The sequence below is a fragment of the Phaseolus vulgaris genome, chromosome 1 (genome assembly GCF_051622355.1).
Source record: "Phaseolus vulgaris cultivar YP4 chromosome 1, ASM5162235v1, whole genome shotgun sequence".
In the NCBI taxonomy this organism is placed as follows: Eukaryota; Viridiplantae; Streptophyta; class Magnoliopsida; order Fabales; family Fabaceae; genus Phaseolus; species Phaseolus vulgaris.
Genome location: NC_143498.1, coordinates 3571228 through 3642483, shown reverse-complemented (window position 1 = coordinate 3642483; position 71256 = coordinate 3571228). Strand labels below are relative to the sequence as shown.

Genomic DNA, 71256 nt, shown 5'->3' with positions numbered 1-71256 from the left:
TGTTGAGAAAGAAAAGTCCTTTTGAGTATCCTTGACGTGTGGAGGCTGCTATTCCTTCTTAGACTTCACTCCCACACTCACACTTCTTTGACCCAACTCACTCTTCTCCACCAACAAATTCCCCTCAAAATCTGCTCCACTACACTTCTATCTCTTTTTCCTCATTCATTCTTTTTTTTCTTTATTTATTTCTCAATCTTACTTGCACACCACTTGTCACGCAACTTCCCTCACCTCCTTATAAAGCCTCTTCACCCACTCTCACTCCTAACTCATTCAAACCAAACCAAAACTCTTCATCATCATCAACTTTCTCTTCATGGCTTTGGAAGCTCTCAACTCCCCCACAACAACTGTTCCATCTTTCCCCTTTGACCACCCAACCATTCCATGGGCAAAACGCAAGCGTTCCAAGCGTTCCCGCGACCACCCTTCCGAAGAAGAGTACCTCGCTCTCTGCCTCATCATGCTCGCCCGCGGCACCACCACCACCACCACCCCAACCCCAGATCCTTCCTCCAAGCTCACCTACAAATGCTCCGTCTGCCACAAAACCTTCCCCTCCTACCAGGCTCTCGGCGGACACAAGGCCAGCCACCGGAAACTCGCGCTCGCCGACGACCACCCCACCTCCTCCGCCGCCACTTCTACCAGCATCGCCACCGCCTCCGGCAGGGCCCACGAGTGCTCCATCTGTCACAAGTCCTTCCCCACAGGACAGGCCCTCGGCGGACACAAACGTTGTCACTACGAAGGTAACAACAATAATAACAACAACAACGGAAACAGCACGAGTGTTGTAACCGCCTCGGAAGGTGTGGGGTCCACTCACAGCCACCACCGTGATTTTGATCTGAATATCCCTGCTTTTCCCGATTTAACAACGAAGCCGGGAGAAGACGAGGTTGAGAGCCCTCACCCCGTGATGAAGAAACCGCGTCTCTTCGTGGTTCCCAAGATCGAAATTCCTCATTTTCTCTGAACTCTTTGATTCTTGTTTAGCTTGATTTTTCAATTATTGGGAGAATTTTGAGTGCTATTAACTTGATTTTGTACATAGTGCTTGGAGTTTTGTTGGATCCAGTTCTCCTGTTTACCTTGTACTTTCAATGTTCCAGATTCACAATTCAATTCAATTTATTTATTCCATTCAACAGTTTTTATATTTCTCAAAATAATCAAAATCCAATTTTCTCTCTGCCTCTGTCACTTATCTGTAAAGAATAATTTATAATTTATGATGAATGAGAGAAAAGTGTGAGAATTTTGCCATCATGAAACCACATATTCGCGTGGCCAGTGCAGCATGTATTGGTGGCACTGTCGGTTTCAGTGTTTATTTCAGTTGAATTCTCTTTCTCGTTGTTAGTGGAACTCAACACTGATCCATGATCAAGGTGCCCAATAATTAATATACTTTTTTTGTTATGTTTTTATATTTATACTGTAATATTTTATAATTAATAAATATGTTAGTTGAGTCAGTGACCACTTGAAGAATTAAAACCTGATTGGTTTTATTTGCTGCTAAAATTACGAAACATGAATTTTGACGTGAAAGATGGAAGAAAACGCGGAAGCAAACACGGACACAGTATCTGTACACAGAAATGTTATTGCGAAAGTGCATGTATCACCTCTTTTTTGTTTTGTTTTATTTAGTATAATAAGAGAATGATTTTGAGTAAAAAAATGACAGAAATAAAATATGCAATGATTTGAATGAGGATGTTTGGTGTATAAAGTATATAAAGTATGGTTTGAAGATAAGAATGAGATTAAGCGTTTTACACATTCTGATTACTTACTTATCTCTTCAATTACGTATCCATTTTTTTATTTTTTTTTTACATATTATATTTGTCCATGTTAAACATGAACATACGTTGACTCTGTTCATTTATTTACTTCCAATGCATTGAATGCAAATGGTCCTAAGTTTGCCAAATGCCAAAGTTTGTGGTTTCATTCGTTTACCTTTCTGTGTATTAGGTAAGCATCAATCTAAAGTTTGGTTTTACATGTCAATAATAAAGAACTACAAAAATACTACGAATTGGAAAATAAAAACAGTAACTTGTACTTAGTGGAGTTTTAACCATTCAATACAAGATAATTATTAAAATAAAAAATTCTAAAAAATTACTAAAATTAATAAGTTGTATTAAAATAATAAAAATTATTAACATTAGTACTCAAACTCTCTTTGTGTAACACAGGTCAAAGTAATCCTTTTCTGTTCATAATATGATTATGATGTTTTCTTTTTTTATGCACTATTGTCTTCTTAATAGTGTTATCTTCTTAGTAATGTAATATGTTTGAAAAGAAAGATTGATTAAAAAAAAATATAAATTTAAAGATGTAAAATTTTAAATTGAAATAAAAAAATGAATGATTTAAAATCTATATAGTATTTTTTTTTCTAATTACTTTATGATCTATCTTTAAAATAAATAAACTAAATCTTCCAGGAGATGTAGTTATGTATCTTCTAATCTTTAATAATTTAGACATGTATATTTATTGTGGTACATGGAAAGGAAGAAGTATAAAATAAAAAAGAACACAAATATTTTATTAGAATTAAGAAAATTTAGTGTATCTTATTCTACAGAAAAACAACCATAGAATACGTATAAAAACTAATAGGAATAATATATATCCTATTTTGTTTTAATAAAATTCTATTTCTTCCTTCACATAAGAGTTTTCTTTGATGGAAAAAAAAAGAAAGAAAAAACATTAAATTTAGCAGAAAAGAATAATGTGATCCAGAGCAGACACCTACCCTCCAACTGCCACCAACGTCGTCCACGTTCTTCCAATCTTCTCGCTCTCTAACTGCTTCAGGCGGCGTTTTACTTTCTCTATCAATAAAAAAATTAATATATCTTTTAGACTATTATTTCAATGCTAAAATGTTAAAAGCAAATAAAAAAGTAAATTTAAATAAGTGTTTTTCAAGAGGTTATAATTAAGAGAATTATTGTTTTTTTCTGTCTATTTTTTTTTAAACTGTTTTTGCGCTCTTTTTTCATTTTCTTAGTTTCTTGTTTTTGTTTTTAGTAATTTCAAACTCAATAATATCTAAAAAATACTTTGATATTGAAGTGAAATTTTGATATTTGACTTATGAGTTTGAAATAATAACGTATTTTATTATCAAAATTTATGTCTATTTATATAATTATCATGAATAATTTATTATTGGGTCAAATTAAGATTTTAAATTGTGAGTATATTACATAGTATTTAATCATTGATTAATTTTATTAATATTTTATTTAATATAATAAATTTAATCGTATCAGTATGTTATGACAGGCTACTGAACTATATTATTTTTATTTTATTTTACATATATTATTCAATTTTTTAATTTAATGAAATATATTTTTCCTATAACTGTTTGATTTTATACTATTTATATTTTTCATAACTGACATTTTACTTTTTTATGTTGAAATGTGTTAAAATAATGAATCTTTAAACGATAAAATAAATAATATTCTATAATTAAAGAACACTTTTTCCCATAAAATATTTCTTGTCAAATAATTACATTTCCAAGGATCACTGAATATATACATCGGAACAAAGACAGTGAAGGGTATCTTTTGTGCGTTTCAATGCGCATTTTTTATTCTTACGTTTTCTTTCTTTATTTTCACGTCAAACACAACAAAACACACAAAAACGCGGATTCGTTAATCATTAATTGAAGACGCAATGGAATTTCTCACCTTTGCATCATATTTTTAAAATAAGAGTGAGACTAATAAAAAATTATGGTAAAATTCCAATTTTATAATATATTTAAAAGGTCAAGGTAACTTTAATACGTGTTCCTCAAGTAAATTTAACCCATATTTCTTAATTTATTAAATATTTATTCTATTTTTAAGTTCAAATTAAAAATTCGTATGTATAGAAACTTATGGAGTATTCGACTTCAATAATTTCAATAGCAATATATTTAATATTATTTTTTTCAATAAAAAAAACAAGAATGTTCTAATTAAGTTATATCTTCTTATAAATCCAAGTGTCTTCTTTTGGAGTTACACAGATCTTGTCGGTTTCTTTTGAGATATATATATATATATATATATATATATAATTATAAGTCAGGAACAATACAGTAATAAAACAATAAAAATTAGAATAATTATCAAGTAAATGAGTTCTGTTTTCTATATTCTATTTTACTTAAATTCTCTTTCATGAAAAAGAAGTATGTTTTTATTATCATTAAAATTCTTTAGTGTATTTTTTTTTTCATTTTTATTAAGTATTTTTTTTCTCATATCTTCAATGTCGTGGGATCTTGCTTTTAACTTTTGAAGATAAATTGTCACTATGCATATTAATTAAATTATTTTATCTCTTACCTAATATAGTTTTTTCAGTTTTTTTTTTATATATTAGCACTTTGATCATGTGTGGAAACATAATAAAAAGCAAGCATTATGAATTTTAATTATCTTTACGATCGTGATATTGAATACTTATGTAAAATAGTTACTAAATTTCATGAGTAATTGAATATGAATAACTTTTTAAATTTATTGAAATAGTATTATTAGAGTCCATTATCATGTTTGGTATAATGTTTGTTTTTAGATTTAAAATTTTATTTTTAAAAGATATTTCAGTAAATTAAAAAAAAGAATGTATATAAATTCTCATTATAAATCATAAATAATATAAAACTATATTAAACACATTGAAAAATAATAAAATAACTATAATAAAAAAATAATATATTGAATCTCACTAGGTCTAAGGTTGGCATTTACTCATTTCCTTTACATTACATGTGGCTTGTATGGTGACCACTAATGAACCACAAAACGCACTTCTTCCTTACTTTGTTTGGACGTGAAAAACACGTTTTGTGAGTTCTGTCTCCAAATGGTGATGCCGTCCATTCATATTTCCGATTTTCTTGTCTTCACATCCAAACACACCTTTTCTTACTCTGCTACCTCACACCATATTTAACCCATCAACTTTCTTTTTTCTTTCTTTTATTGCTTTCTTACACTATGTTTTTCAAAATTAATAAATTAATATACTCCTGTTGACTAAGTTTACTATAGGAATATATTATAAGTTCAATATCTACTATTATAAGTTTAACGTAGAAATATTATGAGATATTTTAATATATTTATTGAATTGAGTTTTAACTATTTTATAAATTTAAATATTTTGACTTGGATTTACGTTGAAAGTTTTGTAGAGATATATATATTTTTTTATTTAAGTAAGTATTCTTTATTAAAATGTTGCTTGATTTTAATTTGTTTTTTATTTTATTTAGGAGAGTTGATCCTTGAGTTAGAAGAAATTGAAGCATGTCATCTCAATACTTTGAACATAGAATATAACTTTTTTAATACAAATTTAATTATAAATATATAAATTTATGAGAGATTTAAAATTTAATTAAGTTTAAAATATGTATTATAAAAGTAAAAAATATTCTTATTTAAGGGTATTTTTGTCTACCATAAATTAAATAAAAATTTAATTAAAGTAAGATTCTTATAAAATCTTACTAATTTTAAAATGAATTTAAAGTGAAATGCGTATTATATGGTTAATTTTGATGTAACAACTAATTTAGGTGATAACCAAACTCCATAACAATTTTATAAACTAAATTTCAAGCCTAGTAGCAAAAATAAGAAGCTTGAGATGTGGTGTCGAATAGTTTTGTATTGCACCAACAAAACATTTTTAAAAAAATAATGATGTGAACTTCTCTATCATTTTAATCAATAACAATCTTATGCTGAATAGGTTTCTTGCGTTTACATTAGTTATCGTGTTTAGTTAATTAAAACTAGTTTTAATGCAATTTTGCAAGTTGTACTCACTCTATTCTTTATTAATTTTGTTGGAATCAATTTTAAAAAGTCTAAAAAACAGCCAATGTAACTTTTTTTTTGGAAAATTTATTTTTCTAACATAATTTCTTAAATATTACCAAAATAAATACATTATAAAAAGATTATAAAATTACGTAAATCGTGTTTATGAAGGAGAACTTTAACTTTTCACTTTAACAGTCATATTTGACATATATAATTTTGTTTCGTATATTTCCTTTATTAAAACCCTGTTTGATAAACAATACTTATATTTTTTTTTATTGAAGTCTTGCACACAAAATACATTTTTATTTTATTGAAGTCATTCTTGATAAATAACACTTCTAATTTTATTTGTATTTTCATACTGAGGTCGTATTTACTAAATACAAACTATAGTATAACAAAAATCATATAAAACGAAGCCATGCATACAAGACACAAATATAAAATTAAAATTATTTCTATGGAACATGACTTCTTCGAGAATAAGTCATGTTTATAAGGACGATTTATCTAGTTTTTCAATTTTTTTGTAATAATTTATGAATGCCAATAATCATTTGAAGAAGTTATATTAGAATGGTAAATTTTCCATTTTTTTAGTGATACCCCCTTATTTTTGGGAGTTTTCTTTAACCAAAACATTTATTAAAATTTTGTGATTATAAAAAAATTTCCTTATAATTCTTATTTTTAGAGATTAAAACTGAACTAATATTTTAGAGGAATTAAAACATATTATACTTTTTTATTCAATAAGTTAATTTAATTCAATTTTAAAATCTACCATATCCATCCAGTAAGAAAAACATGAAGAGGGAGTGAAGCAAGATGTCTTGCAAGGTGTTTTGAGGGTGGGCTTGATTGTGGGCTTGTGGAATATGGGAATGTCATCACGAATGATTGGACTGTTTCTTCCTGCACATCCATATATTCTTCACATACCTCCATAAATTTTTGTATTTCCAAAAATATCTTTCTGTAATATTTCGGATTACATAATCCGAAAGTCTTTATTCAGATGCATGATTAATTTCTAGATTATGTAATCCAAAAGTCTTTTTTCAAATACGTGTCCGGATTACATAATCCATAAGCTACTCTATGGAAGTGACACAAGAAGGATAAAAAGTTTTTTTCACGTTTTATATGGGGTGACAGAATAACCTATGAAGATGCAGGAAGAAACAGCGAGATGATTGTCAAGGTTTCAAAATTGGAAGGAATATTTTAGTGAAGGAATTAACTAAAAAAAATAATGTTTTTTCTTGGATCAAAATGTTTTAATGTCATGCGCTAAATAATATTTGGAATAATTCTATCACGCAATAAATTTATACAACAAATGTTACACGGTAGGATACAAAAAGAAATGTTAAATAAGATAGGTAATGATGTGATAGAATTTCATTTTAAAGGACGTGAGGAAAAATATAAGAAAAAAGTCTTGTCAAAAATTGTTATAGGATTAATTATCTTTTTACAATATTAATCCTCTTTTGTCATTTAACATAATGCATATAATAATTCAATAAAAGATTGCTTAGATTGGATTATTTTTATTTTATAATGAAGTATACTGATTATGTAAAACAAGTAAAATCTGTTTGTAAGAAGAAAAAAAAAAGACAGGAAAACAGTGATAGATAGGATTTTGTTTTACTCTAAAGAAGTGTGATCACTCAAAACTAAGGAAGGAGTTATTTATTGATATGTAAAATTCTAACCTTACGTCTTATTGCTTATGACGGATAGACTACATAGCGATATGTATGATTTTGATATAATACCCTAAATAAGTGTTTTTGTTAAAGATTGAGGGGTTGTGTAGTAATAAGTAGGATTTCAACCTACCATAAATAAGTTTTATCACTTAATATTGAGAAACGCTCTACTCATAAGTAAAATTTCGATCTATCTTGAACAAGTTTTATCATTTAAGATTAAGGAGTTGTATAATAAATATAAGATTTCAACCTATTCAACAAGTTCAAGATTGAGGAATCGTGTAATGATAGACATAATTCTAATGATAGACACAATTCTAACTTATCTGAACAACTCTTATCGCTTAAGACTCGTTTGAAATAATAAGACACAATTTTGAACAAATAAATTGAAGTATGTTTATCTTCTATAAGTATAGATTTTTTTTATCATAAATCAAACATGAATAAATATATAATTTTGAAACAAATCTAATGAATTAATTAGGAAAAATCATTAAACTAAATAATAATTAATAGAACAAGACAAAAAAAATTAGAAATACAAATTTAAAGCCTTCGAAAAAATTACAAGCTCAAGAAAAACGTAATTATAAATAGAACTGACAAAACCAAAAGAATAAATCGAGTTCTAGCTAAAGGGATTATCACATTTCTTGGCTAGAATAATAATATATTAAACAAAAATGAGTTAATTTAGAAAATAAAAAGATATTTATCTCTTTAAAATATCATTTCAACTTTCTCCTTTTGACTTGGCCTAAACTAAAAAAATCTCAAAAACTAATAGTTCTAATGGAACATATAGCTACGGAGGCTGACCAAAAGAGTAACAAATAGTAAAATAGAGAAAATAACCCTAGCGAATACATCAATGAATTAATAACCTTAATGAAAGGTCAGAAATAGTCACAAGGTGACAGATCAACCTGGGAAGAGAACCCACGAACTTACGTGAACCAAGTCCAGGCTCATTAAATTGGCAGTTCAGCTATTTATGAACAATCAGTTATGAGAGAGACCACATTAGAGCTACCCAGGTTGTCGGGTCGATCTATTTATCTCTACATTTACATAAGGCTACTCCTGAATTAACTGATCAATCAGACAACCGTACATAAATTTAATGAGCAAACCATAACTTCAAAATATTAACGTTAATATTTACCAAATCAATCAAATGCACAACATTGTAGTAACGGACGATAAAAAGGCTTAGAAAAATATGAGTCCTTTATGTTGATAAAGGATAATTTTCATACCTGATTTTAAATGACGAGGATGTCAGATATCAAAAGCAAGTGTCCAAGGAGTGTAGAAAATACAGCAAACCCTATCCACATTTTGGCATTTTTCCCCCCATAAGCTAATACAACAAACTCACAAATACAAACCAAAAGCAAAGAAACTACAATATAAAATGCTACACGGTTTATATACAACCTTTAACAAAAAAAGAAAAAGAAAAAATGTGTGTACAAACTAACTCCCGAACGACAAATTTCAATCCTCACTCCTAGCGCTTGTGAATCAGAGAGAAACTATTTGTTACGAGTTTCTTTGTACAATATGACGAAATCCTGTTTGACCAGAATATTTGTGCTATCTGTAATTTTTGCTTTTTTCATACTAACTAGCTTTTCTCCATCAGTAGTGACTATTTCATGTATTGAATTCAAGGCCAAAACAACCATTCCTATGTTATGATGTTAGCACTGAAAGTTGGCTGGGTAGACAATGTATTATTTGCTTGTTATTTTTACTGCAGTGCTTCTAGGTTGACATTTCAGTTGAGCAACATGCGTTCTCAGGCTACATTCTCTAACCTGCTCAAGATTTTATTAACCAATTTCTAGTCATATAACCGCATCGTCCAAGGAAAATCAAAAGTACTTTAAGCTTCAATAACATGTCTCCAAAATATGAAATTTACCTGCAAGGTTGTAATTACTGATAAAAGGTCTTCGCACTCTTCAAGCAAAACACGCTCCTTCGCACTTAAGTTGGCAACATCGACAACCAGCGAATTTAATTGTCCAACCTATCAATTGCAAAAAAATTCAGGCATAATGGCATCCTAATTACAACATAACTGATCCATAACAAAAAACTATTTTGACTCATAACAGAATAAAACCACAGAAGCAGAGATAAGAGCATCAGTCATATTTATCCCCTTTAAAAATTTAAAGCAAAATAAATAGACTCTTAATTTTCTCACCTAATTTAAATATTTCAACTTTTAAGACCTAAAAAAGTATTCCCCATCCCCTTTTATCTTACTTTTAAAAGTTCTAGACAGAGATTAAATTGAGCAAACCTAACATAAAAAGTAAAATGATTTACATAAAAAAAAAAATAGCATGCTGCACAGTGTTTCAGTGTCTTGGATAATGTAAATATTAATTATCCGTGAACTCCTCGATGCTTTTTTCACTAAAATTGATTCACATGAATACACCAAGAAAAGAAAAACTAGGCAAACATAAAAGATCCATGTTTGTAACAAGATTCAAGCCAATAATCAACTCATGTTATATTACTGGATTTAGTTGTTTTCCTCACAAATGGATCCCTATTGCACTCTTCTCACAATTGTGAAACAAAATTGAAAAAAGATGAATGCCAATGGTAATCTGAACAGATACGCCAATGATAAACTCGACCGACATGCTGGATGTAATAATACCTATCTTTTATTCTGTAAACTCTGCATTTTTAAACATTATTTTAAATATACTGGTCCCTAAGCCAAATTGAACAATAATGTCCAAAGAGATGGAGGCCGTGAAGGGGGATTCTTTATTTGTTCAAGAAGTAGGATAGGAAACAACTTTTTCTCATCATTTAATTTCCACGAAAGATCCAGAAAACCTTACTTCAGTTGCTTGTTATATATACTTCAAACAATAAAATAAAAATATTCACTTTGTGATATACTCTATTTTCCTTATTTTTCAATGACCATTTGTGTTCTTGGCTGCACAAACATAGGCACTCTGTCTCTATATAGGCTAAAAACAATGACGTAATTATGGTAAAAGCATAGCAAAGTGTAATGAACAGAAACTACAAAAGTACAACTGTGAAAAATATTGTTTATTCTACATCCTGTCAAATATCTCACTTGATTTGTATGTGAATTTACTTAAATTGCACGGGTTTCATTCGACAGCATTATTCAATTACATATTGCTGAATATAATACTGATAAAAATTACTAATGTCTTTTCTGTATAATACTATCTCCACTTCTTCTGCTACTCCACAATTTACACAATTGATCGGCTACTAAAGATATCCATTTCAACACAACATACGCCATGGCAAGGATCTCACACCAATGCATGAAAGTTGGGATCTTTCAGAAAACGAATTTATATCATAAGGGTGCACAACCGCATGAAAGTTTGAAGTGTCAAAATCTGAGTATAGGTTTTCAAATTCAAAATTACTCAATTTTTAGGTTCCACGATATGCAGAACATTCTTGATATCACCATGTACCATTTTGGAAAATTTTCAGTCTTTTATGGGACAATTCTACAGAATAACTCATAGGCAGTGGGCAACAACTAAACAAATCAACAAATAACACCAAGGAACTTCAAGTATGGAACCATCGGAATTATAGCTATATGAGAAATTTTAAGAAGGAAGACTTGCTTTCAACCATTACTATGCCCTTGTATATAAAAATCACACCTAAATTTTTCTCTTCTAGACAGTTGATAAGATTACACTCACATCATACAACAAAATCAGTTTTTTTTTTTCCTTTCATAATCATAATGTAGCCTCATAAAAAGTTATGTAGAAAATTAAAATAACACTTTAATCATAATGTAGCCTCATAAAAAGTTATGTAGAAAATAAAATAACACTTTAATACGATCACTCATCGCAGCAAATATAATTGAAACTCGGCATCTGAAAGAGGATGCAGGGCAATAGAAATATGTACCTTCGGTGACAATAGGCATATGGAAGATGCCATTGCCTGCATGACATCCATTGCTGAACAGATTGCATCCTTCAAATTTAGCAAATCTGTCTGAAGCAAACACAGAGCTCTTCAAATTAGTCCCAAATATGATAATAAGCAGTTATAGAATTGCTATGTCACAGATAATCTATAATTAAATAATTAATAAAGATTATACAATAAGCTAAAAGGAGAAATACCTTGGCCCCACCAACAACAGGAAGACGAAGAGTGCTAGCCTTTAGGGCTTCAGTAGCTCCTGAAAGTGAACTAGAGTAAACCCGATCCAAAGTAGCCCAATCTTCCAAATACAACATCTGCATAAATAGTTTTGGTCAAGAACATTCTGTCAAAGCTGAACACAAAGCCAATGTCATCATATGCAAAGCAAATAAAAATATCTCTCTAACTCTGTTTGAGTTTCATTCTAGTCACAGACAAATCCAAACTGACTTTTTCCCAAATGAACACTTTCTTGTTTTGCCTCATTAGATGTGTGCATGTCTTTCCGGTGGTAGAAAAAGAGTTCTATGATCTTAAAAAATGAAATGGATGAAACACATATACTTTGGAGCAATTTCAGTTAGCACCCGGAGTTTTCTAATTAACCACAATTGAAAAACAAGATCAAAGAATGAACAATGTCAATGTATCTAAATCCAAAAATAACATAAATAAGCTTCATTAGTAGGTCATAATAATAGTAATGAAACTATTTACATGAAACAAGATGCCATGAGATGGCAGCTGTACCATGAAGGACACGACGACATGACAATCAAACTAGTGGAGAAATGATAAAGCTTCAAATCAAGTGATGCAGAATCTAAATATACACCAGTAAACTTAGAACAGGGAAGTTGTAAATCTTACTTGATCCTTCAGGATGTTTATCAGTTTAAACTGTTGCTTCAGCAACTGAAACTCTGTTTTTTTGGCTCTAACAGATTCTCGCATTTTTGACATAGCTACCCATGCAGCTTTGAGGCTTTCCTGATACAACGAGAAATATTTATCAGGAATATATAACACAAAGAGAAGTGTAAAACAAAAGAAACAATAGCAAACAGTCAGATAAAATATAAAATCCTTCCGTACTCTATCTTGCCTTATATGACTTCACCCTTTAGATTACAAACGAGTTTAAAAGACAGTCAATGGCCACAGTCTGCATCTGTAACCGTGGCAACATTTATCTGGAATTTCCCTCAACATCAAGGATGTAACAAACCACAACAGGCAGTTTAAATCCTTGATGACATGGGTGCTCATGATCATATGCTAAGATGGAACTAACATAAAAAATTAAAAACGAAATTATCAATCCACAATCTTCACTCAATACAGCTTCAAAGAGTAATGAACAAGCAGGCAAATCCAAACCCGCGCAATTCAATTTCAGTAGAGAAAACCTCTGAAATAAAAAAAAAAAATACCTCTGCATTGAATGTCTGCGCAGAGAGAGCAGCATCGGCTCTGGCGTTAACAAAACGCCACTGGAGGAGCCTGTTATGAAAGAGTCTCAATAAATGCGCATCCGCAATCCGATTCTCCCCTACCTTGCCCCTGGAAACATCAACCGCGAAACTCAGAACAGAAGGTTCACTTCCGAACCTACTGCTCATGCAACCAGCGACGCCGTTATGTGCACGTGACGGACTCACTCCTCTCGAAGGAGACCACACAGAAGGCGTCGCTAGTTTACTCGGAGAAGCAGGACGAACCGCGGATCGAATAGGAGAACCTTGAAGAACACGGCTATTCACAACTCCACGTGGCGATGAAACAGCAGAATCCAACACTGATTTCTTCTGCACTAAAAGCCTAGGACTATGAGCAGTAGATAGAGTTCCTTTATTCGCAATTACGCCGTTTCTAGAAGACGGAGTCTCTGTTTGGCGCCTTAAACGGTTATTATGCTCTTGCCAGAACCTCGGCGGCACCACGATCCCTCGTGAACGTCGAATTCCATCTCCAGAGGAACTTCCAGAGGTTACACTTTCGGTATCAGAAGCAACAGGCTCAAGCTCAGGTTCAGGCCGAAACTCAGATCCGTTAATTTTGTTACTCTCCGATTTCAACATCGCGTCGTGATAAGGTAGAACATCTTCCATCAGATTCTGCAACGACCTAACAAGGTTCTCCGGCGCGTCCGTTTGCTTTCTCCCTGCGGAATCAACACATTCCAAGCTGCGGTTCGCGCAATTGACTTGTTGTGGCCGCGGTAGTGATTTTGCAGGCCACCGGTGCCGATCTAGCCCCGACCTGGCATTCTCTGCATGATCCGAATTGCCGTTTCTCACCGGCGTCGGCGTCGTTGAAACCTTCCTCCTCTCCGGCGTGCTCTTCCGCAAACTCTGTGAAGGCGGCGGTTTCGTCGTCCTAACCTGGATCGGGAACGACTCGCCCTGGAACGAAACAGACAAGCTCCTGGTGGAAGTGAAGAGCACTTTCTGAGCCGCCGGAGCGTCCGTGAGAGTAGGCCGAGGAGTGCCTTGTCGCCGGCGCTCCGCCGACTGACAGCGCTTCAACGCCGGCGTTGGTGTTTGCTTTGTAGAATTGACCGTCCTTGTCACCACCAGCGGCGAATGGCATCGTCGTGGAGGAGACGAAACGGAGGACGACGAAGACGAAGAAGACGACATGTAGCGAGAAGTAACTTCTCGTGCTTTAGGCCTTCGTGGAGGAGCGAGTGCATTGTCCGATTCAGAAGGCAACAGAGGAGTTCTCCTTGGAGTTGGAGTCTGCGCTCGTTTGGGGTTTAACGGCGTAGAAATCGCAGCCACCATTATTTTTATTCCAAAATTCTACTAATCCTAATTACAATATTTCCATTACAAAATCTTCCAAAATTCTACAATATTTTCATTACTACAGTCAGTCAATCAACAATATTCAATTCGAAACTCGAGACTAATCGTTGGAATCCACGCCGAGTCTCAGAACCCTAGAAATCAACCGAGAAACGAACAAGCTACACGAAGCATTGAACGGAATTCGAACAGAGAAAAGAATGCGTGCGTGTGCAGAGAAATTTGGTGCTGCTAATTCACGCGGAAGGTTGAAAATGGGAAGGAAAATATGACCGTTACGATTTGCCGGGGCTTGACCGAGTAAAGAGTGTAACTGTCGTAGCAGTGGAGTCACACGCTGCGCGATTGTGCTTCGCTTGTGAAAATTAACGCCAAAATTAGAAGGAGCAAGCTCAGGCACCACTAGAGTGACACGGACACTGTAGCACACGCACGCGCGGATCGAGGGAGAGTAAAAGCACTCGCCGTGACTTGAAGGGCATTGCCGTAAATACACAATGGTTTACGTCAGTTTGCGGTGCTTCGTGGGGCTGGAAGCTTTGATGACACGTCATTTTTAATTTTGATAAAAACAAATAAAAAAATAAAAAAAGAAATAAAAATAGTAAACGTGAAAACGACACGGAGAGAAAGGAAGAGTACGATGTGGAAAGTACAAAGAAGGGTTGAAGTTGGAATTGGATATTTGCGTTTGGGTGAGGGAATGAATCTTCGGAGAGACGTTACGCAAACGACACTACTCAATTTTATATAATTGGTCGTTAAGGCGAAAAATTATGAAATAGCCGTTTTTCCTTTTCAGCGTATCGAATTGGAACAAGGTACAAAAGTTCGGAGGAATTGGTAGTCTCTTATCGATAACTTTCTACATAATTAATTCAGTTTTGGAGCACGCAGTGCCACCCGCGCTTTCACTTTTCAGTTTTTCAACCTTTATAAACTTTTACCCTTTATACAACATAAGACCCTAAATAAACTATTGTAACACTTTTTTTCTTGTTAAAATGAAGGTTTTATTTTGAAAATTAGACTATAGCAAATGTGAACAAATTAGTTTTTAATTAATTGATATTCTATTTTCAATATTTTCTTAAACGAAACCTTACATATCTTATATTATCATATTATTTATTTTTTAGTAATTATTCTAAAATTGATATTTTGAGTGATTTTCATTTGTTATTTTATATAATAATAAAAATATAAATTTTTTATGTATGCATGGATTGCAAGTGTTGTTGTACTCATTTTTCAGAGTCATTAATTAGAAAGGGGCAAGTATCTTCTTCTTAACTTTTCCTTTTCTCATTTTAGTAATGAAACAAAAATAGGAGATGTGTGTATGTGTCCACTTAAGGGAACTACAAAATGAACTGTAATTAACTGCTGAACTTTAGCAAATGATTTTATACTGAATGAATGCAAACAAATAAACGGCAAAATATTGTGTATACTTTTTTTAAAGCTTAATTTTCATATAATGACTTTATATAAATTTTTAATTAAGAAAAATAATCTCAAATATGATTTTTCGAATAATTATAACAAAAATGGGTATTATTGGATCCACATCTACATAGAGATAACATAAATAGTCCAAATATCAAGTATAATTATTTATACTTAAATAATAAAAATATTTTACGTATATTTATTTGATTTTTGTTAAAGATATTACGTGAGATAAAAAATTCATAATATATAAATTAATACAAACTTCATATTTAATGAGATTAATTTACTTTTTAAATTTAAAATACACTTCTTAATAATTTTAACAAATTCATTTTAATAATTTTAACTAATTTTTTTTCATGCACATTACCCTAAAATCAAAGAGAACAAGTTTTTCATAATCATTATAGTATTAAAATAAAAAATATTTAACTGCCTATAAGCATTAGATGTGTGCAAATTGAATACAAGATCTAACATCATTATGCTTTCCTACGATTGCTATATTACAACATTATGGCTATGGTAATCACTTTTACAATCTGGTCTGATTTAATTGCAATTAATCATTGTTAGTTACTCAACTTGGTTTGGCTAGTGTTGAACACTTGCATAGATAGTACGAACTAAGAGTTTTTAATAATTCAATGTCATAATTCTCAAAGAAAGATTAAGGACAATAATCTTAACTGGAAAATTGTCTGGATTTGCATTTCAATCAACTTGTGCTCCTCACAAATTCACAATCTCATGCAGAATGAAAAACTCAAGTGAGATAAATTTACAAAATACATGATATCACAAAAAGTTCCAAGTCGTTAGATTCTGAATTGTAATGTTGCTTAAATTTTTCATATATCCCTTACAGCAACTAATTAAGTTATCTGGGGAATATACTTCTAACTGCCAAGTGAAAAATGAACAGTTTTACCTGCTTGTGTTTTCTTCCTGCAAAATTTGTAATTAATACCAGGGTAGCAGTTATAGCTCTTAAAAGGTTCTGTCATCTGTGATTGTTTTAACTATAAACTTTACTTTCCCCCAAAGGTGTGACCAACATAGCGATATTTAATTTGCATTTATGAAATATGATAGCTCTCCAATTATTAATACCTTGAATTCATGCGTGAGATTCCAAATTATGGATGTTCTGATAACGGATGATTTGATAAGGTCAACAAATTGTCGTTAAGATAGATTTTAGACGACTTTGAACTCTATAGTATCATTGGTCAAGTCCGATTGAGAGATAGGTGGGTCGGTTGGAGATCGTCAAGTTAAACTTAACTTTAGCTTCATTAGTTTATGCTTGAGGTTAGGGGGGTTGTAGCGTTATGAATCGAATCCGATATTTCATATAAAGACATCGTCTATCGATATTCATATTTAAAGACAGTAATGTCGTATCAGCACAAATCAGGAGATTCCAAATAATCAAACTTAAATAAGAGGTAACATTTATTATTGAATTAGGCCAATAACAAGGTTAGATACAAAGGAGATAAGGTGAAAATTTTAGTATAAGAGAACACACAAAAAAGAAAGAAAGAAAAAAGACAGATTACAAACTAACTAAGAGTGTACATATTCTTTGTCACTTTGAATGTTCTAGGTTTGAGATCGCCAAGACTCACTACAAGAAAATCATGAAATAGAAACTAATTTTTAGAGACCAAAATAATTAGTTACAATAGGAACTAAAATAAAGACCATTTTAGAAACTAACAAAAAAATTGGTTTCTAAATTAGTTTCTATTATTGTAAATTGGTATCTAATTAGCAACTATGGTTTTAGATACCAATTATTTAGTTTCTAAATTTAGTCTCTAAAACCTTGGTTGCTAATTAGATACCAATTTAGAAACTATTTAACAATAATAGAAACTAATTTAGAAACCAAATTTCTTTTTACTTTCTAAAATGGTCTCTGATTTAGTTACTATTGCAACTAATTATTTTGGTCTCTAAAAATTGGTTTATATTTCATGATTTTCTTGTAGTGACTATTGTCCGGAACAAACTCATATTAAGAAGTGAACTTTAAATCTAATTTAACTTTATAAAACTAACTTATAAAGTAAGATTTATATCTACTTATATATTATAAAATATCTTTATTTCTATTAGATATGAAATATCCTTAGAAAACTTTTGGAGTCATGAGTTAATGCTTTACAGCAGGTAAATTGAAGGATCATATATGCATATATTTGGATATTGGATCTGAGAATGTGGAAGCACTATCCACTTCACAAATATGCTGCATTCGAAAACCAAATTTAATAAAAATGGTGTATGGACACTTGGACAGAACACATGCATGCATTCACTTTTAACGCGTATAGGACCACTAAAAGCTACTTCCTTCTTCACCACTCTATTTCATTATGGCTTCTTTCTTTCCCTTCTAACGATCAGAAAATATTAAAGATCAGTTTTAGCATCCACTAAAATTCGTCTATGTCACCTTTTTTTTCTGTAAGCAATTTGCCCATTCTGGTTGATTCCAGTGCGTATATGGATGGATGGATTCTGATCCAGAAGTCATTTAGAAGTAAAGGAATGATCAGTAATTTTTATAAACGTTTTTATTGTCTTTTAATTCATCAAGATGGTGGTTTTTAGTTTTTAGTATTGATAAAATTGTAATAGTTCTGTCTAATACCAAACTAAATACTACAGAGTAACCTTAATTACTAGTTGGTTTAAGTTCCAAACATTACTCTTATAAATAGTTGGAGCAAAATTAAAATCAACACCCAAAGATAAGATCCCAAGAATACACTTATTTTATTGATAAAGAATAATTAAATAAAAGAAAATATTTAGAGCAATATTCCATATATAAAATCAGACTTGAATATAATGATGTTGGTTTAGGATTGACAACCAACAAAAAGTAAGAGAACAAGCTTCTGAATACTTAAAAACGTAAAAACATATAATCTGAAACAAATTTTCTTCATAAGTTTATCGGATTATCCAATTCTCCAAGTTTACCAAAAACATTGAATCATAGCAGAAAATCCAAACCAAAAACAAATAAAACACAAAAAAAAACATTTGTTTGCACTAGGGGTGGACTTTGTTCTTTGAAGCAACTGCTAAAATCTTCTAATCTAGTTGTCTTCCTTCAAATTTACCATGTCTATTTTCTTCTTTGTGAAAGGTTGAACTTATAGTCATTATGTGTAGTTATGCTTGGTGACAAAACAAATAGGAGGTGATGCCCAAAATAGAAAGAAATGTGATATATGCCAGTGAAATGCCCTTGTATATGCCCCTCCAAGAATACACTTCATTACAATGTGACTATAAATAAATAAGCATTGTGAATTTAATACAACTGATACTAAGTTGAGAACTTTACAAGTAATCTCCTTTGAACCTCAATTTAAAAATAACAGTCTGGTTTAAATTACCTAAATTTAAATCTAAATCAGTATAATCTCTTGCACATTACTAATTCATTTTGTAATTCATCTCTTCTGAGAGAGCGAATCTTATTCATAGGTCGATTACAAAAGGTAAAAGGTTAATATGCTCAGTAGCACAATGCAATCTTCAAAAGTCACTAAGATATGGATAGTCATTAATTGAGCATGAGTCGGTCTCGATCATTCCTAAATCAAGAATAAGACGATGTTAACATCTTTTTTAGTTGAGATTCAAATATATATATATATATATATATATATATATATTCAAATATATATATATATATATATATATAAACAATAACTAACCTTGACAAATGTCGCATATAATGAGATCCTATATTACAATGTCAATCAGGGATGAAAAACATACTTTATTTCACCTTGCTTCACAAAACTCATTAACCCTAAATAAAATTGAATTTAACTATTTATGGAATGATTCTAGTTTAAACTCGTTATCTTATACTAGAAGTAATTATAATAAAAGGTGTGATGAATAACTCTAAATTACGTACAAGAGTTTAATCAAATGGTTAAACTATCTGATATAAAAGATAAAAAGACCATCTACTAAAATTCTTCTAGTAGTGTTAGACTATCTGGTATACGGGTCAAATTGTCTAATACGTGTTTGTTATAACTATCTTATAACTATTTTTTTTTTTAATGGTCTTCTATTACTCATCCTCCATAGATCTATACATAGAATATAGTTCCTATGATCTTTGTAGAAATAATATTGTGTAAGAGTTCTTTGTATATACATAAACCTTCTATAATCAAAATCTTTTATTCAATCTTTTTTTTATTTTCTTTAATAAGATTATAATAATATATTTGGAAAACTTAATTAGCCACAAGACACCCTCACATAGGTCCATCACAAGGACAAGAAGAGTATTAATGAGAGATGATGATACCTCTCTAGAATATTTAGTGAGGAACAATGATGTTGTCCATAGAGTGAGAGAAAACATGGGCAAGGAAACAAAGTGCACAATGCGGCTCAAGAAAGGATAAAGAATCACGAAATGCTAATTGTTTTCATTGCAAATGAGATGGTGTGATCATTGTTCAACTTTAATTGCTCTAGTAATTAGATAACTAAGAACCCTTTTAAGAACAAAAAGAAGGGACAATTCTCTTTGACATGATTTTGCAAGCTAAGCAAAAAAGCATCACTTTTCAGGATGCTCCTGCCAGAACTGTCTGTGTTCATTCTCTTCTCTTTATATCTTTCCCTTTGCTTTAGTAGTGATTGTCCTCTTCAACTTTGGTAGGTCCTTAACCAAATCCATTCACAAGTTTCTTTCCAAACAAACTACACACACTAAAATACTACTGCTACGTATCCATGTTGCACTTTTTCATTTCCTAATTTTTTTTAAAACTTGTTTTTTCTTTTGTTTTTTGAACTTCCATGTGATGTGATGCCAATTATCGTGCTAACTTTTAATCATCCATACTCTTTATTAATATCAATTTCATACTATGTAATTTTTTCTCCCCTTTTTAAAACTTCCTTCTGACGTGTTTCATTGTATTGTTACCTTCTAATAAAAAATATAAGATTTTTTTTTTCTAAAAACAAATTTCCAAAAAATCAATTATAGAAACACATGTTTTTAATATTTTTTAAACAAAATTTAATAAGTTAAATTTTATCTAAAATTGTAATCCACAGGAAAAAAAAATACTTTGGTGAAAAACCAAAATTTGAAGGAAGAACACAATGACAAATTCAAAAATTCAAAATTGGTAATAATTTCTTGCATTTAATTTTGTTGATACAATCATAAATTCATTTATACATTACCTAGTGACTAGAGAATGTCTCATGGTAGGACCAAAGGGATAAGACCAACTGATGTAGCCGTGATTGAGAACTATGTTGTAATCAACCTATTGACTAATTTCTTAAAATTTGCACAAAGAAATAGAATACTTGTCAGATTATAATTTTTGTACCGAGTCTATAAAAATCTAAATTTAATATATATTTATGTGTGTCGTTGAAAATTCGATTATTAGAAATTAAAATATTTTATAGTATATAAATAAATGTAAATCTATTTTATAAATTAGCTTTATGAGGTTGGATTAAAAAGTTCATTTTTAAATAAAATCTTAAAATGTAAAAAAAGTTTTAAGAACTAGGATTTGAAGATTTTGAGTTAGAGATAATTATTTATCAGAACCATTTCGAGCCTATTCTAGCGAGTGTTTGTGTTGGGTCTATTGTGCCACCTGTTGTCGGACCGCTATCGGACCACCCATAATATGTTATCCCACGTACGAGCTGTCACTCTCGACATGAGGGGTATGTGTTGGAGATCCCACATCGACTAGATATTAGAGCCTTTCATAGTTTATAAATGGGTGCAAACCTCACCACATGAACCAGTTTTAAGAGTTTGAGTTAAACTTAAAGTCCATTTCGTAATAAAATGATATACATATTTTCTAAAAAATCTGGCAGACTTAGGTAAATTTGATTATTCAAGCATCACTCATTATAACTTTATTCTTCAAGTTGAAAGCATTACAAGAGAGAAGGTGGTCTAATTTGACCAAAAGATTGGTTGAGAACATTGTAAGAAACGGAGAGCATCAAATCACGTTGCCAAGAAAAAGTCATATATGCGGACATTGTTGGTTAAGAGGTCCACTAAAAAGCGTGTGATACTAATTTTATGATGATGACTTCAATTTAACCAAACCCACACTACAAAATCGCTCTAGTTAGAAGTTCAAAAGGATCATCACTTGAGAAACACTTCAAACAATAATTATGGGTTTCTAAAAGCATAACTTTTCATCAACCATGCTAAACAATATTTGCTCACTTAAGGCACATGGTACCTCCCAATGGGGTTTAAAAAAAGTTATACATACATTGCTTCGTCCCATATATATATATATATATATATATATATATATATATATATATATACTACAACAATTTTTTTACATATAAATAAATTAATTTTAGAGAAAAAAATATTAGTTATTATATTAATTAAATTAAATAACGTATTAGAGATTAGAAAAAATACTAGTATCTAAAGTAATTTATATTATTAATAAAATTTATAAATTAGATTATAAATTGGTATTTGCTCAGACTCAAAGACTTTTTCTAGGTTCAAAGGCTTTTTCTAGATTGCAGAGTCATTAACTTTTTTCTTGAAGTAGTCGAAAATAAAATTCGATCCCATTTTAGATGATTTAGGCCTTGAATAAAATTTGGAAAATTCACGCAACAATCAAACAAATTGACCATAATTCGAAAGTTAGTTACGAGTTTTCGCTAGAATCTTGGTATTAGTGGGTTGTTATTTCACGAATATAACTAAGATTTGAGTGGACTCTCTCAGGGATCAAGCACTCTCGGGTCTTTCGGGGAGTAAGTTGTCGGGTCTCCTAGGTCTCTATCCCACGAGGAGGATGAGTTAAATTCGAGTTTCATTGTCACACGGATTTCTTCCATGTGTATCGATAGTCATGAGTCTCTCCTACATTCTGACTAGATCCAGGATGACACAATATTTAATTAGCTACCAACTTTAAAATCTAAGCTAATTGGTAGTTTAAATTTAGAATGCTAATTAGATACCAATTTATAAATCATTTTATAAATTTTATTAATAATAAAAATTACTTTAAATACTAATAATTTTTTTAATTTTTAAAATAATAAATATCTAATTTAGTTAATATATTAACTAATTACTTTCACTTTTATTTAATATTTATTTTGTAATAATATGAAGTGATATCGAATTTGAAAGGAGTTGATGCATCCCCACGTACAGCTGTTACATCTTTGGAAGATTACAATGACATGCTAGGTATTATTAAGAAGTCAAGAAAAGTGAAATGGGAAAAAGAAAAGGTTGATGCGACGTGAATTGAAGGACCCCTCTTTACTTGTAATAGTAGGAATCCTAGTGGCAATGGTTGATGAAAAAATTCCAGTGATCAAAGAGATAATAATTTTATCTTAAGCAATAAGTGACTCAACAAGTTTAGCCCAAGTGTGGTATTATTCTTAATCAATTTTGGATTTCAATGGAATGCCTCTGTGCTTTCACTTCTGGTTCTGGTTATCTTCAACAACTTTGAAACCTTTTGGATCCATTAGAAAATTATTATCCTTGCGATTAGAATAACAATTACCAAATTTGGTAACAAAAATCTCAAATGGGATACAAGCATCATGTATGCAATTTTATAACAACGAATCTATATGATAAAAAATGAACATACTACTGAAGTTGCACAAACACAAACTAACAAATATAGAAATACGCATGGAAAAACATTACAAATACGTACATTGACCAATACATAGGATGCTCAAAGGCACAACTTTTTTTCACAGCTACCACATGGGAACACAACACAGCATATAAGCACAACAATGCACAAAAAACTGACTAAACAACGTGTGAGAACAAGTCCTCTATCTTTATTTTCAGCATGAGCAATGCTACCAACACATTACTTTGAACAATTTCTTATGTTCCCATCAGAAGAAATATGTCAAAAGAGTGTGAATAGCGTTCCTCTTCTGAGAATAGTATCTACTAGCATGCTTCAAGAGACTGCAAAGTTAGTCAGAATCTCCAGGTTTAGGAGGATCAGGAGGTGAAGGTTTTGGGATGTATGGATTCAGAGGGCTTCCATGCTCTATAGGCCCAGGATATAAAGAGGCCTTTGTTGAAGAACTTGGAGGTGGATCAATGGGATTGTAATCCGTCAGAGTCACTTCACCCAGATCACCATGGTTGTTAATGCCCCTTTTAATATTGTTTCCATTTTCCTGAAATTTCAAAGAGAAGTATGTATTTTGTTAGTGTAAAAAGTTTTACATTATCACAGTAATATTCATCTTCTATTACTTAAGGCTCAACCTTTTAAATTCTTAGGACTCTTATCATCTAACCTTCTTACAACAATTAAAAACCTAAATACAGACACCTTTTACTCATGTTAACTAACTTCTAGACAAATTGACTAATATCATGCAATGGCTCAAGTTACCAATCTGAATACGAAAAACTTACATCACACGCTTTAGACATTACTCATGACCAAACTATCATACATGCCAGAGTGAAAATTTCAATGTGATATATCCTACCAACTTTGAAAATCCTTTTGTTCTTACGTAACCACAACTCTCTTACAATTGTTATCCAATGCATTCTCAAATCTAATTAACACTTTCCTTGACACTGTCCATCCAAATGTTTTTTTTTGCTCTCCCTATGATCAGTCTATTACAACCATTACTTAACCATTACTTTGAAGTTATAGTTAATATTAACATCAAATTTACCATGTAACATCCCATTATAATTAGGTTTTGACTTCTTTAACCAGAAAGGTCAAGGGCCAGAGCTTAAGTCCAAGGGCTATAAAGCATTCATACCTTCAGTTTCCTGCTTCCTGCAGTGAGTGTGGCTTTATCTCCAAAGTTGGTCTTGAACAAATCTGAGATGATACTAAAAAATGTCAGGTTACATAAAGGCATTAAGTTATCAGCAATATAATATCCAAGATAATCTCCTTCATCTCCCTACAGAAGATGATCTCTAGAAGAACGTTAATTGATGCATGCAGTGTTTTGATTGAATTGAATTATACTGCCACACACATTATCAAATGCAGATGAAGTTAAGAGGAACTTAATCATCAGTGTCTCTTACTAACTAGTGAAGAAGTACTTTTTTTTCATAGTTTTAATGCTTACAGAGAAACTGCTCTATGCGACACATATTCTACCCATGAATGCATTTTAGCTTATATAAAAATGTCAACTGCGTCAAGTTATGTTTGCATCTCAAAAGATTATATTGCATGTTTAGAACTTAAAAGCATGTTACCTTTTTCTCATGATCAATTATATATGTCAAATCATGAATTACTCGTACAATTCAAGGACTCGATGCTTGGGCCAACACTACCAAGTTGTCGCAAGTCTCAACTTAGTGGCTCATGTTGGTATAGTCAGAAAACAATCAACAGAATAATAACAAAAACAGTTTGTCTACTGAAGAAAAAAGAGTGAGATTTTTTCAAGAGTTTGTGGATTGGAAGCTGTCATCACTAATGCATGCATACCCTTATCTCTTTATACATATCCAAAGTAAAAAGGAAAAAGATTGAAGAAAGGGAAGAAACATAGCAAGATCAAAGACAAAATTCAAAACACCCCATGTGTCTTTTAACCGATGAGCTTGTCTTACATGGTGATAATGACAAAAAAGTTGAAGATTTGCATGAGAGATCTAACTAATTTTGTCAAATGAAATAAAGAGTTGCAACAAGTAGTAGCAAAGAAAAGAAGACGTATATATATACCAGATGCCCAAGATGCACTAGTAGGAACTAAGATGTTAAAGAACATCACAGTTGCTCCAACCACCAAGAGCAAAGCAAAGAAGCCAGAAACCTTCATGTTGTCAAGTGCCAAAACCTGAAGTGGACAATGTCCTTGAAGTGGAGAAGTGGTAACCTTCTTGGAAGAAGAAGAAGAAGAAGAAGAAGAAACCAAAGTCCAGCACAAAACGCGGAAAGATAATAAGTTTGGAAGGTGGGAAAAAAAATGAGTCCAAAAAAAAGCTACCTATTTATGAAGTGATTCGCAATATTTTATTATAAAACATTTATGTTAAGTTGGTTTTGTGTGATGATAACGTGTTTGGGGACTCGAATTCCACAACAAGCTTGAGTGAGTGCATTAAAGAGTCATGAGTGATGAGCCTCTTCATTCCCCAGTGCTGTAGTTACAGCACGAGCAATAGCAATAAAATCTCAACAGCCACCGCAGTGAATGGCAATGAGAAACTTCCATGCTGCCCTCTATCATTTAAACTTCCCACATTATTACAGGGTATCCCAATCAATTCTCTACACACTTCCCAATATCTTACTCTTTTTTTAGAAAAATAAAACTTTTTTTACCAATATTTAAGATTCTCTTACAAGCTTTCTCCACAAGATTTTACACTTTTATAACTCTTTTAACATTTCAATTTTTTACCAATTAAAAAAGTAATTTAATTATTATAAATGTCATTATAATTATACGCAAAAAATAATATCATAAAAAATTAAATTAAATTTTAATTTAATATGATTAAACATAATCAATAATATTTTATATGAGTAAAAATATACTCTTTTTTTTTATATTCATTCTTCCACTATTTTTCCTAATTCTCACAATGTCATGTTTAAGTTATTTTTCCTCTTAAATTGATGAAATTATCATATGTTATTTATGTTTAGGGTTTAGGGTTTATGATATTTTATTTTATCTTGAAAACATGTACTCTTTTATACACAATAAAGAGAGGTAATAGTTACTTCTATTTAATGAATTGATTATTTAGAAGAGTAAAGTGTGTGATGGTTGAAATGTTAGTATATATATATATATATGTATTTATTTGATGTATGATTTGAGATATGGTGAAGTATACGTTTTGTAAAGAATTGATCGAAAGTTAAAAATAAAGTAAATGGTGTGTTTCCATGAAGGGGGAAAGTATGTTTCTTAAGATTTTTTTTATAAGAATAAGTGAGTATTATTAGATTGAATATCAAGTTGTGATTCACCATTAAAGTAATGTTGTGATAGGGTGTGGTAGGTAAAATTTTGTTAATTAATTAAAATATTTATTAATAATAGAAATTATTTTATATATTAATTTTTTTTATAAACTAATATATAATTTAATCAATAGAATGATTAATTATTTTTTTTTCTCTAAATTTTTTTTACTTTACATTCAAGTTATTTAATCACTTGTTTTTTAAGGTTGATAGTTTGAATACATGTTAAAATAAGTAATAATAATTAAAAAAATATTAAATACAAGTAGTGTTAATGGAAAAAAAAAATAAACAAACTAAAAATTAATTAAAATAATTTATAACTTATAAGTAGACATCCTTAAAATAAACTATTTTGATATACTTACATAACACTTGTGTTAATGAAATTAACTTAATACGTAAATAATTAATTTATTAATATACGAAATACACTCATATTCTATAAAAATAAGAGCTCTAAAAAAATTATATAACAGTCAAACACAAACTGATACTTATATTTTATGTTCAATCATCCTATCCACAACTACATTTAAATGTACTGTTATTTTTAAATACTAAATCAAATTTTTTATATTCTTCAAAAAAAGTAATGCATTTTTTGTCATTTAGCGCATTTTTTCATTCACGCGTTAAATAACATTAGTTAGTATGCAAAAACATTTTAATACGAATTTTAAAAAAAAATATTTTCAGCTTTAATAAATACATATCTTAAAATAGTTTTTTAACTAAAAATTCTGAAAAACTTACAATTAAAGATGTTCATAGGCCAATTTTTTTTTACTTACTAGGCACACTGGTAGGGAATGTTGCAACAGTAAAGTTAATTGAAAAACACTACCGTAATTAATATCACAGTTAATAATTATAAGCTTACTTATAAAAAATAACAAATATTATGTTTAATTATATTTAGCAAATTCATTATCATTTCATTTGTGATAGCATTATATATATATATATATATATATATATATATAAAAGAACATTTCTAATGCATGTCATAAGACTTTATACAATATTTTTATTTAAATGACGTAATATTAAGATTCTAGATTATAAAAATAAAAATTAACTTTTAAGTTTTGAAAAGATAAAATATAAAAAAATATAAGACTCTTATAATAAAGTAAAAATTGAAAATCCTAAACAATGATATGATATAATAAAATCAAAATAAAATAAAATATCATACTAAAAAATGTACATAAACTAGGTTATCATTTTAGTAAATTTGTCTTTTGTAATTATTAATTAAACATGAAAGGTAATATCAATTCAAAACCCAATAAAATTAATTACTCCTCTCTAAATACATCAACATGAAAGAGACAACATAAATTAGGTGTGATTAACAACTTTTGAAAAGTAGGAAAATGACATTGGTAAGTATAATTATTAAATGCTAAAATACCTAAGTAATAATTTGATGACAACTACTTAAAACACAATTAATGAAGCATAAAAGCTAATACCAACTCAAATGCCCAACAAACTTAATTACTCCTTCATTAACACGAAAACGACAACAATTACGCGTGATTAACAACTTTCTAAGTAGGAAGATGACATATATGCTGAAATACAGATTTGGTCCTCTAAGTTTTTTAAATTCAGCAATTTTAATCCAACAAAATATATCATCCATTTAGTTAAAAAAAATAAAATAATTTTTATAACAATTTTAAAATTTAGAATTAAACAATAATATTAGTACACTAAAAAAAAAATCATTAAATAGAAACTAATTTTAGAAATAAAAAATAGTTAGTTGCTATAATGACTAAATAAATAAGAAACTATTTTAGATACTAAAAACATTATTGAGTTTTTTTCTAAATTAGTTTCTATTATTGATAAATAATTTCTAGATTGATATCTAATTAGCTACCAAGGTTTTAACTACCAATTATTTAAATTCTAAATTAGGCAGCAAAAATCTTGGTAACTAATTAGATACTAATTTAAAAATTATTTATCAATAATAAAAACTAATTTAGAAATTAATAAATTTTTTTAATCTCTAAAATAGTATCTAATTTAGTTACTGTAATAATTAATTATTTGTGGTCTTTAAAATTGATTTTTATTTAATAATTTTGTTGTAGTTTATAGAAATGAGTAACTAATATTATTATTATTAGTTTTCAAAAAAAAGAATTATCAGTGATGGATATCAACCACTTTTATTAGAAGTTGAAAAAAGCATTAAGACTCTGTCATCATTGTTTAATTTTAAAATTCTAAAAGTTCAAATTAATGTACTAAATTTTGATAGGAACCAAAATTATACATTCACTAACCAATATGGACTAAAGATTAATTTTAGTCAAATAAATAATTTAATTTATTTATTTAACAACAAAAGTTGCCCTTAAATACCTTTGTGTTTTAGTTAATTCTTTATTCCCATTAAAAAATATTTAAGTTTAGGAATAGATGCTTTAATAAAATTTAGTAATATAAAACATTCAATTATAATTTATTTTATTATCATTCGTAGATTATTGCTGATAAATAAATAAAAAAATATCATTCTTAGATTATTTCATTCTTGAAATATGGATCTCAAAATATTTAAATATTTTTATTTATTTATTTATTCGTAGTAGAATATAAGTTTGACATAATACATTATTTAAAATAAATACTATTTTTAAAGAAAATATTAATAAAACATGTATTTAATAGTAAAATATAAAAGAAACTGTACCTACTCTACCCGTCATAAAGCCAACCCAATAATGACCGTTACCAAAAAATCTATAAATAATAACTCTTTAATAAATACAATTTATTTTATTCTATATTCTTAATTAATACTTTGCACACTTATCATCATAATTGTGTTATTCTTATTTACTTGGAGAATTTTTCATATGGATCTTCTCTTTTATCTGAAGACCTTCGCCGAAGAATATCAAGAATCTCACCAAAAAGTTTCTTCAACAACACATTTCCGGTAAGAAGAGAAACCCTCTATGAATTAAGAAGAACTATTAGATTCCTTTAACTGCTTCCTTCTATGTTGAAACAGACATGCATGATAAAACGCAGAGTTGACTAATGAAGAAAGGGACCACTTACTTCAGAATCTTCGTGATATGTGAACAGTCATTGATTCACTGTGAATGATTTGAGTTTATGGTTTAGACAAATGGGTAATTAGCAGAAAATTATACTTACAATTGTTCTTACCATATATATTTGATTAATTTTTCTGTAAATCAAAGACCAAGCTTTCTGTAAAATACTTCTGGAAGCATTGAATTTGTACAGCAACTGTCATGTTCTTTAAATATGGCAGTTGTTATAATGCCTGCGCAGCTATTACTCAATCCACCACCACAAATAAAGAAGAAACGTTCAATGCAACAAAGAACCGACCAATAAATTTGGTGATCAAAATTAGTAATCACAAACTTTCAATATATGTTTAACTATATTCATTACAGGCAGAATGAATTTCTATCAGATTTTATATGTAGTTAGATTTATGAAGGTGCAAGGCAATTGAATGATACCAATACATCAAACAAGTATATGAATGTTGCTGCTGATCAATCTTCCATTAGTTCTTCAGCTATTGCTAGAAAATCTCAGGAATTTTATGTTAAAATAGAATGTCCACAATTGAAACCAAACCAATTCACATCTTCAGCTTCAACACAATTGCTCAAGAAACAGATTCACATACTAAACAGCTTCAACACAATATAAACTAATTTTAAAAACAAAAATAATTAATTAATATTAACTAAATTATATATTATTCTAAAAACTAAACAAATTATTAATATATAAAATAGTTTCTTTATCTTTTCAAACGGAATTGGAACCAAGAGAACAATTGAACTCCTTCACGGTAACTAGGTTTGCTCTTCCTTCCTCTTGAACGAACTCCTTATGCATCTCTCACTCCTCCACTCCTTTTCTCTCTGAACTCCAGACTTGAATGATACTGCAAAAGACATTTTGATGCTCAAGTAAGACTTTGACACTAGGTGTTAAGTGTGTTTAGTACTAGATGATGACGTACCTGATTATTGAATTTTATGCTTATTTATATAATTATTGTGAACCCTTTATTATTGGGTCTGATTAAGAATTTAATCTATAATTAAAGATACACTATTTAATGTTTGATCTATGATTAGTCTCGTTAGTCTTATGTTTGGGCGTAATGGTGGTCTTGATCGAATGCTGAACTTCAAATCAGTCATACGGACGCGACCCGTACACTTTTATTAATAAATAATTTTTAAATTAGTATCTAATTAATCATTTTAACAACTATTTATTAATAATATAAACTATTTTATAACTAATTATTTTTTATTTTTAAAATTATTTTTTTAATAATTTTTTGCATTGTTAATAATCAACAGCAAACATTATATTACATCGTGATCTCAACCTATTAAACTAAAATCGAGTTAATCATCAACCTTGATTTCCAATTTTATTAGCGTTAGAATTGTTTGCAAGATTACTTGCCTCACCATATAGGGTGTGTAAGAAACCTTTCATTCTGCAGTTTTTTGGATGCTCCAGCATGAACTATCTTTGTTCATTCTCTTCTCTTTATATCTTTCCCTTTGCTTAAAGCTTGTCTGCTTCATCTTTGGTAAGTCCTTAACTAAATCGATTTATAAGTTCTCTCCAACAAACTTGAATTTTTTTTTTCATTAGTTTTATCTTTAAAATACCATGTATTCAATTGAGAATTTATTCAATTGCAGTGGTAAAAACAAAGAACCTTATCAACAAAAACAAATTCATATACTTCATAAGTAAGAAGATACACAGAAAACAAAATTAAACATACTGAAGTTGCACAAACACAAACCAACAAAAATAAGGATCCACACATGATCCTAATTTTCAGCATGAACAAAAGACTGACTAAACAACGTGTGATAACAGATCCTCCATCTTTATTTTCAGCATGAGCAATGCCACCAACACATTACTTTGAACAATTTCTTATATCCCCATCAAAAGAAATATGTTAAAAGAGTGTGAATAGCGTTCCTCTTCTGAGAACAGTGTCCACTATAACACACTAAAAAAAATATCGATGTTAGTCTCCTAAAATAATCCACATAAAGACTAAAACGGAGATACTAAATGATAATTATAGTAAATTTAGTATCTCTTTTTATCTTTGTGTGAGTTTTTGAGGAAATTAACATCAATATTTCTTGTAGTTGCATACTTCAAAAGAGACCAGCAAAGTTAGTTAGAATCTCCAGGTTTGGGATGATCAGGAGGTGAAAGTTTTGGGATGTATGGATTCAGAGGGCTTCCATACTCAATGGGTCCAGATTGTATGGCCTTTGATGAATTTGGCACTGGATCAACAGCACCATAATCAGTCAGAGAAACTTGACCCATGTTGCCACTTTCAATCCCATTTTCCTAAAATTTCAAACCAAACACATGTAAGATACATTTCAACTGAAACTAAAATAAGTTTAAATTTAGGGTTTAAAAGTTTTACATCATGAACAAGTAAAATTCATCTTAGGTATTACTTTCAAGGTAGTTAATATTTATAACATCAAATTTATCATGTAACATCCCATTATAATTAAGTTTTGATTGCATTAACCAGCATGGTCAAGTGCCAGAGCTTAAGTCCAAGGATCAATTGTAAAGCATTCATACCTTCAGTTTCCTGCTTACTGCAATCCGTTTGGCTTTATCACCATGGTTGGTTTCAACCAAATCTGAGATGTTATTGAAAAAGTGTTAGATTATACATAAAGGCATAAAAAGTTTTTTTTTTCAATAATAAAAAATAAACAAAATGGAACTAGTAGATACTCCAACACATATACAAAATCTCACCAAAGATACAAAGACTGACATCACATCATATGTGATAAGTTTTGTTTTCCAATTTTAGTTTTGTTATCTAAAAATGTTTATACTAATCATGTTATTAGTATCCAACAAGATGCATTATATGCTTTGGCTGATATAGAAATGACAAATATAATGCTGCCTTTTTTCCCAATAATATGGGTGGAACTTGAAAACTTTTAAAATGGCTTTCACCATTATGTCAAATCATGAATTACTCCTTCAATTTTTGCGGCTGAACACCACTATAAAGCTGTCTCAAGTCTCAACTTTGTGGCTCATGTTGGCTGTGAGAAAACAATCAACAGAATAATAACAAAAACACTTTGTCAACTACAGAAAATCATACACAGAAGGAGAAAACAAAGAACAACATTTTTTCCCAAGAGTTTGTGGATTGGAAACTGCCACCACTGCATGCATGCACAACAATACCAAAGGAAAAATCAATAAAATTTCATCAAAGGGAAGAAACACAGTTAGGTCAAACACAAAATTCAAAACACCCCATGTGTCTTTTAACCGGTGATATTCAAATATATCTCTACTCAAACTTCTGCACATAAACAAAACTGTTATTTCTTACTTTACCACTAACCTCTATATTTTTTGAGGTCTATGCAAATCAAAGGTTCAAAGGTTCAAGACTTAAAAGTAAGAGAAACATGGGGACCAGACTATGAGAAACATACATGGTGATAATAACAAAACACTTCACACAAAGACATTGATGATTTGCATTATCTGAAGAGATCTAACAATTTTTCTCAAATGAAATAAAGTGTAGTAAGGGAAAGAATATATGTACCAGGTATCGCAGAGGTCCCAGTGGGACCTAAGACGTTATAGAACATCACAGTTGCTCCAACCACCAAGAGCAAAGCAAAGAGCCCAGAAACCTTCATGTTTTCAAGTACTACACTAACCAGAGTTAGAAACACAACAAACCTGAAGAGGACAATGTTGTTGAAGTGAATTACTAATAAATAAGTGTTCTTGGAAGGAGGAAAGGAGCAGTGTTTTGTCACTGTTGGTTGATGATGAAACCGAAGTCCACCTCAAAACGCGTGTAAAGATAATAAGTTTGAAGGGGTGGGGAAAATGTGAGACTCTAAAAGAAAACCTACCAATTTTAAGTGATATGCTTCTCTGTGAAGACACCGTGCTTGGGGACTCTCACTCCATTACAACCTTCAGTGACTGCATTAAATTCAAACCTGCTCAATTCATTTCAATTCAAAAAACTTTTGAAACAAAAGATACTTGTGCATTCAATGTCTGCTATGGAAGAGTCTCAATAAATGCGCATCAACAGTAGCATTACTTGGAGAAGAGAGAACCTTGGGAGAACTCCATTCATGTAAGTTATGTCAAAGTACTTTCTCAGTCTCGTTTTTCATCTTGGTTAAATTAATATATAGAAACAGATTTGTTTACTTTAATGAATGAAATTATAAATATTTATAATATATTATTATTTTCTATAAAAAAAATTCAAACCAAAAACTCAAAATTCACTATCAAAACATATAACTCATCACTTAAAACAAACATTCATGGGAACACTAACAAGATGGTTTTCTAATACATGGATACATGCCCTTTTAAGAATATAATTTCTATCTACTTTAAAGGCATATGAAGAGTCTTGAAATATAAATATTTTGAAGAATTATAAACTAAAGAATATATAATAAAAAAAATCATTAAATAATAATTAAATTTAAAGACGAAAAATAATTAATCAATATATGGATTAAATTAGATATTAATTTAGAGACTACAAAATTATTAGTATCTATAGTAGTTTATATTATTAATAAGAATTTATAAACTGATTTATAAATTGGTATTTAAAGTAGTTACCATGATTTTACTTACTAATATTTTATATTCTAAATTTTAGAGACTCATTTAGTAAAATGGTATCTAATTTAATTAAATAATAACTAATTATTTTGGTTTCTAAAAAGTTAGTTTCTATTTAAAGATTTTCTTGACTTGTTGCCTTTTAAAATATTAAAAAATTATTAAATAAAAATTAGAGAAAAAAAAATCAGTTCTTATATTAAAAAATTAAATTAAATATTATATAAAAAAAATTACTAGCTTTTAAATGAATTTCTATTATTGATAAATAGTTTCTAAATTGGTATCTAATTAGCTACCAACTTTAAAATCTAAAAGAATTATTGCTAAAACATAGTTAATAATATACAAATTTAAAAATTATTTATCAATAATAGAAACTAATTTAGATAACAATATTTTTTTAGTATTTAAAATAATATTTAATTTAATCAATATAGTAACTAATTATTTTTTTCTCTAAAATTAGTTTTTATTTAATAATTTTATAATAGTGATTGAGTTCAATCAATATTTAAATTTCATAACAAATATTAAAAAATAGATAGTACACAGATAAATCTAAAATTAAAATAATGTAATAATTATATATTTATATTTACAACGAAGTTAAATTAATTACTAATATGAAATAATATAAAATTTCTATCCAAAAGTTCTTCAGTTCTGTAAACACTTGGTGTCCATATTGTGGTTTATTACCTCATTCCATAATTTAATTAACTTATTTTTTTATTAGCATTTAATTAACTTATTTAACAATACAAGTTGTCCTTAATATTTTTTATGTTTTAGTTAATTTTGTATTCCTATTGAAAAAAATATTTGAAGTTAAAAACATATGCTTGAATAAAACTATTAGTTATATAAAATGTCCATTTTAATTTATTTTATTAATGATAAACCATATCATACTTTAATTCGGTTAGAACTTTTTTTTATCATATTTAAATAGGTTAGAGTTAATTTGCTTTTGAAATAAATATGCTCAAATAATTTCAAAGTAATATATTTAATTACAAAATATAAAAATGAAATACTCTATCTAGTTAGAAAAACTTTTAGGTATCCACATAAAATTTGTAAAAAAAATATTATTTATTTTGTTTCCTTCCATGTTCACAAGCTCACATGGCTTGTTGTTTTGCATGGTAAAACATAGAGTTGAATAATGAAGAAAGGGACCACTTCTTGTTCTTACCATATATATAAATATATATAAATATATAAAATATATATATATATATATAGATATAGATATATTTGATTAGTTTTTTCTGTAAATCAAAGATCAAACTTTCTGTAATTTAGTGATAAAAATTACTTTTTCATTGCTAATAATAGACACAAATATTTTACTCGTGTTTGGATATGATATTTTTTACAGGAAATATATAATTAAGTTGGGCAATATATAAAAAAAAACTTCATATTTTATTTATTTATTTTGTAGCTTTCCAAAGTAAAGACATTAAACAATGATGCTCGCATACATAAGCAATATATCATATGTTTTAATAATAATTTTTATTGCTTAATTTAAAACCACGTTCCTGTGACCTAAATTATTTAAATAATCTAATTTTTACTAATTAGAAAGGCTTTTAATGATTTTGAAGCCACTGTTGTAAGAAAAATGCAATGATAATTTCGAAATTAAGAGTACATTTACGATGGCAACCGTGTCAAAAAAGAAAATTTAATTATAGAATATGTTTTTTTTTTCATTTAAATTAATTTCAGAATATTTTAAATTCCTCCCAATTTGTTTAGAATATGTTTAATACCTAATTAATTCTCAAAGTGGTCGATAAATCATTTTCCACCTGTCATTCTAAAATTAAATTTGATTATTTAATGTTTTTAAAAAGAGGATTTGATTAAAAACAATGTAATTTTCCTTTAAAAAAAGTCGAAGGTCTGTAAGTCAAAAACATTTCGAATTATGTAAATAAAAAAAGTCATTATAAATTATAAATGATGTATTAAATATTTAAAAATATATTTTAAATTACATAATTTAGAGATGTATTTCAAATTATATAACTTATAATATATTTTCAGATCTAAAATATATTATATATTATATAATTTATAAACGTATTATGAATTATAAAATTTAAATTGAATTTTCGATATTATGTAATTTGAAACCATATTTTAGATTCAATAGTTTAAAAATATAAAATATGTTCATAAATATAAAAATGAATTTTAAATTATGAAATTTAAAAATTTATAATACATTTATAGATCAAAATTCATAATTTGGACTGCATATTCGTATTTTAAATTGTATAATTTAAGTATATATTCCAAATTTTAGCAATCTAAAAATTTAAATAATGAATAATTTAGATTTTTTTAATACTCCATGGATGTGTATGAAGGAATTATGGGAGTGGATGAAGAAAAATGAGAAGTTAGGAAGTCCATACAACAAGCCCAATAAAAATAGGTCCCCACGAATCTCTATGCTTATTTTTATTTTTTTTAGAATAAACTAAAAGTCAAGGTTCGTAAAATACCTTCAGAGTAAATTATGACAATATTTTTTTAATAAATTTTGCTAACGATTCAATTTTTTTAAGATTAGAATAATATCCCATATAAAAGTGTAAAGGTAATATTTTAAAAAGTTAAGAAGACGAATGTGCTTTATAAGAGAGAAAAAAAATCATAATATAACGTTTTTAAAATAAATATATTTATATAAAATTTTAAAATTAAAATGTTTATGTAATTAAACAAACGCATTAATATAATCTATTCATATTATATTTTTCTAAATTTTAAATTACTTTTACGCAGATAATGTGTACGCAAAAAAATCATATTAATTTAAAACTATTTGATATTTTATTTACATAAATGAATATTGATGTAATATATATATATATATATATATTTAAAATAATAAAGTATAAATCATTTAGTTATATTCTTACTTTTAACCAAAATTTCAAAAATTAATATAAACAATAATAGTCATATAAATTATAATTTCATGGATAGATACACGAATTTACTTTTACGTAATAAAGTTATTAATAGTTAAAAAATGTTATATAGGTACTTTTCATATATTATATTAATTTTGAATGCTGATAAAAAAAAATAAAAAAATATTAATTTTGAATTATTTAAAAGTAAAAAAAAAAAAGGAGAGAAAAACCCCTGCTTTGTCTCTTTTTACCATATTTTTCTTTATAAAATAAAAAGCGAAACTACAGATACAAAACCCCTTGATCATCTCTTACGTTGAGTTTGAATCGTGTTCAGAAATAAATTGAAATCGCTGAATTGTTTTTGTAATCTCGGAACCTCAACGGAACCTTTCACTCTCTTTTGGTTGGGTGAGTTGCAATTACGCAAGCTATTTCATCAACGTTTGTTCTCAGTTTTCTGTGCCCTTTAGGAATTAGAAACGATTACATCTCATAATATGATTTTACTGCGTAAATTGTGGTGCATACTCAATAGATCATAACCATGAACTCTATTGCGTTGTTCTTCTTTCTCGGATGTGATTTATGCTTAGAATGAAGCAATTATGATTCGGCTTTATTTTTTTGCGTAGTTGTATACCGATAGTTGCTAGGTCTCGTACTCGCATCCATGTGTTTGACGAACTGATGTGTGTTTTAATTTAGATATTTAGAGATTCTTGCAAGCTCGTGAGTAACCTTATTCACCACCCTAACATGACATAATGGAATCCCTCATTTTTAAGTGAAAAGTTAGTTGAATTGTATTATGCGATTGTAAGTATTTAGGTAGAAATTGAACCCGTGGGTAAACTGTTTATGGATTGATACATATGGTGGTGGTGATGCTATTTCAGTTTGTCTGCTTACTCTTATGAGCTAAGATATGGTGTGAAAGAAAATTTCTGAGTTTGTTTTGGTTAAATAGAGGAACAAGGATTACAAGTGCAGTGAAATTGCTATGGACCCGTCTATCATGAAGCTTCTAGAAGATGACGAGGTTTACCCTGCTGCTCTTTTCTCTTCTTTTTCTTTGGAGAAGAACTTTGGTCTTGTTCACCGATTTGGGGCTTAGCTTATTGGACCACTGCGTTTGAATGTTCACAGGATGAAACAATGCATTCAGGGGTGGATGTGGAGGCCTTCCAGGCTGCTCTAAATAGAGATATAGGAGGAGACTTGTCTGCTTCTCTTCCTGGTTCAGATGCAGGTATCTGCCAATTTTATTCATCATTTTCTGTTCAATACTGACCTCTCTCTCATTCTGGTAATATTTGATTTCTTTCTTATTTTTATTATTCTGTTCAAATTCACTGCTTCTTCTGTCCATGTTTGAGTTTACTGTTTAGACATCTAAAACATCAAAATGATATAAAAACATTTATGTTTGGTCATAGTGTTTGAACACTGAAGTATTTTGGTTGTCGAAAAAAGTTAATTAACTAGGAGTCGGTTGATATCTCCTTTCAGTGTGTGTTTCTTCTAATGGAATTTGCCCAGCTGTGGTTACGAAGGTCCAAGATATGTTTTACTATTCAATGTGGACTAGATGAATTTCTACTTCATTATCAAATTCCATGATGTCCTCACTACAACAAAGTATGTGTATTTAGAGATTTCTGTTGTTTTTGTGGACTCGCAATTTTCTTACAATCATTGTTGATAGAGCTGATAATAAGAACTGAATTTCACTTAGCTACTGAAAATAAATGACCTCATATACAATGTGAATCTGGAACATAGCTCTCTCTCTCTGAAGTAGGAAAAGGAAAGTAGGCTACAAACGACCTCGTAAACAGAGGGAGTATAAACAGGAAAAGGAAAAATAGAGCTCTAAGCTAGTTGAGGTGTTGGCTACCCCCTCCAGCCCTTCCTATCAATGCCTTACACAATTTTTTAATTCTCTTTTTTTTTTTCCATTTCCTCCCTTTCTTTTCATCATCCTTACCTCACAATCAAGGTTGTTGCAGCCCAAATATACATTCTGTCTTTTTCTCTTATTGTCCTTATTTCCCAGAGCTTTATTCCCTATTACGGTATTACTAGTTATTGCTGGTTCTCTAGATCTGAAGCTCTCCAATTGATAGAAGACCTTGTGCTGGACTACAGATAACAGGATAATTCCCCAATTGGGGTGATAGGTTGACTAATTTCTTGAATTCCTTTAAGAAAATATGGAGACTGATTAATTCCTTACATAGATATGGGTCTCTAGAATTCCACAAGCAGAAAAAGGAAAGATATAAGAGGTCATTTTGAAAAGACCTGAAGCCTCAAAATTCTCACTCAATAATAGGCTACCTCTTTCATTTTCCCAGTTCACTTTTATCCCACATATCATCTAACTTCACCTCATTCCTTCCCAGTTCCCATCTAGGCATGTCTTGTGTTAGTGATAGCCTAAATAAATCCCTATCCTTCTCTTATTCGGGTTTCTCATATGGTCAGCATAGGAATACCCAATAATACCCACCAAATAAAAAATAAAATAAGAGCCAGCTTGTCACCAAGGTAGAGAGGTTCCTGTGGTTTCCTGTAGCAGCTACAAGAACTATTCCATTGCTTGATGTATGGTGGCTGGGAATCCCATTCCTATGAATCCTCTCTTTTATTAGAGTTGGCATTGGAGATTTCAGTGATTGACCTATAGCTGCTGAAAACTTCAATGGATCCCATTTCTAGAAGTATGCTGGCTGGGAGTTCCATCTCTTGGAACCCACTTTGCCACCAGAGTTGGCATTAGCATTTCCAGGATCAAATACTAACAAGTCACACCAACCAACCCTCATGAATTGATTGTATGACTGTTGCATCACAAATAATAGTCCTGCCTTTGTTTCTTGCAACTGCTATCATCATTTCCTTCTGGATAGTAACTATAGCACTATGATTCTGAAATAAAGCTGCATGTCGCTTTCTGGCTTTGTCTCCCAAATAATTGATTGAAAAGTAGTCATTCTTCTCTGAAGCTCATTGAAAGAGCAAGCTTGGTATGAGTTGAACACTAATAGGAAATGTGTTAGTTTAAGTTCTAAATTTAATTGAGTCCTGGGACACATAACTTTTTTATATTGCTTTGTGTTTTCTCACGTAAAATGCTCATTCTTTATGTTTATGTGCTATATTTGCTGCAGTGTTGTCTCAAGGAAGCAATAATACATCAAGTCAATCTTTATCACAGTGGCCTACTTCTAACCCTGACAGCCAAACTGATGGTCAAAATCAAGAGCCTAAAACTGCACAACAAGAGCAACATTCATCTGAGATGGAGCCGAAGCAACATGGGTCGCTTGGCGAGCATCTTCAGCATGTTGCTTCTCAGGATGTAAATAATCCTCATCTATCACAGAAACAATCTCAAGATGACTGTCACCAAGCACAAGCACCTGCTGTACAAGTTCCCCTCCACAATTCTCAAACTATTGGAATTCAGAATTCTGTAAAGGATTCAGTTCTTAATAATGAAGTAGTAAAGAGTCATAATCCCAGCAGTGAATCTCAGTATGCAAAGTTGCAGCAGATGAGTAATCAACAGGCTACAGTCTCTGAGCAGCCAAGTAGCCAAGTAAATCGTAGTAAACAAGTACCATTTGGCCTGTTGCTACCCATCTTGCTTCCTCAACTTGCCAAAGACAGAGCCATGCAACTTCAAACCTTATTTGCTAAATTGAAGGTGTGTTTTCCAACCAATCTAGCTATCAGGTCCTTCCCCCCTCCCCTTTCCATGGCAAGTTTTAGTCTTTTTGATGATAGCCCAGGACCAGCTTATGAACAGATATCACATGCAGTATGCACTAATTTTGTATTTCATCAGTTTTTTTATTTTTTCATTCTAGAAAGATGAAATACCAAAAGACAGTTTTGTGCGGCTTATGAAAGGTATCGTAGGGGACCAGATGCTTAGATTAGCATTAGCAAAGGTGCAAATGCAACCACAGGTAGTAAGAAACATGGTTTGTGTTGTGGGTGGTTTTCATAATCCAATTAGATATTGATGTCATGGCCATGCTTAGATTCATTTTTTCATACTATTTAGGCAAGGTCCAATCAAGCATCTGCTGGGCAGCAGCTTCCTGTAAGGATGCCAACTGTTAGTTCAGGTGCAAGGCAATTGAATGATCCCCATGCTTTAGCACAGATGCATCAAAGAAGTATGAATGTTGCCGTTGACCAATCTCGCCTGAGTTCTTCAGCTGGCCAAACTATGGATAGTAATGCTAGAAAATCTCAGGAATTCGATGTTAAAATAGAATCTCAAGGATTGCAACCAAACCAGTTGACGTCTTCCAGTTCCAACACAGTAGGTCAAGAAACAGAAAGAACATCAGTTCACATACAAGGGCTCAATAAGCAGCAGCAACACCATCTACATTTTGCACCAACATATGGAAACAGTGGTGGTAACTATAACCCTTATTCTGGGGCAACAAGTAGTTCCTCTTCGTCTATCAAACTGCAATCACATGATTCACACATGAGTCAAATTCCTCATCAAAGTATTGGTTCAAATCACTTAGGTGGGTCAACACATGGTTTGAGTGTAACTGGTATGCCAAAAGTTGAACAGCAGAATTCTTTCAATGATCCCAAGAGACTGCCAGGTGGATCTGTGTCTTCTTCTATAAACAATACAGCATCTCAACAAACTTCAACTGCTTGGCAATCATCAACAAACAAAGAACAAAATCTGGGCTTAATGTCATCTGTTTCTTATGTCAAGAAGGAACCTACTGACTTATCTACTGAGCAGCAAAATAGGCACAATTTGTCAAAATTGCACGGGTATTCTTCTGTTAATTCTGCTCAGCTTGAACAGAGTGGTGCCAGTCAAGGAACTCTAAAAGATGACTTTTCAAGAGGTCTTCCGGCATCCACAAACATGCCACCTACAACATCTACTGGCTTGCTACCACACAGTTCTGGTTCCTCTTCTATAATGACCCACCTAGACTCTAGTGTCCCGGTAAGTTGGAGATTGTTGTACATGATCTTGTCTTAAGATATAATGGTAATTTTTTGCAGATCAAGTAACATGCAAATGTGTTTTTATCCTAATGGGCACAATGAATCCTTTAGTACTTTGTTATGCTGAATGTATATATGAAACATCAGTTCCCTCAGCTTAGATATGTTTTCCGTAATTTTTTTTATTAAATTGTTTTTAGCAAAGAATCTCTTTCACCAGTAATTTTCTGAATTCCTTTTGTAATGAAGTTGCCAACATAGATAGTATTTATTAAGATAGTGAAATTTAAGCCTAACTCAATCCTATAAAACCGACTCAGTAATGTGAGGTTTGTATTCACTTATATATATTAATTTGGTCTTATCTCTAATTGATGTTAGATCTCCAACACACACCCCTCATGTCAAGGACATTGTGCATCCACACTGAGAATATTGAGCGTGGGAATCAATTGGGGTCCGATAGGGTGACATGATAGGTCCAAATCTCGACTAAGATAGACTCTTAATAACTCTGATATAATATTAGGATAGTGGAATTTAAGTCTAACTCAACCCCACAAAATCAGCTTAATAATGTAAGGTTTGCACCTACTTGAAAAATAAAGAATTATTTTATTGATATCAATCATCCAAATTACATTCTCACCATCTCTACTTGTAATAGCCACAACCTTTAAAAAAAGGAAATGAAAGTGTCTACTATCTGAAATCCTCTATGAACATAAGTTGTAATCAATAGGTCTCTGTCAAGATTGTCTTTGATGAAGTGCTTGTCAATTTCAATATGTTTGGTCTTATCATGTTGGATTAGATTATGCGGAATGCTCATGGCTGACTTTTTATCACAATACAATTGTGTAAGGATGTCAACCTTAATTTTAAGGTCATCAAGTATGATTTGCATCTAGAGTCCTCCACACACACCTTGAACTAGGGCTCGAAATTCAACTTTTGCACCTAAACGAGATACTCTACCTGTTTTTTGCTTCTCTAGGTCACTAGACTTTCTCCAAGAAACATACATTACCTAAATGTAGATTTTCTGTCAATAACAGAACCTGCATAGTTTGCATCAGTATATATATCTTCAAGGTCAAAGTGTCTCCTTTCCTGAAGAATAACCCATTTCTTAGGCTTGACTTCAAGTACGGAAGAATTTTGTCAATTGCTTGCATGTGGCCTTCTCTTGGATCATGCATAAACTTAAACCCTAAACCCTAAACCCTAAACTTACCACACTAATTGCATATGCAATGGTGTGATAAATAAATAAGTTTTCCTACCAATCTTTGATATTGAGTTTTTTCTACATGAGAGCTCTCTTCACTCACAATTCTATAATTCAATTCAATAGGAACTTCTGAAGTTCTACATTCCAACTTACCTATTTCTGTAATGAATTCAAGTACATATTTTCTTTAGGAGATGAAAATCCCCTTTTCTGAATAAGCAACCTTTATTCCAAGCAAATACTTAAGCTTTCCCAAGTCTTTCATTTCAAAATGCTGCCAATTTTTCCTTTAAAACCATTTTTTCTATTTCATCATCTCTTGGAATAATCTTGTCATTCACATAGACCAACAATAATGTAAGTTTACCTGTAATGGAGTGTTCACAAAAGTCAACATGTGTTTTATTAGACCCTTTGATTCACCAGTTTCCTTATGCAAGGTTATGAGGTATCAAAGATGTATTGCAAATTGCAGTGGAGGGTAACAAGTGTATAATGTTGTGCTTGTTTTTTCATTTGATGTCCTCATGCTCCCAATTTAGTTTTTTAACAGAATCTATTTTTGAGAAATAATAACTGTCATGCTTTTTCTATTCATTTTTTTCTTTAAATACCAAGATATTATTTTTGCACCAAGCATACCCCGGGTTTATAAATGTCTTCAAATTTGTTGATGCCTAATTTCTTATGTCCCACTTCTGAAATTGATCAGCTAAGCTCTCAGGTTCCATCAAATGCTTCTGGAATTGTTGCTAGGACATCTTTTAAAAAGTCTGCCGTTACCCAAAAGAAACCACTTGAAGCACTTGGTTCCTCACCTCCTCCTTCTAGGTGAGCCATGTCTTACTCTACTGGATCATTTATGAACATCTTATTTTATGGTAAATTTCTTAACCTAACTAATTTCAATATATACATAATGTTCCTGTACCATACAGTAAAAAACAAAAAACATCTGGGGGATATGTTGAACAAAGCATTGAACAACTTAATGATGTCACTGCTGTTAGTGGAGTTGACCTCAGGGTATGATACTACGTCATGTTCAATTAAATCAGATAGTCAATAAGTAGGGAATGCTAATTCCTGTACTTCTAATATTTCTTTTACAGGAAGAGGAAGAGCAGTTATTTTCAGGGCCCAAAGAGGATAGTCGAGTGTCAGAAGCATCTCGAAAGGCTGTGCAAGAAGAAGAGGAAAGACTGATCTTGCAGAAAGCTCCATTGCAAAAAAAATTAATTGACATCAGTCAGTGTCCAACTTGTGTCATACCTCTGTCCATATGTTTTAATTCTTTCATTTTGAGCTGATCTGGATATGTGCTAGGCATACAAAACCTTATGGCTACCTTATGTTGTTACTCTGGCAGTGGCCAAGTCTGGCTTGAAGGGTATGAGCAATGATGTGGAGAAATGTTTGTCACTGGTGAGACTCAAACAATTTTTCACTTTTCAGTACAATTGGTTTACATGTAATTTTATGACACTGAGTAAATGTTCAGAGTGTGGAGGAAAGGATGCGTGGACTGATAAGTAATCTGATTAGAATATCAAAACAGGTCAGTTCTCTAGTTGCTTGCGCAAGTAGTCTTTTATAATTGTATAAAACTTTGTACTTACAATAACTTTTCTATTAGAGGGTTGATTTTGAGAAAACGAGACATCGGACTGTTGTCACTTCAGATGTTCGGCAGCAAATCATGACAATAAATAGGAAAGTAAGGGAAGAGTGGGAGAAAAAACAGGCAGAAGCAGAGAAGCTTCGGAAACTAAATGATGTAAGTTCCAAATATTGGAATTGTGTTTTAAGTTACTGCAAGATAAAAACCTTTTTATGCACATTTCTCTTCCATGCATGTCTGTTGTATATTTGTAGTTGTAACTTGTTTGTCTATCGTTTGTATTGCTATTTCTAAATATAGGTTGACGGCAGTACTGGAGTTGATGGTGACAAGGATAAGGACGACCGTGGTAAATCAACAAAGGTACTTATACTTATACTTCACCTTATCAAACATTGGAAATCTGTTCTTTGATTTATAATATGCTGCAGGTGAACAAGGAAGAGGATGACAAGATGAGGACAAATGCTGCCAATGTTGCTGCTCGTGCTGCTTATGGGGGAGATGACATGCTGTCAAAGTGGCAACTTATGGCGGAGCAAGCCAAGCAGAAACGTGAAGGGGTGGACCCGTCATCTGGTTCTCAACCAGCTAAAGATGTGAACCGCAAATCTTCATCAACATCTGAAAGAAGTACAAAGGATAACCAAGAAGGGGAGAAAAGAGGTTCAACCCCTTTTCTAGCAAGTTCAGGTGAGTTTGTTTGAAGGTGCTTTTCTGTTATTTCCATTATTAATTTTTAGTTGCAAGGTACAATTAATTTTAGTTATTCAAGATTCAAATGCTGTTTCTTATTATATGGATTAAAAAAATTAAGGTAGAATAGAAGTGGATTCTGTCATTGTCAGAAAACTTGAATTATGGTCTGTCTATAATATTCTATACTGTTTGTTGAGAATGTTCTGATCTGATAAATACCTAAATGTAGATTGCAGAATATCCTACTCTTTCCACTTATTTGGGCTGAAGGGTTTCAGATTCCCCTGTTGTATAGTGTGTGTAGAATACCTAATGATTAATGTTGCCAAGAAAATCGCTTCAAGTAAACATTATGTTGGAGAAATGCTTTGATGGTTTGAATAAAGTAAATTGGTGTCTTTTTTTTATTGGTTTGGACCACTTTTCATTGCTTTTTCTCCTTTTCAATTCTTCTAACAGTGGCCAGAAAACTTGGAAAGAGTCATGCCTTGGCCCCTCACACTAGTGTAGCTCGAAGCATCTCTGTCAAGGATGTGATTGCAGTCCTGGAGAGGGAGCCCCAGATGTCTAAATCCCCACTCATACATCGCTTGTACGAGAAAATTCATTCTGAAGCCCCAGTTGAACAAGGTTAAACGAAGTGCCTAGGTTATCTTGTTTATTTTTAATTGTCACCGAGCTTATTAAGTTATTATCATCATCTCATGCTTGATTACGGAAATTGAAAGGTTTCCCTCAAGTTAAAATTTTCTGGTTTGACTTAAACACTTCATATAACCCAGATAATTTACCTGTTGAATTTGATTTTTCTCCTGTATCCATATGATCTCCTAGTGATAGATTTGCCTAGTTTTTTGGTTCCGTTTTGTGTATTGTTTTGTACAGTCACTTAGTAGAATTGGAAATTTATGGAATTAAACGGAAATCTCATTGGGCAGGCTTATGTCTACAGTTGTGCCACTAACATAGCAGCACACCTAACACCTTGTTCCATTGTTGTAGCTGTGTACATAATACGTTGGTAAGTGCAGGCCATCGAAATTAGCCTTATTCTTTAGCAGGCTCTTCAAAATACACGAGGAACGCTTTCAATCGTTTAACTTTTTAAACATTCGAAAGGAAGGGAACAAAATAAACTCAAAAATCGAAATTGTATGCTCAAGGGGAATTCATAATGCTATTTCAATCTCAATTTTAAAAGTCAAAGGGTAAATAGTCTCGTTTTGTGGATATAGTACCGGAATTATTGGCTATAGCTCAATTTTTTTCATTAAAATTTGGTTCGTATTGTAAAACATAGATTATAGTGTATGTAGTAACTACCAATACGATATAGCCTTCCGTATTAATTGATAAACGGCTAAGAAAAATAATGACTATAAAATTATCTATGTAGATCCCATCGTCACTTTTCTTTTTATGGCATTGTGTTCGAAACTGCAATGATCACGTAACAGCGATGGAATTAACTTATTTCGTCATCCAAAATATTCAGAACAGTGCTCGAGTATGTCCCTTAAAAACCAACTTTTTGACCAAATTGAATTAAAGGGCCACCAAACGAAGTGTTGATTGTGATGAAATAGGAATGACTCGCGTGTGTTGGAGTTGGATAACGATTATGGCAGCGAGTGATGAGTCAGCATGATCGACGTGGTCACGGATATACACCCTTTCACGCTTTTTCTGTTACACGTCGGTGACCCCTTCACCGTTGTCTCCGCAACAACGGGACCCACACTACCCTTTCCAAACCCAAAAAAACTGAAATTGAAATTTGGTAGCCAAAGCATAAAGTAAAATAAGCGCAGAATATGCTTTGCGCTGTTTCTCAGATTATCCTTTCCTCTTTTTTTTTTTCAGTTCCTTCCTTCTTATCAATTCCTTCCTAAATTCTCTCATTATTTTTCTCCAAACACAACCACCTTTTCACCCGATCATAATCCTTTACTTAAACCCTTACTCCTTCAACTAGAAACAACAAAAACCAGAGCACTGTGATGGAGCTTCTAACCGTGGTGGATGATTTTTTTGTCACAGCCTCTCTCGCGCTTCTTCTCACTTTCATCGTCTTGAAGCTCCTCGAGGCCATCAACCACACTCACGCCGCACCAAAACGTCACGTCGATCTTCAACCGCTGCCTCCAGTTTCTCTTGCGGAACGCTTCATGGTTCAGCGCGCTCCGAGCAATAGCAAGCTCCGTTTCATTAGTCCGGTTCACGCTGTAACAGAATACAGCGTAGAAACGGCCACGGTCGAACCGCTTCCTCATCGGAAACTGTTCACGGTTCACCCCGCTCAAACTAAGAGTGTAGAAATCGAATGTGAAGAAGCTACGGTCGAACCGGTTCCACCGGTTCAGGCCGCTGAAAGCAAGGACACGATCGGTTGTATTAGTCCGGTTCAAGCTGCCGCGTCATCAGATATTGAACGCCAGATAGAAGAGTCTATGGTCGAACCTGTTTTTCCAAGCGAGAGCACGGTTTTAAGTCCTGTTCAAGCTGCCACGTGTGTAGGAAGCGAACGCAAGGTAGAAGAGGTTGTGATGGAATTCGGTTCCAACGTTGTTCTCGAGTCGCCGTTAAAATCACGCTCTGACATTGCCGTTAAAGAGGAAATCGCTGAGGCGAACGAGGGAGAAACACGAGAGTTTGATGAGAAGAGGGACGTGGAAAGTGTTGAAGATTCTTGCACTGAAATTGAAGTTTCTACTGTAGAAAACGGCGTGAAAGAGAATTATTACGATGATGAGGATGATGATTGGGAAGGGATTGAGAGGAGTGAGCTGGAGAAAGAGTTTATGGCGGCTACGGAATTTGTTACTCACGAGTGTGATCGATTGGAGAGTGTTGGAAGCAACGTGAAAATGGAGTTGTACGGGCTTCACAAGGTTGCGACGGAAGGACCTTGCCGTGAACCTCAGCCAATGCCTCTCAAGCTCTCTGCACGTGCCAAGTGGTATCAAATTTCAACTTACGTACTCCTTTTTTTTTCAATGTTGCCAATTAATGCTTCGTGTGATGTTGTTTTGCCTTATTTGTTGAATTGCCTAACTTGCTTTGCCTTGTTTGTTACTCTACTGTTGTTGTTTGAAGTAATAGTTAAGATTTGATTTTGTGTCTAACGTATCCCAGTGAAATGTGTTTAAACAACCGTATAATAAATGATAACTGGGTTTCTGCTTGAAACATTATGGGCTAAAAAAGTAGTATCTAGCTAATTTTTTTAGAGATCAGTCACCGACATTCTCATCAGTAACATAGTCAACAAAAATCTTGATTGGTGCAATTAAGAAATTGTATCAATTATCTTGATGCACATAAAAAATTATACAATGACAGAGTGTGTGGTTGGATACAGATGTAATTTTTAGACTTTGCCGATATTAGATATAGAATTCATTTTTTATGTTAGGAAGACAGCTTGTCTATTTTTCTTTTTGTGACCATCAAGATGTTTTTGAGTGGTAAGAAAGATACTAATTCTTTCCGCTGCTCAGAAATTACCTAATTGGGTGTATAATTTGCCTTTTGTATTAATAATTAAAGTGTTCTTTTAGTCTATACTCTGACTAACGTTATTTAAGAATGGGAATCGATCAACATCCCCTTATGAATGAATGAGCTGTCAATGTGGATTTGAATCACTCCCTCACAGTACAACAAGCAAAGCCCAATTTGTGTTAGATCATGATATTGTCAGCTAAAGTAAACACACAGTGGTCCTGGTACATTTGATTAGGTAACACCGTCTTTGTCATACTAATATTTGGATGGATGGAATGAAATGGAATGGAGTAAAAAAAGAATATATTGGAATAAAACTTTCATTTCATTCTATGGATAGATTGTAGAGGAACAAAACAAATTTCTCACTTCATCTTATTCCTCCCAAGAAAAAAGTGAAAGCAAATAATGGAATGAGATGGATAAGATTACCAATTTAAATAATGAAATATAATACCAGTAGGTCCATTACAATCCAATTTCCTCCATTCATCATTTTCTATCAATTTAAATATAGCGCAAAAGACATAAGAATTAGCAATCAAGAGGGAAAGAAAAAATGTGTCAAACACTCTAACATGATAAATCAATTTAAACAACACATGCAACCGTGTTGTACAAGTTACATGGTATAGCTTGATTGCTAGTTATAATAACAGGGTTGAGAGCTGCTTTTTATAAGTGATCGACAGTACTGATTCCGTTGTGCAAGGAATGCTTGGCAAAAGCTGGGGAACATGAATCCAGAGGTTGCAATGGAGCAGTATATCAGCCTTCTTTCGAATAAATTTCCTGAATGGATGAAAGATACTTTAACTGTGAGTTTGTGCTTTTGAGACTTATTATGCTTTAATATCTTAACTCACGAGCAATAGAATTGAAGCAACCCTTTTGCAGGGAATGAGTGAACATGAACCCACAAAGCCTGAAGTTTCGGAGTCTGCTGCTTCTGATTTGAGCACAACTCTGTCTCATCGACAACTGATCTTAACTAATAGGTAGCTTATAAACATACTTTTTGTTATTCATATCTCTGATCTTGTTGACTTTATGATGGTTTTGTTGGTATATTTTGTTTTATGATGGTTTTGTTGGTATATTTTATTTTATGATGGTTTCATCTCTCTTTCAGGGAACTTGAACAAGAGTCTGATTCCGAGCGTAGCCCACTTGCAGAGTCAGATTTAAATAACAATGTAAGATTTTAAAATCATTCACAATTCTACATTGACTAATAATGAATAATAGCTTAGATAAAAAATTTAAACCATTCACACTTCATGTTATTTTCATTCCGTCTAATTAGTTATCACACTTTCTCTAAAATGAGGAGCTACATCACACAAAATACTAGAAGAAAAAATTAATAAGGCAAATTAGTTGGAGACTGTTATTCATCTTGTAAATGTGGGATATCATTGTTGTATGATTTACTCGTGTCACTTCCCTGCTCTTACTGTGTCATTCTTTGGTTTCTACCTGAATTAGTTCACAAAAACTGCAAACAACTAGAATTAGGCATGATATTGGGATGGGATCGGAAACTGGTTTAACTCTTTTTGTTGGAGATTCACGTTAGTAAAAAGATAAAATAAATTTATAATATATAAATTTCGATGCCATATTACCATCTACACTTCTATATGTCATAGTCAGAATTATTTCAGTACTTGAAATTGGTGAGTAGATTGTACAGACATAAGTTAGCTTCGCATGCAAACTTTTTCAGGTTGACAAATGATAGCATTTCTCTGCTAATTTCCCTCGCCAAAAGAAGACTGATTCCAAGTATATAAGTCTGTTTCCAAGTACAGAGATTATTGGCCTGTTTCTTTTCTCCTTTGCTCCTTAAATTATTTGTTGATCATGATGTGTTCTATTGTTCTTCAATGTGAAGTTGTTAATATATTTTTTGTACATAAATAAATGTGTGTTAATAACTATTCATACATGATGTCCCTCCCCTGGCATTCATAACTAGATATGTTGTTATGCTATCTGCTGAAATAACTCAATTTCACAAACCATATATAGTATTAGTTGTAATGTCTAATAAGTAACTTATATTTGTACCCAAACTATCCTTCAATCTACTATTTGTAGTTCTACATGCTATTGAAGTCTGTCACTGAATGAAGAAACAGGAAAATATGTTCTTTAGTTTTAGTTTATAGTTTTTTATTCTTAGCAACTTTTTTTTTGCACGAATGTTTAACATTTTCATGAATATCAAAGTGAAAATAATCTTTGTCATCTTTATTAGAAATTTTTCAAAAGAAAAATCTGGAACATCTTTTACTCTTAGAAAAGTTATAGTTCCGTGTCTATAAAGTTTATATTTCCATGAACAAAATTACATTTTATTGTAAACATGGAAAATTGTTTTCTAACTCTACAATAACTTACATTTTAACTTTATTTGTTATTTTAATTATTTTAAAATTTAAAAAGTATTGCTAGAAACATAAAAAGGTAACTAAACTCTTTTTTATATACACTTGAGAATAATATTCCGGTTATAATATTTTTCACAATGTAATTTCTAGAAATTCATTTTGAAAGAAATACTCTTTACATCTTTTACTTTTTTTTATTTCAATAATTTTTCTTGAGAGTGTATGTGTAATGTTCTAAAATTTAAAAGGGTGCAAATGTAATATTTTTAAAGCGGGTAAGTGTAATATTTTTAGAATAAAATAGATTTATGTAGATTTTAAAACAAAACAAAAATGCGCGGTCAATGTTTGAAAGAATTTCACGCAATATTTCTGTAATTTACTTATAGGTATTATTATTATTTAATAATAATAATAACAAATAAATAAATAAAGGTATCGGTGAAATGTTTCTAAACATGTTTTTGTTTTAAGTGTAAGAATTAAAAAAAAAATATTCAACTTATTTTGGGATTCAAATTAACATTTTAAAGAAATAATATGTTTTACCGATAACAAATCATGTTTAAATATGTTTTAATTCTTTAAATTTGGAGTAAATTTATTTTTTGTCTTTCGGATTTAGAATTATTTTATTTTTAGTAATTTGAACTTTTTTCAAACAATTTTTTCTTAAAACATGATCAAAATAAACACGTAGAAAAAAAAAGTAAAACGATAAAATATTTTATAATAAGTATGTAAAGTCAAAATAGAGCATTATATTGCTAATTTATAAATTATTAGATATTTAAGTGAAGTCATTAACCGGATAGACGGGTTAAAATAACTTTTTCAAATAAATTTTTTAAAAATATAGAAGACAAAATAAACAAATCTATTTCAAATTTCATGAACTAAAAGTATATTAACTCAGCAGGGACTTTCCTGACGTATACTGTTGCAGCAGTCCACACTTTTCAGCAATGAAGTTTGGGCCTTTTTGTTCCCAAAAAAAACCAACCATGCATTTAATGCAAGCTTCTTCCTGCACCTCCATATATTCTTGTACCACCCCATATAAAACATGAAAATACATTTTTATTCTTATTGTGTCACTCACATAAATTTATAAAATTCGGAAACAATTTAAAAAAAGTACACGTATTATGGATTACATAATCCAAAAGTTAATCTTATATTATGGATTACATAATTCAAAAGTTAATTTCGGATTCAAAAATAACGTACAAATTATGTAATCTGAAATATTTTTTTAAAAAATTTGTATTCTGAATTACAAAATCCAAAAATCTTTTCTAGATACATAATTTATAAGATATTTTCAAATCTAGAAAAGACTTTCGGATTATATAATTCATAAATTAATAAGTATATGAAAAAAAATGTTTTTAGATTATATAGTTCAGAAACTAATCTCAAGAATTCTGAATTAGTTAATCCAAAAATTAACTAATTATAAATTTAAAAAAAAATCAAATTACGTAATTCAAAATATTATAGAATTAATTTTTTGAAATACAAAAATTTCTCAGTAGACACATTAACATTTTTATTTTATTTTTCAAGATTTATTTTATTTTTCAAGAGGCAAACGGACTTTCAATATTTTTTCATTAATCATTATTAATCATAGTGAATATTTAATCTTCGACATCAATTATTATTGTAATAATCAACATATAAAAAAAACATGTGGTCTAAATATTTTGAGGTGATCCACACTTACTAATTCTTTCAAGTGCTTTGTTCATGGTATTTTGAAACTCTTTACCAGTGTTATTTCTGCATAATCTCCACTGTGAATTTATTATCTTAAAAAATATCGAGTGTTTTGGTTTTGGTAATGTCAAAATATATACTACTTAGAAACTAAAATACTTAGAAACTAAAATAATTAGTTGTAATAGTAACTAAATTGGTATCTAATTATCAATCAAGATTTTACCTACTAATTATTTAGTTTTTAAATTTGATTTTTAAAACCTTATTTGTTAATTAGATACTAATTTAAAAATTATTTAATTATAATATAAATTAATTTAGAAATTAATATTTTTTGTTAGTTTCTAAAATAGTCTCTAATTTAATTATTATTGTAACTAATTATTATGGATTTTATTTTCTTGTAATGATAGTATCATATTTGTTTAAAATTGAGATCAATAATCATTTAAATACACATTTATTTTTTAATTAATTTAAAACGTTTTTACAATATCTCAAATGCAGGATTCAGATTTAATAGATTTAAGATAGGAACATCTATCATTTTATTTTTTCACCTTTATAAATTTAAATTTGTATGGATAGCATATTTAATCTTTTAGAAATTTATAACTCCAAAAAAGGTGGAGGTACTTTATATTCGTTTATCCTCTGGGGTTGTCCCTGTCATCATACCTTTCTGTCGAATCAAACTTTTGTCCTCAATTTATAATTCAGTTCTATCACTCCAAAATACTGTATAATATGTGAACTGTGCAAGGGTCTTTATGCATAGAATATTATTCATATCGCATCTTAAATAAATACTTTTCCATTCTATTTAATTCATATATTAAAGTTTTTTTAACACTCTAACTGTAAATTTTACAATATTTTTTTGAGTAAAATATTATATTATAATAAAATAATAAGTTTTTTAAGTGTCAAATGAATTTTTAAGCTTTGTTCCATGTCAATTCTGTAAAAAACAAGGTCCTCACAAAACACCATTTGTATTAGTGGTTCAAAATGGTTTTTGTCCATTTCCTTTTTGTCTATGTGACGTATTAACTACCATATATTTAGCACTTTAATACGAGATATTCGATGATAATGCTTTCTAATTTTTACATATAAAAAAGAAAGCAAATTCTAACATCTCGAAATAACATTATAATAAACTAAACAGTCCAATATTTAATATCGACTTATGTTTAGATATTAATATTTATAAATATAATTAATTTTTAGTATTTATTTATTAATTTAAAAGACTAAAATAATTAGTCACTATATTAATTAAATTAATAATTATTTTATAAATTAAAAAATTTATTAATATTTAAAAATATTATAAAAAAAAATTAAATTAATATCTAATCATTAGCTATAAGATTTTATCTACTAATTATTCATATTCTAAATTAGTTTCTATTAATCTCTTAAAAACTAATTTATAGTCTAAAATATTAGTGGATAAAACTTTGATAACTAATTTAGATGTGAATTTTAAAATTATTTTATGATTTTTTATTAATAATATATTTAATTTTTAAAATAATATTTAATTTAATTATTTATTTATTTATTTTTCAATTTAAATTTGAATTTTATTTAATAATTTTTTTAAGAATATATATTGTACCGGTACGGGGGAGAGATCGGGACCCACCCGGCTGCCCGATGCCGTGTCAGCCTGACCGAGACCATGAGAACCTGGCCAAGACCTTTGAAGACTTGGCCGACCGGCCGTGGGCCGAAACCTTTGAAGACTTGTGCCGAGAGGCCGAAGCCTTTGAAGACTTGTGCCGAGAGGCCGAAACCTTTGAAGACTTGGCCGACCGGCCGTGGGCCGAAACCTTTGAAGACTTGTGCCGAGAGGCCGAAGCCTTTGAAGACTTGTGCCGAGAGGCCGCAGCCTTTGAAGACTTATGCCGAGAGGCCGAGACCTTAGAAGGCTTGGCCGAAACCGCCAAAAACCACAGGGATTTGGCCGATGGCAGACCCGCACCGTGGGAATTTGGCTGATGGCCGAACCCCATTACAATTAACGCTCAGACCGAGATCAGTGAAGTTAATCCATCATCAAGAATTAGGTAATGCAACCCTAAGCGGTATCCACCTCGATAAACGGGCCCAACAAGGTAGGCCCACTAGAATAATATAAATAGCACGCATTTCAAGGAGTAAGGTATGTCATTATTACTGTTCACCTACCTGAGAGCTAACCACCCGCTTTACTGACTTGAGCGTCGGAGTGCCTTCGCAGGTACCCCCACCATCCGGTGTTCACCCGACGACCGAGTCCCGAGTGCCGAAAGGTAAGCAGAAGGAAGAGAAGGATCCCAGTTCATCACTCAGCCACCTGCCCGACCGAAGAAAGGAGAAGAAGACTTCAACAGTTCTCTAGGTCTCATCTCCCTAGCAGGAACATATATAGTATTTGAGAATTGAGATATGGTGAATCACATATTTTCAGATTTGAACTACTGTTCCTTTATGCGTAGTTAAATTTGTTTGACATTTTTAATAGTTTTGTTTGGAATGGTCTGAAAATGAGTTGTTGAAAAGTCATGCAAATTATTATGGTTGATTGGATATATATACACGAGTGGGAGTTATTTTCAAACCTGTTTTTGTCAGTAATGGAATATTATGTAATTTGTTTTCCTAGTCATCTTAGTAATCAATAAAAGCTTTATTTAACTTTTAGTTTGATAACAATATATTCTCTGTATATCAATTAATCAGAAATTATTATTAGTATTATTAGTGTGAATCATGCAACCAAAATTGTGATTGAAAACTTTCTTTAAAAGTTGAATGATATGTAAATGACCTTTATGCATATATTATTAATCCTTTTTTTTTCTTTTTCATGGTAAAAATTATAACCTTCATCTTTTTATAATTTTTTAAATTATATAAGAAATTTATTTATTAAAATGTCAACTTTAAGTATAACTCAATCTTATAATATCAGAGTTTATAAGATAAAATGACTTTTACACCCACTATATACAATAAAATGTTATTATCTCTAATTAATGTGTGTCAGTGTTAATCTTTAACATACACATATTTCATTTTGAGACCTATCAACTTTTGAATTTTAAATTTAAATCAACTTTATAAAACTTTAAATTATAAAGTAAAATTTACATTTACTTATATACAACGAAATGTCGATATTTTTTAATCTTTAGCATTGATTAGTCTTTTGGTTTTAAACTAATGTGAAATTTGAGATAATATATTAATACCTTTGAATCTCAATATAACTTGTACTGTTTAGGGTGAATGGTCAAAAGATGAAAGGTTTGGGTCGAATGGGCAAAATGTTGAAAATAAGATTAAATATTAAACAGAAATAAATAAATAATTAAATAGTAAAATATTGTAGCAAAATCCATTGAATAGACTCAAATAAAGACAATATGTTTAATATATACAAGGTCCACAAAGTAAATATTCAATTGGGTCTAAAACCCAATAAGAAAATACTATAAATAGGTGATCAACCCAAGAGGTAAATATAGTTAATTTTATCGTATAATTAACTAGAATTGAGTGAGATTTTATCATCAGAGCTCTTTACAAGTATACTCACTGAGATCAAAGACTGGAAGTTCTAGTTAATCCAACCAAATTCCAAAATTCTACCATTTATATCCAATTACAAACCCAAATCAATCAACTATGTAGCGGAAAGTCCAAAATCGAATAAAAAACTGAGAAATTTGCAGGTAAAAAAAATGGTTATTTCTAGACTGTCTAACAACATAAATATTTAAAAAAAAAAATAGTTAGTTTTAGAATTTGTATTCTCTGCCGGTATAGGCTTATCCATAAAGTGAGTGACATATGAAACATCTAAGTCATTTTCTATTATGGATGTGTTCGTGTCTTAAAATTGATTGTCGTAAAGAAATTATCATAAATTAATTGAATGCTTAGTTCTTTTTTATCATTTTCTCTGAAACTGTTTATGATTGAGACTGGTTCGACAACAATTGACCATTTAGAAAGAGATATGAAATGATGAGGGGAGAATGGTCTAAGTGTTCACATCATTCTCATTAATCACTGCTTCATTTTTTAATGATGTTGACCTCCAATAAAATCAACATTACAGTGTGTAGAAACTAAAGTATTAGTTTGAAACTCCTTCAAAAAATTATATCCACTTTATAAAAACTTTAATAACACAATAATATATGTTAAAAATTTAAATTAAAAAAAAATATTTTAAATTGTCAAATGAACTTTTTTTTATTTGGTAGATATCAAAATATTACTATCCATGTTAAAAAAACTTGTTGGTTGTTCACGTAGATGGCTTGAGCTCACATAGTTTTTTATTTATTTATTTCCAAAATATATAAATAAAAAAGACACCTTCAATATTATCGAACCAACTCGATGATACTAATAAATTATTATTTTAATTATATGCATTATTATAATTGTTTTTCAAATGTATCTATTTACTGTTTCACTGTCAAAATAAACTTTTTCCTATACTTAAAGTGAGAAAAGTGTAATGCACAGGCGAAAGTTTGCATTTTTAAATTCAATACTTTTTTAAAAAATTATTACATGAAATTGGGCTACATGTTTAAATTCATTCTATTACAAATTTTATATATATTGAAATGTAATTTTAAAAATAATGTGTTTTTAGTTCCCAAAATATAAATCATGTTTTATTTTATTAACTAATGTTTTTGTTTAACCTTTGATTCTTGTAAATTTTTCTCGTTATCATCTTTGTTATTTTGTAAGCCCTATGCAGATCATTTGCTTTTAATCCCTACTAAATCTTTTTAATAAAAGACTAATTCAAAATAAACAAAATATTATAAGGATTAAAATGAAAAAAAGGTTTAAAGAACTAAAATAAAATAATAAAATATCAAAATCTTGTGTAATTAGATCAAGTTTAGGGTTTAGGGTTAATACAAACTTATTTATTGAGTTAATATCAACAAATTTTCACTTGTTCATAAATAATATTATACAAATTCAAATAGTGAAAGAAGTTGCTGTTTGGTAAAACTTTATAATATGTTAAAACGAACCCTTGTGGAATCCCCTGTCTTACAAAATTACAACTTGATATTAGTGTATTTTATTCTTTCATGGTAAACTTAGTTATTTAGAAATTATATGAATATGTTGTTATTATAGTAGACGACAATAACTTGGTTTGGAACTCTCAACTTTCCAATTATTTCCTTTCAACTATAGTTATTCCTTTCAACCATAATTTTTCCTTCACGACTTTTATCATGACAATATACTTAGTCTCAACCATTGACAAAACCTCACTCCTTTTATAGACTAGTATTCCAACTAATTATTGTACCATATGTTATAAACACAAACGTAGTAAACACTCTTCCGTGAAAGATATTTTGGTGTCCAAACACCCAACATAATTCCAGTTTACAATTTTTTTTATGACAACATATTTCGTCTTCCTTCAACTCCACCGTAAACTAGAATAGTACCAAGTATTCATTCAGGTACTTTAGGATCCACTTAACAAACAATAAATAAATTTGTCCAAAATTTAACATGAAAATGCCATCAACACTCACAACATACAATACGTCAAGATGAGTGTAAATCATGCATACATCACATAACTAACAATACTTGCATATACAATTGAATTCATATAATATTGGTATTCCATCATACGAGGAGACTATCTATCACTTAACTTATAATGTTCGAGCTTGAAAATAGATTTCAACTTTATCATTCCAAACTTGTTAATAACTTTTTTAAAGTATTTTTTATTATTGAAAGGAATAAAAGTTTATACTACCTTCTTCTTATGATTTAAGATTCTCAACAACTCTAATATGTTTATATTAAAATTTTCTAACCTAAATTCATCTGTAGGACTTCCATTAACTAAAAAAACACGTAAGAAGACTTCAAACACCCCTTTATTCATCGGGTCCACTTAGAACAGAAACCTAGTGTACCCATCATATATATTAGGAAATTTCAATTAACTAAATCCTACATCTTTTCAAAGTCTACTTTTAAGATAACACACTCCTCCTTCCTTCTCCTAACCTCATTAATGATTTCATTGACAACCATCACACTATCTAAAATTTAAAAAAGAATGATGTAAAGAACATTTAAATCTAAACTAAATTAAGACAAATGCTCACTTACATTTTAGGATTCTAAACTGAAAATGATTTTCATTGAAAAATGTCTTCCATTAAACGATATATTTTACAACTTAATTTCGAAAAAAAAAAGTACACTTTTAATTAATTATCCTAGGACATTGATACGAATAAAAAAATTAACTTGAGCTATTTGTGAAGCATAGCCACATAAGTAAGTAGATTATTGTTTGGGTATGAATTATTGGTGAAGTGTTTGAGTAGTCAAAAGTGTCGAATTGTTTAATCAAAACATTAAGTATAGATAGGAGATTGCTTAACCTACGTGTTTAGCATTAATAAGAAGTAGGTCCTCTCCAGCTAATTAACACAACTTTACAAACTCTCTCTCATACGTCTCTATTATCAATCATTAAACCATTTTTCTGCTTTCTCCATTTTCTTCTCTAAATTAACATTATTTATCAACACTCTCACACCACCTTCATCTAAAAACTTATGGTCATTTTAATTTTAAAAATTCTAAATTTATAAGTTTTTAATATGAATTATCACTACCACAAAATCATTAAATATCAACTAATTTAAAAAACTAAAAATAATTAATTATCATATTATTAACAGTTAAATAGTGCTTTATAAATTAAAAAAATTATTGGTATATAAAATAATTTGTATTATTAATAAAAAATTATAAAATAATTTTTAAATTAGTATTAAATATTAAATTTTAAAAAAAAAGTTATTAATAATAAAAATTATTTTAAATATCAATAATTTTTTATTTTATAGAATAGTATTTGACTTAGTCAATATAATAATTAATTATTTTTTTATCTTTAAATTAATTTTTAATATTTTTTAGAATGTATTAAATATTATTTTTTATAATTAATGTGGGTAGAAAAAACTTATACTATAATTATTAAAGTAATATATAGCTAAAAGAAAGGATGAAAATATTAGATGGATGTAAAATATAATTACAATAATTAAAAAGTATATTTCTCATATGTATATTTTTTTATAAAAGAAATATACTAATACTTAAAATATATGTTCAAAATATGACAACAATATTGGCTTACCCACCCTTTTCCTACAAGAAAACCATCAAATAGAAACTAATTTTTAAAGACCAAAATAATTAGTTGCAATAGTAAAGACCATATTAGAAACTAAAAAAAAAAATTGGTTTCTAAATTAGTTTTTATTATTGTTTAATAGTTTCTAAATTGGTATCTAATTAGCAATCAAGGTTTTAACTACCAATTATTTAGTTCCTAAATTTGGTAGCAAAAACATTGATTTACAATTAGATACCTATTTAGAAATCATTTAACAATAATAAAAACTAATTTAGAAACTAAAAAATTATTTAGTCTCTAAAATGGTATCTAATTTAGTTACTATAGCAACTAAATAATTTTTATCTCTAAAATTAATTTTTATTTCATGATTTTCGTGTAGTGTTGTATAAGAGGTTTGTTTTTCATTTATGCTTACTTATATGTTTCCAACTAGAGTATTAAGAAGTTCATCCTCAAGTGTAACCAAACACTTGTCAAATCCTTATTACAATAATTTGATATGAAAGTTTGTTTGAAAGTTTATAAAAAAGATGAAAGTTTTATTCACTATTTTGTTATTAGAAAAGGTATTTTAAAATATATCGAAATCTTCTTTTTTGTGTGTGAAATCAGTGGATGGTTGGTAGAAAATGCTTACATCAGATAATTAGTGTTTGTCTTAATCCTTGTTATCTTCACCAGCTAAATAAATGAAAGGGACTTATAATCTGAAATTGACACAACCGACCTGACCAGAGTTGTCAAAAAGAAGAAGAATCTTGTGTTTTCATTTCTCATTCATTGGACGCCACCTCTTCAATTTCTTTCTCCAAAAGCTTCATGGAAGAATATACAGCTCAGATTATTATTTATAATTATTGCTAACCATTTACATAATTAATATCCACCAAGTGAGACCTAAGTCTCAATCACTGCTAGATATCGACATATTTTTTTCTATCTCTAATCATTGTCTTTTTCTTTTGTTACAAAATCAAGCTATAACTAGTTCAATTGGTAATCTCTGTGTTAAAATGACGAAAAAAATCCGATTTTATATATTAAAAAATAAAATTAACATTACGATAAAATCATGAAATAAAAATCAATTTTAGAGACAAAAATAATTAGTTGCTATAGTAACTAAATTAGAGACCATTTTAGAAACTAAAAAAAAATTGGTTTCTAAATTAGTTTATATTATTGTTAAATGGTTTCTAAATTGGTATCTAATTAGCTACAAAGATTTTAACTACCAATTATTTAGATTCTAAATTTAGTAGCAAAAACCTTGGTTACTAACCATCTAACAATAATAGAACCTAATTTAGAAACCAAAAGATTTTTTTAGTCTCTAAAATGGTCTCTAATTTAGTCACTATAACAACTAATTATTTTCTATCTCTAAAATTGATTTCTATTTCAGGATTTTATTGTAGTGTAAATAATTTTTTTATATTATAATACAAAATTGATTTTTATTTTTAGTTCAAATTTTAGACTTTTCAAATGTTTGTAATAAAAAAACTATTAAAATAAGTCTTTATTAGTATTTTTTTTATAACAAACAAATTCTTATTTATTATAATATCTACATAAACAATAAATAAACATAAAATATTTTAATATTCAATATAGTTAAGTAAAAAAATTAGTAAAAATTCATTTCAATAATTTTTCTTATTACAAATATTCAAAAGATTTAAAATGTACTAGAAAAAAATACATATTTAATCCTAAAAAATATCATTTATAAATATATTTAAATTAAAATAATTCCATTATTTATTCAAATGGTCGTCCAACTATTTATCATAATTTTATAAATATATCTAAATTAAAAGAATTCGATTGTTTACTCAAATTCTGATCCAACTATTTATCATAATTTTCTTAAGTGGTTTGATAAAAAAAGGAAAAAGATAAACCCACACACAACAGAGTACTCGAATGAATAATTAATAAAAGCAATCATTTGTTAGATTTTACTTACTTCTCGACAAAACCATACTTATCAGGTAGGTGAGAAAATTTCAGCTTTAGATGAGAAATATGAGTTATGAAGTATATCAAGTTAATGGAATTTTACTGTTTATCCAAAATGTTATCAAACTATCTATAAAAAAAACTACTTACTTGATAAAAAAGATAACATAATTAAGAAGTAACAAGTATACTTAATTAAGTATACTTAATTAAGAAATTAAGCTTAAATGGTTACTATGATTAATTCAAAATATTTATTTCGACTATAATCTTAAAACACTAATGTTACAATAAATTCCAATTCAATTTCGTTATCAAAAGAATGAGAATAATAAATAATTTTATACAATTAAAAAAAATAGCTATGATTTTATTATAATTGATTAACTGTTCTAAAAAAGTAAAGTATGAGGTCAAAACAATTTTTCTTAATTGTAATCTTAACCCCTGTTTTAGTTGATTGTAAGGTTTTTTAATATTTAGTCTTTATAGTTCTTTAAATCTTAATGTTAAGTGTATGGTGTCAAAGTTTGTCCAATAATTAACATAAATGTGGCATAACGTTGATTTTTACATAAAAAAATAAAGGTATAAAATATTTGTTAATAAAATAAAATGGAATGGAAGGCCTTTTGTTTTTTAATTTATATTTTAATATTTTATACAATTTTCTTTTACTCATTTCGACTAATCAATATCGCATCATCCCTATTATATTCCTATTAACACTTTAACAGAGAGAAGGAATATAAGACTAAAAATAACAAAGATTTGTGTTGAAGAAAATAGATTCACTGTCTTCCAAATCTACTCTCATCAGTGTTTTTCAAGTATATATTAGTTTTTATAATTCATTTAAATCATATATAATTTATATTTAGCCTTTATTAAAAAAAACATTTAATTAAACTTTATACACGTAGAACAATTAAAAGATATCTCTAGAATGATGTTTTAAAATATAACTACTTGAATTAGACACTTCTTTTAAATGGTGTGTCCGTGTCTGATACACGTATCTGTGTAAATATTCGTACGACACTTGTAGGATATTTATCGGTGAAGTGTTTAATTTACAAAATATTTGTTGGATTTCTGAAAATTTTAACATGGTTCTCACATAATTTTAAAAATGATAAATATAATAATATTTGAAAAACTTAAATTTATTGTATAATTTTTTATTATAACTATAAAAAAAAATCAAATTCTTTTGAATTAATCATGAAAAAAACTTCATGTTTAAAAAAATATAAAATATACTTTTACAGATAAATATTTATTATCAATTTATATAATATATAGATATGTGTTTTCTTATCTTAAATATATGTATCATTGCTAGACTAAAGAGTAAGAAAGACATAATTTGTTGTTAAATTTTTTTTTTTCTGAGTTAAAGACTTTTTCTTTTTAAATAAAGAAGAGAATTTCGATCCTGTAGAAATTCTTTTTAGTGGTGAGTTGACAGTAATTCAACTATTCATTTTCATAAAAAGCATGTATATTTGTTTAAAGTTTTACATATATAATTTTTTAAAGTTTAAAATAAAGTACGATGATGACGTCATGGGAAAAACTACTTTGTCTCCTTACCTGTCCAGACTTTTGCACCGCACCTATGTTTCTCCTTCAAAAAAGAGAGAACTAACTTGCTTTTTTTAATCTTTTTTTTTAAAAAAGCAGTTACTTTTCTATAAACGCTAAATTCCAACAAAAAAAATTATGGAGAATAATATATCTCAATCTACCCCATTTTGAGTGCTTCAGAATAGAAGGAAAAAACCATGGAAAAAAGATAGATTTAACAGGTTATACGATTGAAAACAGAGAGGTACAAAGAGATTTGCATCTTCTCAACCAATTTTCGCACCTCTTAATAAGCATGTTGTGCAGTGTGAGAAAAAGAAAAGTGAAATTGAGACACCAAAAAAAGATGGAGGGACATTTAATAAAGTAACAGAAAATAATTTGTTATTGTTTTTATAAACTCTTATATTCTTATGGCAGTGAAACAATCTCTATCCATATGCTCAAATTCAAGCGTTACCATATCTTGAACTCAACAATAAATACCTCACAAATCCCTGAATCAAACCCAACACAACCCCACAATTCAGCAAAACAACCACAAACAGAGCAATGAAGCAGCTCACTCTGAAGTCCCTGCAAACCCTTCTTCTTCTTCTGCTGCTTCTCACAACCCTCTTTAGCAGTGGCAACACCACAGCAGAAGAAAAACAGACACAATTCCTTGCCAAAAAGACCTACATAATCCACATGGACAAGTCCACCATGCCCTCAACTTTCTCCGACCACCTTAACTGGTTCGACTCCTCCCTCAAATCAGTTTCAGCCTCCGCAGAGATCCTCTACACCTACAAACATGTGGCTCACGGCTTCTCCACCAGGCTCACACCCAAAGAAGCAGAGACACTCGCGAACCAACCGGGAATCCTCTCAGTGACCCCAGAACATCGATACAAACTCCACACCACAAGAACACCGCAGTTCCTGGGGCTCGACCAAAGCACCACGCTCCTACCCGCGTCCGAGCAACAGAGCCAGGTCATCATCGGAGTCCTTGACACCGGGGTTTGGCCCGAGCTGAAGAGCCTCGACGACACGGGCCTGGGCCCGGTGCCCGCCACGTGGAAAGGCGAGTGTGAAGTTGGCAACAACATGAACTCCTCACACTGCAACAGAAAACTCGTGGGTGCCAGGTTTTTCTCCAAAGGCTACGAGTCCGCTCTTGGACCTGTTGACTTGAGTACGGAGTCAAAGTCAGCGAGAGACGACGAGGGGCATGGGAGTCACACGCTCACCACAGCTGCAGGTTCGGTGGTTCCCGAAGCTAGCTTATTCGGTTTGGCGTCAGGCACGGCGCGCGGAATGGCGGCGCAGGCGCGCGTGGCGGCTTACAAAGTGTGCTGGCTCGGTGGGTGTTTTTCTTCCGACATAGCTGCGGGGATCGACAAGGCCATAGAAGACGGCGTGAACGTTTTATCGATGTCGATTGGGGGAAGCTTGACGGAGTATTACAGAGACATAATCGCGATTGGTTCCTTCACTGCCACGTCACATGGGATTTTGGTTTCCATGTCAGCAGGTAACGCTGGGCCCAGTTCATCAACGTTATCCAACGTGTCGCCGTGGGTAACCACAGTGGGAGCGGGAACTTTAGACCGCGATTTCCCTGCTCTCATAACCCTCGGAAATGGAAAAACCTACGCCGGAGCGTCGCTTTATAACGGTAAACCGGTTTTGGATTCTCCGCTTCCTCTCGTTTACGCCGGCAACGCGAGTAACTCTTCTGTTGGGTATCTTTGCCTGCAAGACTCTCTCATTCCTGAGAAGGTTTCAGGGAAGATTGTGATATGCGAGAGAGGGGGAAATCCGAGAGTGGAGAAGGGTTTGGTGGTTAAGCTTGCGGGTGGTGCTGGAATGATTTTGGCCAACAATGAAGCTTTTGGGGAAGAGTTAGTTACAGACCCTCATCTTCTTCCTGCTGCATCGCTGGGTCAAAAATCAAGCCAGATTCTCAAGAGTTACGCTTCTTCTTCGGCTAATCCCACCGCTAAGATTGCTTTCTTAGGGACCCAATTGGAGGTTAAACCTTCTCCGGTGGTGGCGGCTTTCAGCTCCAGAGGACCCAACGCTCTCACGCCCAACATTCTCAAACCGGATTTTATAGCTCCAGGGGTCAACATTCTAGCCGGTTGGACCGGCGCGGTCGGACCCACCGGGTTGACCGCCGACGACCGCCACGTCAGCTTCAACATTATTTCCGGAACCTCCATGTCCTGCCCTCACGTCAGCGGCTTAGCCGCCATTCTCAAAGGCGCGCACCCTCAATGGAGCCCTGCGGCTATTCGATCCGCACTCATGACAACAGCGTACACGAGTTACAAAAACGGCGCAGCAATTCTAGATGTTGCAACTGGACAACCTGCGACGCCGTTCGATTACGGCGCTGGACACGTGGATCCCGTGGCTGCCCTCGATCCTGGTCTGGTGTATGATGCGAACGTGGAAGACTACTTGGGATTCTTCTGCGCGCTGAACTACACGTCGTTTCAAATCAAGCTTGCTTCGAGGACGGACTTCACGTGTGACCCGAAGAAGGAGTACAGAGTGGAGGATTTCAACTACCCGTCGTTTGCGGTTGCTTTGGAGACAGCTTCGGGGATTGGGGGTGGTTCGGATGCTCCCAAGACTGTGAAGTACTCCAGGGTTTTGACTAACGTGGGAGCTCCGGGAACGTACGAAGCTTCGGTGGTGGCGTTGGGGGATTCGACGGTGAAGATTGTGGTGGAGCCGGAGACGCTGAGTTTCGCGCAGGAGTATGAGAAGAAGAGCTATACGGTGTCGTTTACGTACACTTCCATGCCGTCTGGGACGAGTAGCTTTGCGCGTTTGGAATGGAAGGATGGAAAACATACGGTTGCTAGCCCAATTGCGTTCAGCTGGACATGATTTGATATGGGCCAGGCAAAATGTGTGGCCCAACAAAAAGGGCCCATTTGGTATTTCCAAATAATAGTAACAACAATAATTGTACATAAAAAGAAGGTAAAGGCGCTTCTGCATCTATAATTATGGATTACTGGTTCTAATGAAGATTAAATAAAAATAACTTGAAAGTTTATATTTTCAATTAATGATACTTTCTAAATGATGTACTGTTAACTATAAGAAAATATACCATCACTTATATATTCATAAAAAATAGATTGATATCATCTCAAAAAAGGTCACGTGCACCTAATCCGCACGCACACTTTATTTTATGCGTTTGTCAATTATTTGTTGTTGTAAAGAAAAATATATAAAAATAAGAAATAAATTATTTTAAAACATTCATAAAAATATTTTTCCGTTAAAAAAATTAAAATATACTCATATACAAATTTTATTATTAATTTATATAATTTATAATTATATATATCTGCGTGTCACTCTCAGTACATAGGTGGCAATAGAAAGAAGTGGAGGAGGAGGAAGCAGCACTTAATTGACCACAACGTTGGTAAAACATTACCATTATTACGCGTTTCTTATCCGAATCCAACAAATAAAATAAAAAAACATTTAACTAAGGTCACAAGAACAACCTAAGGAACAACCTAATTGCGTTTTGCACACGCTTCATTCTCGTCCAACAAACAAATAATCAGAACTGTTCTCACGGATCCCTCGTTCTTTGCTTTTCCTTTCTTTACTGCGTTTAATTTTACTAATTGATCACTGCATCCGAGATTTCATCGCCTAGGGTTTTATACACCGAGTTCTTACTTTTTCTCGATTCTTTTCAATTATTATTCGAAATTTGTAGTGAACTAAATTTATTCATGGCGTCCAGTTTTGACCGGTGGGAAAAGGATCCTTTCTTTAACGCCGCCGAAGAAGTTCAAGAGTCTGCAGACAGGTTTACCCATTTGCTTGAGTTTTGTTCGATTTTTGTTCCAATTTGTAATTTATGTTGTGCTGAAGAGGAAATAATATACTATTTTAGGGATGGTAGTAGAACTTTACTTAATTTGTCCCTTTTTCTACTCTACTGAATTCGAAGAGTTCGGAAGCTCGATTATTGAAATTTCTAAGTTTATCTGCGTGCACAATCATATAGTTTTGTTCTTCCTTTTGTTGATTTGTTGTCGTTGTGTTTTTGAAGGATGGAATCTACGTATAGGATATGGATACACGCAACAAAAGATGCGTCCAGCATGTGGAACTCTGATGAAGTGTGTAGAGATCTACATATTGCACTTGGCACTGCCAAATGGCAGGTAATTCCTACTCATGGTAAATGTTTACTAGAATAGCTACTTCCTTTGAGTATTTTGTTGTTGTTTGAAGTAGGAATATGATTGCTTCTTTGTTGGAAAATGCAGTTAGAGGAATTTGAACGGGCAGTGAAGTCAAGTTATGGCAAAATCTCAAGTGATGGAGCGAGAAGTAGGCACCGAGATTTTATCACTGCTATTGAAGACAAGATAATGAAAGTTGAGCATTCGATTAGTGAGTCGGTAGGCAAGGCATCTCTGCCTTGGCTGCGTTTAGACGAAGGAGAACAGGATGAACTTGCTTTGTTTCTTTCGGGAAAACCAGAAATTAACAGCAGGGACATTGAAGATCCACCAGTGACTAACTGTTCGAAGGATTTTCATGTTTCATCTGGACGGGGTGAAACAAAGGGGGAGATACCACATGGGCATCGCAGGGCAGCCAGTGCTAGTGCTGATATTGGTTTTTGGAAAATTTCAGTTCATGATGATGCACAGCAGTGGAGTTCCTCTAGTGGTTCTTCTGGTCCAATGCATAATAAAACACCCAGTTTATCAGGAATTCTTAGTTCCATGAAATCAGTCTCTAAGTTGAAGTGGCCAAGAAATGGTTGTAGAAAGCTGAAAGCAGTGGATCATCTTAGAGAACTTGATAGTACACTACTTGCAACAGCTGAATTCAGTAGGGTGTGTAATCTGCACTTGGTGTCTCTCATAATGATGACTTGCTTGAGTGATTTTTGATACATTTGTTGAATTACTGATATGTAATTTATTTTTCTTTTACTGAAAACAGAGCAACGGTGCAAGCTGGGAAAGCAAGAATGGCCTTGATAGCTGTGATGAATGCTACGACAAGCAACTCTATGGATGGTATGGTGCTATTCGGAGAAAGCTTCAAAGATCTCAATACCAAATGCAATACAGACAGCCTGTTCGAGTAGCTGTTTGGATTTTTTTTCTCCTTTGTTTTATTGGTGAGTTGTTGATATGGTTGTGTTTTTGCTGTATTCCTACATACATTATAATTATATGAAGATGCATGCAATGGAATTTCTTATTAAAAACTTGCTACTTTGGTAATTGAGGAATTTTACCTTATTATTCTTTTTATTATTACTATTATTTGAATCATTTGTATGGCCTTCTTGCTAACGATTTGCTTATCCTTATCCTCATTCCAAATCTGTTGTGTATGAATCTTTGCTTTCATTTGTTACTCCAATATTGTTCTTTTTTCTTTGAAAAGTCACTCTGTTGCTATCTCTTCTTGCTTTTTCTATTATTATTTTTTTCATTAGTGTGCTGTTTAGCTTGTTTATTTCACACGCAGACATGTGGTTATTTTTAAATTTATTGAACTTTATTATGCAATGCCATTCATTTTGTTTCCCCTAAACACTCTTAGCTGAACTTGAGCCATTGTTGCTAACTATTTGAAGTTTTGTCTGTCCACACACTATTCATTGCCAAACATGCTTGCATTATGTTGGTTGTGTTCACCAACTGATTTTCATTTTTTTTCTTAAACACCCTTATGCTTGCTCGCATCCTAGTCTATTCTCGATAACTGTTTATAATTTTGTCCACTATGCATTATCTTATCGAGGCTTACACTTATTATTGCTATCTTGCAGCTTTAATTGCATTCCACGCAATGTAGAAGGAAGATATCAGTACAAAATTTTTTGAATTTGTAGTTGGAAACATCATGAGGTAAATAGACAACCATTTGATGCAAAAGTTCATATAGTCCCACTTTGTCACTTGAGCAGGAGATATAGGTTAAATTTTGTGGTTCTGAGTAAGTTTTGGGATTACAATCAGAGTCTAGAATAGATCATAGGGACTTCTGCAATTTTTTGTTATTCTGCTATTAATAGTTCATGAAGAGTTCTCTGGTAAAGGGAATTAGCCTATTTAATATTGTAATGTGTATCATACATGTATTCTTGATGCTAGAGCTGTCTTTAACAAAGTCACTTTATACTTATAAACCATCTTCTCCCAACTAAAAATTAGATATTGACACAATTGTTCCAAATTTAGCAATAATAATAAACACTTTTTAAATTATTATATATAGTAATATTATCTAACTTAGTAATAAACCAATCTGAAATAACAACATAATGAAAACCATCAATGCTAAGAATCATTGTGTTAAATACTTGAGCCCAAATATTAATTGGTATGAGCTGTTTCAACTCGATTACTAGTCTCAATTTGAATCTTTATATGCAATTAGGGTAATATGATTCTATTGAACTCGTGCAATGCGTAATCTTCTATTCGTATATGTAATTATTTTATTTTATAAATCATATTATACTAAAATTTTCTCAAATATTTTTTACAAAAATATTGTATCATATATAGTACAAATCCTCCTTCTTGTTCTATGCCTATTACTTCGTTTTCTTTTTTCTTTCTCACTCATACATATATTAGTTTACAAAATGTATAATTT

The 71256-nt window shown here is 30.9% G+C and overlaps 8 protein-coding genes across 16 annotated transcripts; 5 read left to right on the top strand and 3 right to left on the bottom strand.

Moving 5' to 3' along the window:
• The first annotated feature begins 196 nt into the window (after positions 1–196).
• On the top strand, positions 197–1154 carry LOC137816546 (zinc finger protein ZAT10). Its single transcript, XM_068619730.2, has one exon. The coding sequence runs from the start codon at positions 320–322 to the stop codon at positions 980–982; it is 663 nt and encodes a 220-aa protein (XP_068475831.1). The 5' UTR covers positions 197–319; the 3' UTR covers positions 983–1154.
• A 7654-nt stretch (positions 1155–8808) lies between these two features.
• Positions 8809–15177, bottom strand: LOC137816545 (QWRF motif-containing protein 2). 2 transcript variants are annotated; one of them, XR_016518383.1, is made up of 6 exons: positions 13033–14782; positions 12470–12888; positions 11797–11913; positions 11576–11665; positions 9546–9653; positions 8809–9438 (listed from the first exon to the last, which is right to left on the bottom strand). XR_016518383.1 is itself a non-coding variant. In XM_068619729.2 (6 exons), exons 1-6 carry the CDS (start codon positions 14383–14385, stop codon positions 9355–9357), a joined length of 1872 nt encoding a protein of 623 aa, XP_068475830.1. In that variant the 5' UTR covers positions 14386–15177; the 3' UTR covers positions 8809–9354. The 2 variants fall into 2 exon arrangements, 1 of the variants encoding a protein (XP_068475830.1); XM_068619729.2 differs by having other exon boundaries at positions 12470–12589; positions 13033–15177.
• An 8411-nt stretch (positions 15178–23588) lies between these two features.
• LOC137816543 (uncharacterized) lies at positions 23589–25909 on the bottom strand. Its single transcript, XM_068619728.2, has 3 exons — positions 25674–25909; positions 24742–24803; positions 23589–24129 (listed from the first exon to the last, which is right to left on the bottom strand). The coding sequence occupies exons 1-3, from the start codon at positions 25768–25770 to the stop codon at positions 23920–23922; spliced, it is 369 nt and encodes a 122-aa protein (XP_068475829.1). The 5' UTR covers positions 25771–25909; the 3' UTR covers positions 23589–23919.
• A 5787-nt stretch (positions 25910–31696) lies between these two features.
• Positions 31697–33986, bottom strand: LOC137816542 (uncharacterized). Its single transcript, XM_090298140.1, has 4 exons — positions 33613–33986; positions 32607–32668; positions 32155–32357; positions 31697–32001 (listed from the first exon to the last, which is right to left on the bottom strand). Exons 1-3 carry the CDS (start codon positions 33707–33709, stop codon positions 32175–32177), a joined length of 342 nt encoding a protein of 113 aa, XP_090154266.1. The 5' UTR covers positions 33710–33986; the 3' UTR covers positions 31697–32001; positions 32155–32174.
• Positions 33987–37857: 3871 nt separating this feature from the next.
• Positions 37858–47128, top strand: LOC137816540 (transcription initiation factor TFIID subunit 4b). 5 transcript variants are annotated; one of them, XM_068619722.2, is made up of 15 exons: positions 37858–38029; positions 38589–38660; positions 38768–38870; positions 40795–41333; positions 41497–41598; positions 41697–42623; positions 44584–44690; positions 44798–44885; positions 44972–45107; positions 45229–45284; positions 45361–45417; positions 45496–45636; positions 45781–45843; positions 45912–46173; positions 46639–47128. In XM_068619722.2, the coding sequence occupies exons 2-15, from the start codon at positions 38622–38624 to the stop codon at positions 46812–46814; spliced, it is 2796 nt and encodes a 931-aa protein (XP_068475823.1). In that variant the 5' UTR covers positions 37858–38029; positions 38589–38621; the 3' UTR covers positions 46815–47128. The 5 variants fall into 5 exon arrangements, with proteins under 5 accessions (XP_068475823.1, XP_068475820.1, XP_068475824.1 ...); XM_068619719.1 differs by having other exon boundaries at positions 37871–38029; positions 44572–44690; XM_068619723.2 differs by having other exon boundaries at positions 37894–38029; positions 38518–38660.
• Positions 47129–47629: 501 nt separating this feature from the next.
• Positions 47630–51633, top strand: LOC137816541 (uncharacterized). Of its 3 annotated transcripts, none has more exons than XR_011081820.2 (5): positions 47630–49138; positions 50379–50504; positions 50584–50684; positions 50819–50882; positions 51416–51633. XR_011081820.2 is itself a non-coding variant. In XM_068619726.2 (5 exons), the coding sequence occupies exons 1-5, from the start codon at positions 48180–48182 to the stop codon at positions 51425–51427; spliced, it is 1242 nt and encodes a 413-aa protein (XP_068475827.1). In that variant the 5' UTR covers positions 47630–48179; the 3' UTR covers positions 51428–51633. The 3 variants fall into 3 exon arrangements, 1 of the variants encoding a protein (XP_068475827.1); XR_016518379.1 differs by having other exon boundaries at positions 50346–50504; XM_068619726.2 differs by having other exon boundaries at positions 50399–50504.
• A 13141-nt stretch (positions 51634–64774) lies between these two features.
• LOC137816538 (subtilisin-like protease SBT1.7) lies at positions 64775–67657 on the top strand. The gene has a single exon (XM_068619716.1). It carries the CDS (start codon positions 65143–65145, stop codon positions 67474–67476), a length of 2334 nt encoding a protein of 777 aa, XP_068475817.1. The 5' UTR covers positions 64775–65142; the 3' UTR covers positions 67477–67657.
• A 136-nt stretch (positions 67658–67793) lies between these two features.
• Positions 67794–70783, top strand: LOC137816539 (Syntaxin/t-SNARE family protein). Of its 2 annotated transcripts, none has more exons than XM_068619717.2 (5): positions 67794–68428; positions 68675–68789; positions 68895–69473; positions 69583–69763; positions 70424–70783. In XM_068619717.2, the coding sequence occupies exons 1-5, from the start codon at positions 68352–68354 to the stop codon at positions 70447–70449; spliced, it is 978 nt and encodes a 325-aa protein (XP_068475818.1). In that variant the 5' UTR covers positions 67794–68351; the 3' UTR covers positions 70450–70783. The 2 variants fall into 2 exon arrangements, with proteins under 2 accessions (XP_068475818.1, XP_068475819.1); XM_068619718.1 differs by having other exon boundaries at positions 68106–68428; positions 68675–68805.
• The last annotated feature ends 473 nt before the right edge of the window (positions 70784–71256 follow it).

Bases quoted from the DNA above. Each gene is read 5' to 3' on its own strand.
- LOC137816546 (XM_068619730.2), top strand. From the start codon at position 320: ATGGCTTTGGAAGCTCTCAACTCCCCCACAACAACTGTTCCATCTTTC.
- LOC137816545 (XM_068619729.2), bottom strand. From the start codon at position 14,385: ATGGTGGCTGCGATTTCTACGCCGTTAAACCCCAAACGAGCGCAGACT. The intron at 11,914-12,469 runs GTAAGATTTACA...CTATTTATGCAG, and splicing joins TAAACATCCTGAAGGATCAA to ATGTTGTATTTGGAAGATTG. The intron at 9,654-11,575 runs GTACATATTTCT...TGCAATTGATAG, and splicing joins TATGCCTATTGTCACCGAAG to GTTGGACAATTAAATTCGCT.
- LOC137816543 (XM_068619728.2), bottom strand. From the start codon at position 25,770: ATGAAGGTTTCTGGCTTCTTTGCTTTGCTCTTGGTGGTTGGAGCAACT. The intron at 24,804-25,673 runs GTATATATATAC...GTATCATCTCAG, and splicing joins TAGTGCATCTTGGGCATCTG to ATTTGTTCAAGACCAACTTT. The intron at 24,130-24,741 runs GTATGAATGCTT...TTGAAATTTCAG, and splicing joins CAGGAAGCAGGAAACTGAAG to GAAAATGGAAACAATATTAA.
- LOC137816542 (XM_090298140.1), bottom strand. From the start codon at position 33,709: ATGAAGGTTTCTGGGCTCTTTGCTTTGCTCTTGGTGGTTGGAGCAACT. The intron at 32,669-33,612 runs GTACATATATTC...ATAACATCTCAG, and splicing joins TGGGACCTCTGCGATACCTG to ATTTGGTTGAAACCAACCAT. The intron at 32,358-32,606 runs GTATGAATGCTT...TTGAAATTTTAG, and splicing joins CAGTAAGCAGGAAACTGAAG to GAAAATGGGATTGAAAGTGG.
- LOC137816540 (XM_068619719.1), top strand. From the start codon at position 38,622: ATGGACCCGTCTATCATGAAGCTTCTAGAAGATGACGAG. The intron at 41,599-41,696 runs GTAGTAAGAAAC...CATACTATTTAG, and splicing joins AGGTGCAAATGCAACCACAG to GCAAGGTCCAATCAAGCATC. The intron at 45,418-45,495 runs GTCAGTTCTCTA...CTTTTCTATTAG, and splicing joins TGATTAGAATATCAAAACAG to AGGGTTGATTTTGAGAAAAC.
- LOC137816541 (XM_068619726.2), top strand. From the start codon at position 48,180: ATGGAGCTTCTAACCGTGGTGGATGATTTTTTTGTCACAGCCTCTCTC. The intron at 50,505-50,583 runs GTGAGTTTGTGC...ACCCTTTTGCAG, and splicing joins GGATGAAAGATACTTTAACT to GGAATGAGTGAACATGAACC. The intron at 50,685-50,818 runs GTAGCTTATAAA...TCTCTCTTTCAG, and splicing joins CAACTGATCTTAACTAATAG to GGAACTTGAACAAGAGTCTG.
- LOC137816538 (XM_068619716.1), top strand. From the start codon at position 65,143: ATGAAGCAGCTCACTCTGAAGTCCCTGCAAACCCTTCTTCTTCTTCTG.
- LOC137816539 (XM_068619717.2), top strand. From the start codon at position 68,352: ATGGCGTCCAGTTTTGACCGGTGGGAAAAGGATCCTTTCTTTAACGCC. The intron at 68,429-68,674 runs GTTTACCCATTT...GTGTTTTTGAAG, and splicing joins GTTCAAGAGTCTGCAGACAG to GATGGAATCTACGTATAGGA. The intron at 69,474-69,582 runs GTGTGTAATCTG...TACTGAAAACAG, and splicing joins CAACAGCTGAATTCAGTAGG to AGCAACGGTGCAAGCTGGGA.